The following is a 68956-nucleotide window of genomic DNA, read 5'->3' as shown; positions in this document are numbered from 1 at the left end:
TTAATAGGTATATATATTATGTTATTATGTTTAGAAATATAAGACAATATTTTTAAATTTAAATATATTATACAGTTTAATTTTTATTTTTATAATGTTAAAACTCAATATTTATATGAAAAAATATTATATATGAATTTTAATAAATTTCTTATTAATAAATTAAAAATATATATATTATATATAAATTATTTTTAAAAAGAAACCATGTAATTCTAAGTAATCTATATAATTTTAAATAAACTACATAATTTTAAATAAAACTATATAATTTTTAATATATCAAATTAAAAAAAAACATATTACATACTAAACTCTACTTCTATCCTCTTCTCATCTCAAACTGACATCAACCTTCTCAACTCAAGCCTCCCCTGGTGCACCACCCTCGCAAACCCTCATAACCGTCGCCAACCTTGCTGTCTCCCGTCACTGTTGCTGACGTCGCCGTTGATGCTATTGCGTCGCCCTTGCTGCAGCCGTCGTAGTCCTACCTGCAGTCGCCTCCACCCTTGTTGTCGTCGTTGCTGCTGCCCTCTTCTCAGCCGCTGCTCCAGTCTTCTCATCCGTCTTCTCAATCCTTGCTCCCGTCGCTGCTGCCCTCTTCTCAGTCGTCTGCTCTACCCTTTGAAGTTTGTTTGAACAGGGGTTTGAAGTTGGAATCTATACTAGGTAAAAGTTTACATGATAAATACTCTATTATCAGATTGCTAGTGTGGTTCCTCTCAGTTATGCTCAAGTAGTGGAACAAGAATTCAACTTGCTTGTGAAATTAAATATGACAATCGACATGTTCTCCTATCGGTCCCATTATCATTTTTTTTCTTCTTTTCTTGTGAAGTCAGATCTGTGCTTAAATGAATGGGTCAATTTATTAAATAAGATAATAATGTGTGTACATTAAGGACTTTTTCAAGATCTGTATTTATGACCTTTTATTGCTGTTGGTTTCATGTCTTATTCTTGGTTACGAACAAGAAAAAAGTGTTTAGTAGTTTTATTATTTCTTGGCAGACATGAAAACATGTTCCTTAGAAATCATTTTTCATAGCAGAATCAGTAAATGGATTTTTAATTTTTAGATCATATTATGAGAGTTTTTCTTTTCTTTCAACTAAATCAAAAAATTATATTTAAACTGATTTTAGTATCATATGCAAATGATAAAAATATTATTATAATTAAAAAAAGTAAGATTTTTTTCATTTGAAGAAATATATTGGTTGATCTTTTGAACTCTAGTTTTGATTAAGAAAGAGTACAGAAATTATATACTAAAAGAAAAGAATATTAAGAAGAAAAAGGGGTTGTTAGAATATGCTCATCTTTCTAATTTCCAAGCTGATTTGTCTACTTCATCTAATGATACGACACAATCGAAATAAATGTCATAATACTGGTGCTCGATTTCAATTGAAGGCAAAATGAATTAAATTTGACGTGGAGATTATTCATTCAGGAGTAAAATAGAAATTCAGCTCCTAATATTGTTATTAATTTTTGTAATTTATTTTGTAAATTGCTATTTTATGAGATAATGTAACTAATAAGTTTTTAAATAATGACAAACTGATGATTTTTTAAAATTTTAAATTTTAAAGAAATTGTGGGATTGGTTTATATGCTCTTTTTTAATTAACATAAACTTATAATTTATTTAGTATTATTGTTTTTTGCATTGTTAGTCTTTTTGCTACAAATTTAGATTTTTTTAATTTTATTTTACTATATTTAATATTGTCATCATTGTTGTTGCTCAAATTGTGCTTAACGAGCTCGAGCTTGAATTGTGCTTAACGAGCTTGTTCTCAATATAGGCTTAACGAGCTCGAACTCGAACTTTTGTAACGAATCAAATTCGAACCGAGCTTGAACTATTCATCAAATTGAGCTTTTTGCGAACTGAACTTAAGCTATTCGCCAGCCTAATTATTTTCACACAAGCCGAGCTCGAATCGAGCACGAGCCTCTGTTAAAATTAAACAAATCGATTCTGGCCATGTTGATATTCGGTTTGGCTCGATTCAATTACAGCCCTACACTAAATCGATAAATAAGTGCTACATATTCATTACTTAGACACATCATATCCAATACCAAAATAAAATATATATATTTATACATGTTACTCTCTTATTTGTTGTAATATATATATATGTAAGAATTTATAATGTGTCTAAGTAATCGTATATGTGCAAACTGAAATATAGTAAAGCGGTAAAAACATTCCAAAATCGATTTTTGAAGGAATTTATAATTAATTTGTTATAAAAAAAATAGATCTAAATACTCTAAAATCAATTTTGTGAGAATAAAATTTATAAAATAATAACCAACAATGATAATAAATACGGAATACAAATGATTTTGAAATTATATAATAAGAGTAGTATTTAATCTCATAATTACTTAGTATTACCCTTGTTAAAAAATAAGTATGATATAATGAGTGAGAGTTGATTTTTTTTTTTTTTTTTACTTACTCAAACTAATGAAATAATTAAAAAAATTTGGATCAACATAGAATAAAGCAAAAATGATGTTTCTAATGTAACAACCTAAAGATTTTCATTACAATAACAAATACTGATTTGATATAATGGTCAAACAATACTTATGATTGAAATTAATAAGATCTGTTGATAAAGAAATCATTCATTAAATATAAAACTAACAAAGTTTGTACAAAAGTAGAAAAGCTTAATTAAATACTAAAAAAAACTAACCTAACATCTTTAATCCCACGATCATTGTGATTAAATAATTAAGCAAGCAAATTAATGGAAAAATTAAACTCCCTCAAGATCCATAATATCTTCAAAGAATAGAGATGATTGATCATCACTCTTTAATCCCAAAAAGCTTTCTTGATTTTTAAAGGACTAAGAACAATTATAAAATGATTTTCCTAAAAATAAAAACTAATCTTGTATAAAGATCTAAGAAAAATGTTTAAAAAATGTGTAGAGAGTGTGTATCTGTTGTGCATGAGTATATATGTTCTCTTAAGCCTCCTTAACCATTCCTCAAATAATATCTCGAAAGGAAGCTAATAATATGTCCTAAAATTACCAAAATATTCTTAAAAATTAATATAAATTGAACTCTCAAAAAGTTGTCTCTCCGCACCATATTGCGTCGCCTCCTCCAACTTTGCACGGGCCTATGATCGTGGCAGCGGCTTGTGGCCCTCTCTTCCGCGCTAGGTCTCATGGGGTATATGTGTAGGTTTATGTGAGCTTGCATGAACCCATGCAAGTGCGCTACTGATTTCCTTGCTCTCTATCCCCACAGGGTCACACGCAGCGTGCTCCGTAGCACGACTTGGCTTGAAAAATTACATTTTAGCCCATAAAATCTTCTTTCTTTGTGATTTCATTCTTAAAACTCAATTCTTATTTTAAATTGCCTAAAACTTGATAAACACATCCAAATGAGTTATTCATTTCAATATTCATCAAATTAAACATAAAACTAAATAATTTAAGCTCCAAATAAGTAAAATACATATAATTTGGACTCATTAATATCCCAGTAAGTTGATAAGGTAAGAATATGCTTAGAGTATTTAATATTCAATATATCTTTTGAATATTCTTCTTACAATATGTGACATAGGAATAGAATCTTCTTACAATACCAATATGTCAAAGATCAATTTTACTTCGTGGACATGTTAAGAGGGGCCGAGTTAGCTTGTAGAAAAGTATTTTTGTGCAGTAGTATGGGTCTGTTTGGTTCAACTGATCAATACAGCTGATAGCTGGTGGCTGATAGTTGGTAGTTGATGGTTGATAAATTAAACTATTTAGTAGAATTTTATTAGCAGTTATTGTTAGTATGTTAAATAACCATTGAAGATATAATTTATCGTTAAATATATTTTTTATTTTATTATATTATATTTATTGATATAAATTAATACAAATAATTTATAATAATTAGAAATATTATAGTTAATTTTTGTAGCTCAATTGTATTTATTATTAGTAAAAATTTAAATTTAAATTCTACTAATAAAAATTTCTAATTTCAAATACCATAATTTTAAATATTATAATTATATAACTATTAAGAATTATTTTAAAATAATAATTATTTATTTTAAAATATAAAAATTTAAGTATATGGTATCAATTTAAAGTAAGTTATTATTAATAAGTTTTAATAAGAATAATAGTGTCCAAATAAATAAAAAAATAAATTAGCTATCACATGATAAGAAAAAACTTTAAAATAGAACTGATACAATCAACAGTTGATTTTGGGACTAAATCAGTTATCAACAGTTGTTTCTTAAGTCTTTACCAGACGTTTTAATATAGTTGTTCAGTAAGAAATAACCATCAGCTTCATCAAACCTCTGAACCAAACACCCTCTACATGTTAATCTTACGTAATTGTTCAATTTTTCTTGCAAAACCCATTTGCTTTATAATGTTTTAGTATCTAATATATATATATATGTAAGGCAAGTTTTTCTATGAGATTTCATGTGCCAAGATTCTATGAAGCCATGGCATATTATTTTTTAATAAAAAAATAACACATAGCATATTCATAAAAATATTAACTACAAAATTTTATAAAAAATTAAATATGATCTTAAATCCAATAATGAATATGGTATTTATAACTTTTTTAAATGTCATATTATTATATGTATAATAATTATTATAATTACTATAAATTAATAATAAATTTTATTATCTTTCTGTTAAATATATATTTTTATATATGAATATAAATTAATAAAATAGTGAAAGAATAGGAATATTAAATTTGGGTTATAAATATAGTTAAAAGAAATTTATGATATATTAAAGAATTTATTGATCTAATATAATAAATAGAAAAAAGCTTTATATATATAATATCAAAAAATAATAATAATAAATAAATAAATAGTAGAAATTCTAACAATCTTATTTACTAAAAATTATTATTATTTAGATATATGAAAACTTATTAGTATAATAAAGTAGATAAAAAAATTAAAATTGATATATATATATTATGTCATTTACTTTAGTATATAAAATATAAATTTTTTTAAGGATGCGGTACATGATTTTAAAAAAAGGCTAATATAAATATAAATAAAAATATCTTAGAATAAAAACAAAACTTATATTTTTGCCGATATAGTTATAAATTGAATTGTAAATAATATATAAAATAAAAATCTTACATATAAAATAAATAAAATAATTATCCACAAGCATGAGCAAATGCTGGTGTGTATATATAGATAATACAAATCCTTGTGAGACAAACGAATTAGAAAGAAGCACATTCACTTAAAAGCTTAGAGCTGCTAGAAATTCTTGCAAAACAAAATATTATTATTGAGGAGTTAATTACTACAAGTTATATAGTACCGATAGGCTGCTGTCTCGGGAAGGAATTTGCGCCTACGGCCTCCGGTGGAGCTACCAAAAGTAAGCCCCATAGAAGATATGCCGGAGAGAACGGTGCTGTTGCCGCTGGAGGAGGTGCAGGCTGTGGCGGTGGGGGCGGAGGTGGGGGCTGTGGCGGAGGTGGAGGTGGGGGCTGTGGCGGCGGTGGGGTGGGGGTGGGGGTGGGGGCTGTTGAGTCTCGATTGGCAAGAAGTGAAATTCCTCTTGGATCAGTATTGGAATCCGTCCGTTCATATATGTATATATACTATTAACAGTTTTTCTAGTTTGGATTGTGGATTCGTGCTTTACTGTGTTATCAATTCTGTTGCTGGTCTTTAGTCTCTCATTATAATGGGCTACTTGCTATCTTGTTTCACATCTGAGCTGAGAGGAGCAGTATAAATTGAGTAACATTTGCAGCAGCTCAGATTACAATCTGAGTCATGTATTTTGCTGGTTTACTCTCTCTCTCTCTCTCTCTCTCTATATATATATATATATATATATATATATATATGTATGTATGTAATGATGTAGATGAGAAACGAATTTAGAATTTGATAGTTGCTTGTCAAGGAAAAACTTGTGAAATGGCCATTCATATTCATTTGACCACAATAAGAACTACATCCTTAGTCTTATACATGAAGATAAAATTTATTATATATATATATATATTAAGACCAGCCATAAAAGTTTATGAGCGATGGTACAATTTATACATTGTACAGTGGTGGGATGCTGTTTTGTCAAGAAATCTGCCTTTGAAGCTTATGGTGGTGCAGCTACCAAAAGCAACAATACCAACGGTAAATATGCTGGAGTTACCACTGCCATCCTCAGCTGCTGCTAACGCAGGAGGAGGAGGAGGTGGGGAGCTGTCTTCTGTTGATTTATTTACATTTTAGTTTTGCTTGCTAGAAGCTTGAGGCTTGTTTATGCTCTACTTTTCTCATTCTTAGTTCTAGCAAGTCGGTTTTTTTTCTTCCCTCATCTGTGCATTTTGCAAGTTGGTTTTCCCTGTTTTCTTCTTTTTTTTTTTAAAAAAAAAAAAAAATCATTGCTAATAAGAAAAAAGAAAAGAAAAGAAAGAAAACCTTTTGGTAATGGAGAAAATTCGTTACTGTTGTTATAAATTCCATTGCTAAAATCTGAAATATAAGGATTGCGGAAAATTAAGGAAAATGAATCAACCAAATGGTTCACAACTGTCATTTTAATAAACAAAGAACATTCCTTCCTCTCTACGGCAAACGGCAGACGTCAAAGAACGGAGACCGACACCGGCATTGAACAAGCATCGAAAACGCAGAGAACCACCGGCGGGCGGGCGGTGTCAGCAGACGACGATAATTTGAGCTTTCAAACAGATATCATTTGAATAAATCACTTGCAGTTTATAGCTCTTAAAACTGGAATGTTGATCCAAACACATGAACAAATTTGATCCCATTAAATAAAGACTTAAAAGATTGAGCTCCCCCCGGCCTATCAGAATAGACTGACTCGGTCTCAAGCTTAAATGCCGTTGAATTATGACTCTTCCAACCAACGTGGGAATAACTCCAACACATATAATATAATGGAAAAAGATGCTTTTCTAACTTTTCATGCAAACATACTTAATGGGTAAGTATCATATAGAAAGGAAGGTATTTCGTGGAATATTTGGCCTTAAATAAAGAACAAGTATATCCTATCCAGACTGCTTTGCCTTGTCCTAATAAAGACGTAGACATGGCTGATGAATTTTCTTGTAATTTTGCAATTCCCAATGTCAATGTCAATGTCTTGCGAACTTCCCATTCATCTTCATTTCTTTAGAAACTGTCAAAAACCATCATCAATAATAGAACTCAACATTAGTAAGATAGATATATTATCCTCAAGTCTACGGCTGGTCGATATATATATATATATATATATAAAAGGAACTTAATATAAAGGGTCTGTGTATATGTACGAGAATTGTCTCAAAACTTCCAATCTATAAAACATCATCGATCATGGGCTGTTTTGGCAAGCGAAGCCATAAGAAGAAAGAAAACAAAAATCAAGAAGCTACTCCTCCCGGACGACGTGGTTATTATCCTACCAATAAAACTTATTACGGCACCGCAGCTGGTAAAAGAGGCAACGTTGACAGCAGAGATGGCGGAATGGTATTTATGACTGGCGCTGCTGCTGCTGCAGTAGCTACGAGTACTGTGTCAGGAGGAGGCTGTGGTGGTGGCGGCGATGGCGGTGGCAGTGCTTGTTGTGGAGGGGGTGGCGGAGGCTGTGGCGGTGGAGGCTGTTAAGTCTTGATGAGATGCAAGAAAATCACCAGTTCTTCCCCGAAGTATCTGTTGGTTCGATTTGTACATATGTTCCTCTTTGCTGACGCTGACAGTTATTTTTGCTTGTTATTAGAGCAGTCAGGGTATAACTATGTTCTCTCATGGGAATTTGGGGATATAAAAATGTAATATTTGTTAGGAAAAGAAAATAATAATAGGAAAGAGTGTGTGGTTGTAAAACAAATATATGTAATTCTATTTAAAGTTGATATTTTATTCAATATCTACTGCTTTTACATATTATGAATAGTTTCTTGAAAGGGTGATTTAATTTCTTAAGCTTTGAACAACCGGGATAAATCTATTTTGATATTTTTACGAGGCTTTTTATCTTTTATTTGCAAAGATAATTAAATTATAACATAATTTAAAATACAATTAAAGGTAAGTAAAAAATAAATTAAAATTTTATATTTAAAATAAAATTAAATAAAAATCTAATGTCACTGTTTTTATAATTATAATGATGAAATAAGTTTGTGGCTATTTAGAAAGAGAAAGAAAATAAAATGGCTATTCCTAAAATTTTAAAATTCAACAATGAATAGATCTTATCGCTGTAACTAGCACTAACTTTTTAAATGGAATAAAGTTTAATTTAGCCCTTAAATTTATTGTCTAAGGCTAAATAAGCCATTTTGATTTTTTAGGCCAAATTAACACATAATTTTCTATTATTGGCTTAAATGACCCTTGTATTTCAAGTTATTAAGTGCATGGATGTCACTCTTTTTTAATAATTAAAAAATAATTTTAAAAAAAAATATTAAAATGCTTGTTTTTTTTATTGAAATTTCATATGATATTTTGGAAAATCAGCCATCGTAGGTACCTAGCCACAACCACCTCTACCGGCGCCGCTCTTACTACTAGTGCCCCAGTAAATCACCACTATTAACAACACCACCATTAATCACATTGTCCATCACAGTAGTAAGCGCCCTCTCAACTGTCAAAACTTAATCAAAAATCTCAAAATATAAAACTTCTCTCTTAGTTTATTGCTGAAATTAAAACCGACCAATAAATCCTTAAGACCCAAAAAGATAAGTAGTACTACATCAACATTAACAACCTTTGCCACTTAAAAGCAACAAATGACAACCAATTTCAAAGAACGTTTCGTAAACACATAAGCTATAGTACTTAATTCAATCAAGATAATCAAATTTTTATTTAGTTTTCTTTACTGTTCAAAAGATAAAAATTAGAATTGAAATTATAAAGAAAATATCATTAGAAGCTCCACTTAATGAGCTTTGTAAGAACATATCTATTTTTACAAAATAATTATTTTAATAATCTCATACCGAATGGAACTATAATATTTTATAAAAAAGTCAAACTCGATTACTCCATTTAATTTGATAAAAAAAAATCAAATTTACGTTATTGAGGAGAGTGAGCTTTAGGAGCAGTATGATGAAAAAAGGTATAAAATATGTTTGGATTAAATAAATGATTGAAAGAAATTTTTAAGAAATTCAAAGAAAAAGAGGCGATTCTTGATTGGTGCCTTAGGTGGATAGAACCAACAAAAAAACTCAAAATGTTGATGTTGTTATGAGCTTTTTAAGATTGCCTTTGTTGTTTCCATTTTACACCTTGATTTGATTTAGGGTGATAATAGTTATTTTGTTTAGAAGGATAAGGATATGGCTTGGGATGGAAAGAGAGAGATTAATAAAAAGAAAGAAAATAAATTATTTTTTTAAGAAAAGATAGAATCACTTACTTTACGCACGCATGTTGTGCAAATTTGAGAAATGAGTTTATATGACCTCAAATGAGAAGTTATGAATTAAATTGCTTGAGAAAGGTCAAAGGGCTAATATGGCCTTAGGCCATAAGTTTAGGGCCAAAATGATCTTATTCTCTTTATATTGACTCCATCAAGGAAATAACGACAAAATAGTAACGAGGGTCATTCTTTAATGCACCCGGTGCATTGATGCATCTGAACACCTTTCACCATTGAATTAATTCATTTTTATCTTAGCCCTTAATTAAAGTAACTGATTACCTTCTAAATAGATAACTAAGTAAAAAACAATTAACTGGTTATTTGTTTTCATCTTCTTCTTCTAATTTTTTCCAATCTCTCCAATTTTCATACCTATCAATTGCAGTTGCCTTCTTCCATTAAAAATTAAGAATCAATCTCAAAGGAGAGGTGATTGGAGTCAAATGGATGCAATGATAAGTAAACTAAGAAGTTTTCTAACCATGCTATCATCAATTCTGCAAGGTCAACGAGGCGATGGAAATGAGTTCTAGACATGATAAAAAAACATTAATACATCGGAAACGCATTAGTTATAGAAAGACTATAATAATGAAAGTTAAGAACAATAATATACTCGTCACTAAAATATGATACAAAATAAACTATATTTTCTAATCACGTTCAGCAACAGAAAGAATTCATTATTAATTTTAAAAATAATTTCTTACATTTTGTCTTTGATTCTTTAGTGGCTAAATTTGTGACAGATTGAATCTGTCACTAAATGTTAAGATTTTTTTCTCATTTTTTCATTTGTTTGTTATTAATTCTAAAATTTTCTTTCAGTCTTTTATTTTATAGATATCCATTGCTAATTCTACTCTTTAAATCCATCTTCTTCTTTTTTTCTTTTTATTTATCCGTCATTCTTTTTTTCATTTCCTCTCTTCTCTCCTTCACTTTCTTCTCTTCCCATTTTCTTCTTTTCCATAATTGCTTATTCTCTCTCCCTCATTTTCTTAGTTTCTATTATCTCTACTTCGTTTCTTTACTTTTTTAATTCTCTTCTTCTTTTACATATTACAATAATAATTATCATTAAATAACTGAATGTGAAAAAAAAAATTAAAAGAAATTACTTTTTCTGGAGATATTATCAAATCACATTTACAAAATTAATCAATTTTAATAATTGATTTGAATGAAGAATAAATTATTTTTTTAGAAAAAGAATTTACCAGTTAGCAAGGAACGAAAACGTTGCATGTCAAGAATCAGAATAATTAGAAAATTTTTGTTTGCGAGTCCATTGCCATTAGGGTTTAGAAATGGATACAACTCCGTCGCTAAATTTAGATTTTCTTTGAGCACCGGTATCCAAAAGATAACTAGAAATATTTGTTATTTTTTAGGCACTAAAGAGGGGAATTAATAAGTTTCAAGCTAGATTCCTTCTTATAACATAATATCATTTACATTGATTTCATCTTACTATTAGGTTAAATAAAATTCTTGTATCAAAGTTCTACTCTATCAAATTGAAATCTCAAATCTTTTTCATTAACAAGAGCAATATGTTATTTTGAGTTTGCATAATAATCCCTAGAAATTCTTACAAAATTGGGTTATAAATAGTAAGGTGTTAAAGATTGTACTATGCGTATAATATAATGGATGTGAAACAACATCCCGATTTAGGTTGTAGAGAACATTTCTACTTTTTTTATTTATAGACTTATAGGAAAAGTTGGTATAAAGTGACACGTGTATATATATATATGAATATTTAATTTATATTTTAGTATTGCATGATTAACACATAATAACAAATAGGCAAAATTTTTTGGTTGGTTTTAAAATATCAAACATTTTTGTCTAGACTTAGTGTACATCCCCATCTATATTCCAAATCGGTAGATGATTGACACATATTCATTGATTTTAAATGATGAAGTTTGTGTCAACCATTCAATATAAAAATACTCATATATACGTATCACTCTCCTATTAATTATGCTGTATACATAAGTCTAGATAAAAATCCCTAGAATATCACCATTGTTTATCAACCTCACTTGAAGGATGCACACTGATTTTTATATTCCATTCATTTCTCAAACCTAATCATTCAATATGTGATATTTTTAAAACTTTTCGATATGTGTCTTTATTTAATATGTCTATTGTACGAAAATGTTTAGATATTACTAAAAAAATAAAGTTTAAATACATGTTAGATTAAATAAAAAATTTAAAGTATTTAAATACTAAGAAAATAAAATTCTAATATCTATTAAATTAAATGAGAAATTAAAATATTAAATTAATTAATTGATACAAATTTAGAAACATAGATTTAGTAAAAAAAAATACCAATAAAGATTGGGTACATAAATATAGAGAAAGTTATAAGAATCTAAAGTTTTTTCTTTTCTGACCATTAAAGGCCAATAACACATTACAAAAAACTAGGGGCTTGAATTGAAACCACCATTCAAGTAATAGCATGTTTTAAATAATTTGGCGGGTATTATGTTTCATTCTCTGAAAATCTGAGGAACTTTGAAATGGATATGAGATTATTGATACAGACATCTCTCTAATTTGCAAGTGAAATCCATAATTTTTGAAAGAGATCAACTTCATAAGTAGAATCCCAACCAACAATATCATGTTCCAACCTTGTCAATTGCCTCAGCTCTGTTCATAAGCATATCCTTCAGCCAAAAATACGCTAAAACCACCCTTCATATAGCGGAGAATGCCGCGCTAGGAGCTTCCGTTGCAATCCCATTTGTATTGATTTTTAAGCAGCCTGGAATTGGGAGCTGCCAAACTCTGAAATAATGACTTTACTAATAATACCATCAAATCAATACCTCCCAAATGTGAGACAAACTACAAACTTTAATGTTTCTATATATAAACCAAAGACATTAACAAACAAAGGCATGCATATCCTCAAAAACCATTCTTTTTTAGCATATGGCAAATTTAACTTAATCTGAGATTTTATTTAAATTCAAATCCAAATACAGATGTGTATTTGGTCCAAATTCGAACCGATGGGTCCGGTTCTCATGAATCCGAACATAGTTCAGATTTTTGAGCCTAGGATTTACTTTATCAAATTTTTTGTAATGCAAGTAAACAGTTGTTGGGTGCGAAACCCCGAACTCTGGAAGTTCTAATTAATTTCTATTTATTGTAAATTACTATATAATTTTTTTTAATCCCAATCTTTTTTATTTAAATCTCAAAAATTATAGATAGGTTAATAAACCTATTAATATTTAAATTTTGTTCATTATATTAAAAAGTTTATCAAGAGTATTTTAGTAAGAAAATAATTAAAAAAAAAAACCGAACTTTTTAATTCTTATGCAAATTGAAAATGATTTATCAAAATTAGATAAAGGAAGTAGTTTATTTTGATTTTCATTAGGAAGAACTCAGTATAAACTTGGCATATACGTAATAACTTCTCTTGTGTGTTAATAAAAATTCATATGTTGTTAAAATCTCCAAGTGTTTTGCTAAGGAATGATTCCAATATTACACTATTATTGTCTTTTTTTGTTTGAAACAAAGCCTCAAGAACAAATAGGAACTAATCTAGGAAAACAAACACCTAAATGTCCTGTCGAAGAAGATCACTAACTCTCAGAGGAGCTGTCTGCATTTCATGAATACCAAGAGGATACCCCACCGCCATGGAAGCAAAGATAATCAATCAGCTACAACACTGAGAGTAGAGTCGTGATGGTGCCATGTCTGCATCCATCCTCGAGCGCCAATGGTACCTTCACTAGCTATAAATCCCTAGGCGTTATCCGAGTCTTGCCGACTTTATCCGGGCTATCCTTTGAGAAGGAAGGGTACATACAAAATTATGTCTTCCTTTTGAGTAACTGTTAAGTGCTTTTCTCCAAGTTGCGGAGAATAATTTAAAAAAATTAAAAATTATGCTTTAACTAGTTGAGAGTTAAAAATCCCTAAGCATATAATAATTTGTTTTCTCGAGGATTTTCTTTTATTTATTAAATGTATTTTTTGTTTACAAAAATATGGATCAATATGCCGTCATAGGCTATCAACATAAAAAATCTGGTCATCGTTAACAAATCCGCAAACCTTACAAATTGATGACAAGCTCAATACACCAAAATTGCGAACCATGACTTTGTGTGTACACAAGAAGCAAATATGGAGTGCCAATTCTTGATTCCTCCCTCCCGCTTCCTAAGACATCATGTACCAAAGCTCCGATCTCCGGCATCTCCAAGTCCAGGAACTATAAATCTGAAAGGAACAGATCATGCAAAATGATTAAACATGCACTGCAGATCCTTTTAATTTTCAGACTGTTATATGCGCATTTCTGCCCGGTAACACTGACAAGTACTCACCCTTTTTCGTTGACTGTGGGATCAATGATGCCAGTGTAAACATGAAGCCTGTAAAATAATAAAATTGAAAAGAAAACAAAGTAAAACCTTAGAGTTGCTAATTTCCATGTTTTAATTGTAAAAATTTGTTTATTTCACATTACCCTGGAAACTTCTCGCTGAGCTTTTGAAGGGCAGGAGGAGCAGCCACCGCAGATATCTATTGCATAGCAGCTATATTCAGCAGTGTACTAATCTAAGTTGAAAGAGAGAGGAAATAGCTTTTCATGCACACTCGCTAAACACTTTTACCAATAATTCGAACAACATTACCAAATAGGGCGCAACTAACAAGAATAACCTGCTCAAGGTACTTGGACAACAGACTCCCATTTAATCAACAAACAGATTCTCTTGTTAATTTCCAAGAGACCCTACAAACGACTACAAAAAGAACAAACAGATAAATGGAGAGTATCAGAACTTTACCCTCCTCACATAGAGATCCAACTGACATCAATATACCATTACTGCACCAAGCAAACTCCTAAGATAATTCTCCCATACAACCATGAATATATCTGTATGTGAATACTAGACGTGCAGAAAAAACCGGACAGATAACAAAAACACATTGATGTAGTACCATCTTTCTCTTCTAAGAAAATCAGTCATAAATCTGCTCAAGAAGATTCTAAAATTGTGAATACCTCATCAATCATGTCTTTGTCCCACTCCAGAAATACCATAAAATTTCCATATGGTAAGTTTTGTTTTGGCACCTCCCCATTAAGGCACACTTGAAATGCTCTAATGCAGACACTCATATTTGTATTGCAGACCTTCATTTCATTAATGAATTAAGTACAATCATAGTTTGATCCTTTAGCAAATGCATTAATATTTATGTGATGGATTAACCCAAACACAACTAGCTATAGGAGAACTGTTCATCATTTTAGCATATTTTCATTACACACTTTTCCAAAGCCAACTTTTCTACAGCTTCAAAAATATATCTTACACTGATAATCATGCAAGGCATACCATCAAGCAGAGATATGATCTTATGCTGAATGGTGAATGAGAAAGATGATCTTATGAAGAGTGAGAAACTGCATGCTAAAAATGGGAATTATAACATTTTTAAAAGGAACTTTCAAATAACTCCACAGGAAGTGATAATAAAACAATGGGGCACAATAGTAAACCACAGCATATACCAAGCAAGCCTTTATTACACCAAATAGATCATGGAGATATTAACTGGATATCAGTTTTTACAAATACAAGAGATATATAAGTGTATTTACCACTTTTATTTGTCTGTTCTCAACCCCGCGTTCCTTAATAAGGTCAAGAGCTGCCACTATTGTGCCACCTGAAATCAAAAACAAAATCCTCAAAATCAGAAGACGCGGTAAACAAACCGAAGCAGGTATTTTAAAGAAGCAACGGAATTGGGCTAAGAGAGCATAAATATTTAAGCTCGAGCAATTATAAATGATATGGAGTATGATGAAGTTATGAGGACAGGAAGCTTCAAGACATTTTCAAAAGAAAACTAGAAATTCACAGCGTCATCAGTCATCATATTTTTTCCTACAGCGTGGCTAAAATGTTCACGGCAAGTTACATATGAGAAGCTGTGCTTACGAGCTCAGAATTCCCAGAATAGATAATTATTGCATTGAACTAGGGGATAGCTTTTTTCTTCTTTTTTTCCATCATTGTTCCTTTAAATGGAGACAACATATAAGATCATTCAGCTGATGGACTACAGTACCAAGTAATGATGAATATAACTTCTGAATTTAAGACTTAGCAAGGAAATAAGATTCCTTTCATATACAATAAAACATGATAACAGGTACTTAGTGATGTTTTATATTGAACCCAATCATAAGCTGAACCACTAAGCTCAACCAAGCCTTAGTTCAAAACTATTTCAATTTGTTGACTCTCAAAGTTCAATGTCCGCATAATGCAAGAATAATAGGATAAACTTCTTACAACTGTAAAATGAAGAAAAGAAATGCGAAAATAGATTGTCAAGATATGATAGACATGGCCAGGATTTCACCCAATAAGTAGCTGTTCTTACCTGTTGCAAGCATAGGATCTACCACAAATACTCTAGAATCTTGGGGAAACTTTTCAGGTAACCTATAAATGAATTGCAAAATGCAAAAAAGTGATGCCAAAAAATAAGAGAAGTCCTGCATCAAAGATTAAACTTAACAAATTCTAAAAGTCGCTTCATAGAATAATATGTCCTTAATTATCTGAAAAAAATTGCTTACTTGTTCAAATACATTGATGGCTGAAGTGTCTCCTCATCTCTGCTTAACCCTTAAATTTCCACACACAGAGAGAGAGAGAGAGGGTTAAAATTCATAAACCAAAACCAAAGAGGGAAAGAAACAGAATTCAAACCCACCTGGGTTTTAAGACATGAAAACATATTGTCAGAACAATTATAACATCGCATAACCATTTTTACCCCATTTGAAGGATGGACTACATTATGGGTGATAATCCTATTGCTCCCTCAAGTCCTTAACACTTGATGAGAGATGGAATTGAACCCAAGCCTTAACAATGGTTGAATGATAAATGTTATAGTAAATGTAATGCAGTTACAAGGGAGCAAACCTTCACAATACAGCACTATATAATTTTATTTCAATATGGATTCCATTTTTTCTTTAGGAAACGTTGTTTGAATGAATTAGCCAAGTGCTTCTAAAGCAGAGTTACTAAACAGAAATAATTAACAACCCCAACTTTTCCACTCTACTTAGTAGTATTAATAACCTTGCTTACCTATATGGTAGGTTTTTGTTGCTGGCAAGATTGATGAGGCATGTTCTGCAAGAGCAAGACCAGCTCTCAGGATTGGAATAACCTAGTAAAGTAACAGAAGAAATTTCAGATAATGACACGAGAAGAAGCATCACAGCATAATAATTAAAACCATTCTCTCATCCACCTTTGGCTACCCACCAGGAAAAGCAGGTTAACATTAAAAATAAAAAAAGAATAGCAAACATATCATGGATTCACAATAGTCACAATAAAAAGGGGCAACATTGTTCAAGTTTCATAACCAGAAACTAACCGCCACAGGCTCCCTTGGATCAATAAATTCAACTGATGCAACACCCATTGGTGACTGAATCTCCCCAGTGATGGTAGGCTGGCAGAAAGACCACACAGAGGTTAGTAGAAAACATTAGCAGAAGCCACTTCTAGACAACAAATAAGTTTTTCTTACATTGAAGATAGAATTTTTACTTTTTCTTTTACTTTTTCTAGACAGCTCTAACTGCACTTGCATAAAGAAGTGATTTCTTTAGTTTTATTGGAAGGCCCAACCTTACACATTAACAAATTTAACCTGATTGTTTTCAAGGGCTATTGAAAAACTCTTTGTACAAACTTCCATGGCTTATAATGAATATCTCAAAACAAAGGCAATTTACAAAATAAAGAAAAGCTATAACAACTCATAAAATTTTGCTCCAACACCAAGCATGTATAACTATTAGTAACTGCTAGTGCAATTGATATGACAGTCCAATCAGGGGAAAAACTGACCAGCCAATCCCTTGAAGCTTCATACATAAGCAGCCTCCCTAGCTCGGCCAACGCATTTTCTGCAAAACAGGATGGCAAGAAAATTAGAGATCTCAAAAGAAACTTTAAAGAATGGGATACAGAAAGAGGAACAATGAGAATAAAAATAATAATACAACTACAGCTCCTAACAGTTATTATTGATATAATAAGATCAAAGTTGGAATACATATAACAGAAGCCTAAAAACATATCATACAAACTGATAAAATAAGAAAATTTAAAAATCTAAATATCTACTGATATAGTCCAAAACATGTGCAGTTGGTTGTTTCCCTACGTGAGAAGGTAAGAGCAACTAGAGTTAAATTGCATGCACACTTAACTGAAAATAGGACAAGGAGTTTGCTCATTTCTAAGAACCGATATCCAGTGCTTTATCAACGGATGTGGAGGCACAAATACCTAATAAAAAAAGGAAAAAAAATTCCAACAAAAAAAAAAAAACAGAAAAAAATAAACTGAATCAAACTAATCTCAGCAATTGAGAGTGGAAGAAATTGAAACAGAAAAGAAAAAAGGGAAGGACCAACAAGCATTCTGTCTCCTGAAATGGGCTTTTGTTCAGTAGCCATGTGAGAGTGAGACTTCACAGCTAGATAAGTACAACGGGAAGGACTAGAAAACGACATCTACGGAAAACGGAGAATTTGGTTATTAGTTTAATCAAAAATTTCGAAAACAAAAAAGAGTATAAAGAGCGCAATTTGGAAGTATGATATGCTTAAAAAGGAAAACAGAGCAGAGAGAGATAGCGTGTGTGTGATGATATGTTAGAACAACCTTTTGAGAATTAAGGAGAGCAGCAGAAGATGGAAAGAAATTATTGAATTTAAGAGACAGAGAATTAGGGGTTTTTGAGCGACAATTATACGCTAAACGCGGCGTAGAAGGCGCGCATCGGAGACATGAATTAATGTGGGACGCCATGCATCCGGGAAGTTCGATCTGGTCAGAATAGGAGTGAGTGAAGTCGTCTCTGTGTTAGATAAACAACTGGGTTTGATTTTGTTTGGTATCTTAACATATGCATAGGATATGTCTAGGTTTCAGCTTTTATGGAAGCCCATGGGCTTTAACTAACAAGAGCTTTACTTCGCAGTAATAACTTTTAGATCAAATTACTCATTTTGGTTTGAGTGTGACCTGAACCCTTTGTTTGGATTGGAAGAAAATAAGGGAGGAAAGAAAATAAAGGAAGAAAATTAAAGTTAATCCAGCATGTCAAAGCTACTTGACGCCATATATTCATAAGAGTTTTTAGGCTCATTTTTACTATTAATTTCAATATTGGAAATATTAATATTGTTTGGAAAACTGTTATTTATTCCTATTGACATAACAAAAATATGTAAGAAAATTAAAGATTTTTGATGTTTTGTGTGACCCATTAGCATGCTAGTTTCTTTTTTCAATTGTTTTCCACCACTTTGAAATAACAAGACTGTCGAGTAGGTATTATAAATTAAATATATTTATTAGGTAAATTAAGAGTATTAATGTACAATGCTAAGCTTGAATAAAAATTTAGTTCGTTTTTAGTAACTAAATATGAAGAAATCAAGTTTAAGAATTATGATACTTACCTTTTCTTAGCTCATGAATAAATGGTTTAGTCCATAATTCTTTTATTCTAAATAAACTTCTAATCCTTAAAGGGCCAATAATACTAAACTACAATCTTATTTGATTATAATAGAATGGATTTGAAAAATATATAATCCGATTTAATTTTAATACCCCAACAAATTCAAATAGGATTTAGATTATACATTCATAGATGGCATGCATCCTTTTATATTAATATTTTATTTATGCTTTTAATTTTCATTTAATTGATTTGTTTTTTAATGGTGGGTTCCATAGTGGCAATAGCTCCTTCCCTACTTAATTCCACAAAGTTTTGGCATCAAAATGGAACCTTCACACCTGGTTCGCTCACTAGCCAATGTAAACATAATTACAGATTGACTCTTTCTTGTAGCACAAGAGTTCACAATTCTAATATATCTGTCTCCTTTTTTGGCATATAATCATCAGCAACAATCCATAATATTCAGCCATAGTCAATTAACTAGTAGGCCACCGTGAGATAGCTACTCGATCACTGAACTAAAAGTAATCCAACAACTTAATATTTACTTATAATAATGTCTGTTTTCTTACAGATAAAATATTGAATCTAAAATATATTTCATAACATAAAATAAACAGGTGAATTGCTTGGTTGAAAGTAAAATAAACCAGAAGAAAAATTTATATGATTTTTTTTAAATGTCTTCCTGGAAATATTGTCAAAACAATACATAGAAATTTTGTAGATTTTCATTATTCCTTTTTCTTCTTAAAAATGAGATAAACACACCTCGTGAAAGATGGAACATGCAGATTGTTAATCTTTTCATATTTCACCATCCCACAGTTCTTCGAGGCTTTTGTAAGGGCTGTGAGTTTTGTGGATTGCAAAATCCCCACGGAGGAGCCTTTGCTGCATATAAATTACAGCAACATGATATAGGATAAGGCACGATGTCATATACTTTTCAGATATTGGAAACTATTAAAGGGCCCTAATTCTCAGATCGATGGACTATTGGGCTAATGGTACTCAAGTATGTGTCCATGTTCAAATCTCGAGCAGATGTTTACCTGGTGGATTTCTGATAATTTCGAGAAAAGCTCTGGGGGGATGCACCAATCAAACAAGCTTAAATTCTGTTTGATCCTGGATTCATTTACACTCTTTGGAAGAACACTGTGACCACTTTGAATGCCCCAGCGAAGAGCTACTTGTGCTGGCGATTTGTTAAGCTTGTCAGCAATTTCAACAAGTAATGGTTCCTTTAAGATTTCTCCTTTAACCCAAGATCCTGGAGAGCCAAGTGGAGAATATGCCTGCAAGGAGATATTTCCTCCATTACTCAAACAATGAAACCCTACCAAGGTTTATGATTCCAAAAGCCAAAAACAAAAAGGAATTACCGACAGATGAACTCCAGTTGATTTACAGAAATTATGAAGTGCAGGTTGCTGCCAGACAGGGTGGCATTCCACCTGATTAACTGCAGGGGTTACTTTTGCATGTTTGAGCAGATCTTGCAGCTTCTTGGTTGAGAAGTTGCTGACCCCAATTGCGCGTGCCTGGCCTGACGCATATAAACCTTCCATTGCACTCCATGTCTCTGGAAGGCACAAGGAAACCATGTTTTCTGGGTCCCAACCCGTACTCCCTGCCTTAGTACGAAACGGCCAATGTATCTGCATCCAACGCAAGTGTTCATCACATCTTTACTAAGCCATATTAAAAAGACAAAAATTTAACTGCTTAATTAGTTAATTTATCCTAACGTGACTATCTAAAATGGCTTCTCTAGAGCATGGGACTTCCTGTTTTGTGTTGATTGAGAAGGCTGTTAAGACAGGCTAGCTTCAAATCTAGGATCTCGTACCTTAACTACTTGCATCTAGCAACAAGAGATACTACCAAAACGCCAAGAGATAGACTTCCAGTCTGTGCCTTCTAAGCAACATCCAGTGTGGCAAGCACAATTATCCAAGACTAGGTTTATGCTAAATTAAATTGGTGTTTATTGGAAGCTATATGCAGACTATAGTTTAACAGAGCGGAAACATACAAGATACAGATCAATATAGTCAAGCTGCAGGTCTTTTAAACTCTTAGCCAATGCCTTTGAGACGTCTTCAGGAGCATGGTCACTACACCTGCAAATTTTATAATTGTTATTGCCAGAAGCCCACAAGTGATATGATTCTTTAACAAGATGTCTCTTTTAAGAAAAAGATGGAATCGTTTTATAATCAACCCTGAAAAGGAAAATTATTTTAAAAAAGCAGTAAATTTCTAAAAAGCATACCACAGCTTAGACGTGATGAATAGCTCACTGCGTTTCACAACTCCAGAAGAAAATAGTTCCTTAAATGCTTCTCCTATCTGCATATACATCACCAATTTCTTATGAAGTCTCAGCGTCAAAAGTTTTAGCAGAAACAATAGGCAATAGTACTGAGTTACCTCTCTTTCATTGTTGTAGACTTTGGCACAATCAATATGCCTGTAGCCAGCCTGAAAATCAGAACAAAATGATATTACACTAACGCAAATGGTTTCTGTTACTGATCACTAAAAATTATTAACACAATTGGATTTCATCTGCATAATCATTTTTGATAGATTTCTAACATGATAACTAAATTGAACTTCTTTACATTTTATTCGGTATAAATGAATTTTATTAATTTTTATAAAATTTAATAAAAAAAACTAGTTTGTTACAAATGATTCATTTAAAACTTGAATAGAAACAAATGGGATATGAAATTTTTACAAGTCAATGCCTCAATACTGGTTAAACTTTTGTCAAATTTTAGCAATAAATAAATTTCTAGAATAGTAATAATAATAATAATAATAATAATGAAATATTAAAAACAGAGAAAAAAGGAAAAGGAAAAGGAAAAAGGGTTTTGAGTCTGATATATAATGAACAGACGAACCTTGATAGCAGCTTTGACGGCGTCACCAACAACACCAGGTTCAGCTTTCCATGTCCCCAAACCAACGGATGGAATTTTAGCACCCGTATTCAGATCAAAATATAATGGTCCTCCTTTCTCCATGCCCTCCCCCTACACTGCTCAAATTAACTCACTGCTCTGCGCACTCTTGATCAAATCGGATTTAATATTGTCTCCTACAATATAAGTGGTTGATTGGAAGGAAGAGAGAATGCAGAGAGATTTACACGTTTTCTCAGGTGAGAGACTTGGCAACTTTGGTTAATTGATCCTTGACATGGCTGTGAGTTTCTGGGCGATAAATATGGATCCTTTGCAATTGCATTGCTTTCCCAATACTTTTTGAGAGAAGAGGTTTGTACAGAGATCTTGACATTTGTAAACAAATGGGATTGCACATTTTAAGGCGAAGTAAATATTTTAGTTTCTTTAGTGTGTGTAACAAGATTTAAAATACAGAGTGAAAAAAGGAACTAATCTATTGCTCAACCACATATTGTGTTGAAAATCAATCTTGATATGGTTTACTCAAATTAGGTTAAGTTTGGACTAACGGAAAAGTTTATTCAAGGATTAAATGTTCAATAATAATCATAATACTCAATGTCAGAATAAATTTGAAGTGTAGAGGCAGTAAAGGAACTGTTCTTCATGAACTTCCATAATAGAAAAAAGAAAGAACCAAGAAATAAGACAAAATATGAAAACTATTGATCCCTCAACACATTTAATGGAGAAGTTACAGACCATACAAAATCAGCAGTTGAACGTTGCATCTGTTTGTTGAAATCTCATTGATCAGGCTATTCTTATCACCCATGGAAGAGTCTATAATGTATAACATTGATAAATAGCTACTACTTTCTTATTCCCTCTCTGCCATTCTAAACCTATCACAAAACAAAACAGGCAGATACCCCTACCCACAACATACATTGTTGAAAAGGGTTTTTGAGTTACTTTTCCACAAAACTTTTGAGATTCTTCAACCATAGCAGGTACTCTTTGTTGTCCTTGTTTTCCATGTAATCAAACAAAAAGTTTGTTGTGCTGGGTTTGATCCCTCTAATCTCAAGGTATTTGTGGAAAGCCTTCTGCAAATTTTCATCCAAATCACTGACAAAGAGAAGCAGAAGTTAGTAAAATATTATCACAAAGAGTCCAGGAATAATATACTGACCCATGTTAGACAATAAGAACTCACCCAAAATCTGGCCCTTCATATGCAAGTTGATCTTCAGAAGAGTCAGGATTTCTAATCGACAACGTATCAATTGTGATCTCATCAGGGAAAGCAGTGATGCCAAACTCAAGACACTGGCCATTCCCTTTAGAAATACTTACAACCAATGGAATGCTTGGTGTAACGGCTGACTCCTCTGTGTTTCTATCATCGTCATCGTCATCCTCCTCGACATCCTCATCTGGATTACTAGGTGCATCAACTTCGACTTTGATTATCTCATCTTGGTATTTCCTTTCTAGTAAAATCGTTCTCTCTCCAGGATTATCTTGGATTTCAAAAGGAAATCCATCTGGTATTATCTCCTCTGCCTGTTTACAGATCATTGTGAATACAGTAATTAAAAAATTTGTAATATATGAATGATTGCCATCTCAAAAAACAATTCTAAATGCTACTTGAAAGACAATAATTACTTCTGTCAGTAAGATTTCACAACAAAAGCTCCTAGTAAATAGCTCAGTAGAGCTGAAAGTAGAGATACGTATTAATAAGGGGGTAGAGATGGACTTCCTTTACTTATCTTGGGCACAAATTTCCAGTCATAGAAGAACTGTATAAACATATAAACCTCATATGTTTAGCTTAAAAAAATTTATCAGCTTACACGTTAACCAAATCTATTACCCTATCATTTGCTCCAATGATCAACTTCCAATTCACAAAACAGAATAATAATTAACACAAACACAGACCAGCCCATCTATCCCCAATTATACGAATGCCAAATGCTGCCACCAAGGCATATGATAATTGCATACGATAATTGAGTATTGCATGCAAAATGCTGAAATTATGATATACAAAGTAATGCAAAAAACAATTAACTGAAGTAGGAAAATTCCAAGTACAAAAGCATTTTGAAAGTCAATTGCTGAAAAAATATACTAGAGATCGCAGTCTCCTCTAAGAACTGATTGTAGTCTAGAACTCATTAAATTCACAAAAAAAAAAAAAAAGACTCAACTAAGCAAAACAAAACATATATAAATTAACTAAGAACGCATAAAATTTATGATAAAAGCAGTTAGCCGACAGATCAAAGGACAACCAAATTAGACCATCATCCCCAAAAAGGAAACGCAATTAGCCCACGGATAATAGGGAGCAACAAGATATAACAAAAAAAAAAACAACGCAAACAAAAATAGGGAGCAAAAACTCAGAGGGAAAAAATTGGCCTATTATATTGTTTGAAATAGTTTTTTTTGAGTTAAGAAATAGTTATTTTTGAAAGAAACTAAATCCAATATATAGAAAAATATATCACAAAAGCATTTTAATTATTATTATTTTTAAATAGAACTGAATTGAATTCTAAAGCACAAACTTTCCAAACAGGGGTTAACTGACGTCAAAGAAAATTAGCCAAAAAATTAGAAAATCAAAAGCAACAACAAAAAATGAAAAGGAAATCATAAAACAGAAACAAAAACTAACAAGCAATTTAAGACATGGAAGAACTGACATCTGTAGGTTCCAACGCGCAATCAATCTCAGACTCGAGGACTCGAATCAGACTCTCTTCGGCGCTCTTTTTCGAAATGCTGGCCGTTGAGAATCGTGAAAATGGAAGAAAGAGTTGGCGATGGTCGACCTTGTGGCCAAGACTCTGCTTTTCTACACCGATAGCGGCGGATATTGCACTGTGGAATGTTCTCCGAGCACTAATGGAGCGTGCAAAAGGTAGTACGGATGCAGAAGCTCTGCGAACAATAGTGGTGAAAGCCATTGCTAGGGTTTTTGCAAGGTTTAGGGTTTATGAAAAAGGTTTTTGGCTTCGTTTTTATAGGCAGGGTTCTTTGGGATTTATAATATTTGTCCTTTTTATATTATAAAAAAGGGGTAATTACCGATGTGTTTTTTCATCTAAAATACCTCTTAACATTTAAAAATATTTTTTTTATTCTTTATCTTATAATTTTATACTAAAATTTGTTTCCATCCAAATTTCAATAAATATCGGTTAATTAAGTTTGGTTTTATACTATTTATCTATTAATATTTGATGTAATATATAAATTACTCTTTATTGTTTATTTATTATACTTAAATTTTTTATCTAATTTTTATATAATTTTACTGTTTATATAAAAATAATTAACTAATATTCTTTAATTACTCTATATTTAACATAATTAAATTTTAATAAAAAATTAAATATTTTAAAAATATTTATATTAATTAAAATATTAAAAATTCATATAATTTTAACTTTAAATTATTAAAATAAAATAAATAATATTTTTACTATTAATTTTGTTATAATAGAATTGATAAAAAGTTTGAAGATCAAATTATATTTTTTATCGATTTAAATTTTTTAACTGTATTGACTTTCAAAATACAAGAGAATTTTAGTATAATAAATAAAATATTAGAGGCAATTTATATTGTAGAAAAAATTCAAGGGACAAATAGTATAAAATCAAACTTAATTAATAATTTTTTAATAGGAATTTAGTATAAAATTATAAAATAGTAAAATAAAAATTTATATTTTTTAAATGTTAAGAAATAACTAATATAATATGAAAAATACAAAGAGCAAATAATAATTATCCCTTATAAAATGGTGCTTTCTTAAAGTTTAATTGTGAAATTTTAGAATTTTAAAAGTAATAGTTTAAAAATGTTAATTTAGTAAATATTTATGATTGCGTGTAAGCAATTTATATTAATTTTGTTATAATAATTATTAGAATAGTGAATTTAGAAAAGATCGGACACAACTTACAAATTAAGCTAAATCAACTTGTATGGTTTCGTTTGATTATTTATAAAGTTCAATTTGGCTTAGTTTAATAAAGGAAAAATTAAATAACATTTCAATTTGATTCGAATTTTTATTTAAAAAAAAAAATCAGTTACAATCCAACCAATAAAAGATATCTATAAATATCTAGTATACTTTTATTAATTATACAAACGATATCTAGAATACTTTTATTAATTATACAAAGAAAAATTAATTTATTCAACTTTGAAACTATATTTATTTATATACTTAAATATTTTTTATCATTATTGATGTTGAGTAAAGATTTTTTTATATATATTCTTTTATATTTAAATATTTATAGTTCAAATTATTAAGAACAGAAAAATCTAAAAAACCCAAACCGGTAAATCAAATCGAACCAAAATTTTCGGTTCCGTTTGATTTATACATAATATCTCAGTTGGGTTTGATTAACACAATAAAAAATTTTAGTTATTTGGTTTCTTGAAATAGACTCTTTTTGTTTGATTTATTTATCATCTTAAAATATATATATATATATATTAGTTGTTTACTTTTTTAATTCCAAACCTTCAAAGCTGCATTATCAGCTCGCTATGACAAGCGCCACCCCATGAGAAGCTTCAAGAGTTCAAGCTATGGGAAGCTACTAATTTAATCAAGCCAACCAACAAAGTGTAAGCGGCCAATAATTTCTTGAGTATAACAACAAAACATGAAGCATACATTGTTGCTGATGCATATCAAATGAATTAACATCGCAGGTCTCGCAACCCCTTTCATGAAAACAGTAGTGATGGGCTTAGATCTCGCCATCCCACAGTTCCTCAATGTTCTTATATGGGCCAAATTTCTCATGGACGAAGGAAGTCCCTTTTATCAGTCTTGCCTGCAAAATTGAATACCAAAGCAACTGTCAGCAACAGTTTCTTATGATAACAAGATCCTATTTCAGATTATATACTGTCCCCAAATAAAATAACCAAAAGGATTGTAAAATGAAAAAAAAAAAAAATTGTTAATGGTTTCAAACCATTGCAGCACTAATCAATTTGGCCATTCTAAAGTACTTGAGACCATCTCTAACAATCTCAGCACCATGTAAAATGAGATTACTTGCCTGCTCAATTTCAGAAAATTTCACAAACAAATCCTCAGGAATAGACCATTGGAATACATCAAAGTTCTCCTTAATCCTTGCTTCATTTGTACTCTTAGGAAGCACACTGTGGCCCATTTGCAAACCCCAGCGAAGAGCAACTTGAGCAGGAGTTTTCCCCAATTTCTGGGCAACCGTATTCAGGACTGGATTCTTAAGGACATCGCTCTTCAGCCATGTGGTGCCAGGGGATCCTAAAGGTGAATATCCCTAAAAGAAAAATATCAAGTGAATTCAAGTACAAGCAATTAAGAGTCTTTATTTCTTTAATGTGCCCAATGCATTCTATGAAATAAGAATCACCCGGAAAGAACTAACCAACGATTTGCCTACTCACAGATAGATGAACTCCCTTGGACTGGCAAAATGCACGTAGCTTGGCCTGCTGCCAGGAAGGATGACATTCCACCTGATTCACAGCAGGAGCAATACGCGCCACCTCTAGCAAATCTGCCAGTTTCTTTGTGGAGAAGTTACTCACGCCAATAGCACGAGCCTTGCCAGAATCGAAGAATGACTCCATTGCCCTCCATGTTCTAGGAATATCTGGATGGTCAAAATTCTCAGGCTTAAAACCAGCTGAACCCTTCTTCATTTTTACTGGCCAATGAATCTACAAGATTGAGCAGCCTTATTCAGTTGGGAACTTACAAGTCTAACTTTAATTGAATAGGTAATCTAGGTTAGGCAAGCAGAGCTAGCTGTATTTAAGGGCTACAAATGCATGCATGCATCAATGTTTCCTACTTTTCTCAACAGAGTCAAGATGACCCCAAAAGAGGAGAATTTTGCAGACATTACACTGTGACTCACACCAAAAAAGAAGCATCTTTCAGACATTTTACTCCAGAATTAGAAATTTCAACTTGTTCTTTCACATTATTTGCAGGTAGAGCCCTAGACACAATTTTTTATCAAGTGACCTTGAACGTGACTGTTACTAATACTGAAGCATCAATTCATGCACCAGGCATAAGAGATAAATCTGGGGAATAGCTTTGATCAGGAAATACATACAAGATACAGATCAACATAATCAAGCTGCAGGTCCTGCAAAGTTCCTTCCAGTGCCTTCACCACATCTTCTGGATCGTGATTAGAACACCTGTACAAATTTTCTTAGTTTTTCAAAGTAAATAATGGAGGACAGTCAAAGTCTCAGCAAAAGCGGCACATAGTATGCATTGTAGAACCATCCATAACTTAGACAAGTAGCACCTGGAAATCCCAACTAAATGAATGAACAAAACAAACCCAAGTTTGGAGGTAATAAACAAATCCCCGCGCTTAACCACACCGTCTTCAAGGAGCTTCTTTAATACTGAACCAATCTACAAGAAGCAATAATAGAATCATATGTTGCTGTTGAAGACATGTATCATTTAATATATGCCATAATTATACACTCAACTCAATGCAACTAAGGCTTAATCCTAAGTTAATTTGGGTTGCCTATACAGTTTCCCTTTGTCCACCTGAAATGATTTTGAGCTACACCTACAGAAAGATGTAGAGCCACTAGATCATTTACACCACTTTTATCCATATTAGTTTAGGTCTATCCCTTCCTTTCTTTACTCTATCTACCTTAATATGGTCGACCTTTTTAACCGAGACAACAATAGAATTATGGCTCACATGAACATACCATCTCATTCTATTTTTCATCAACTTATCCTTAATAGAGATCCCTACCGTTTCCCTAATAAACTCATTATGAACCCTATCCATTCTCGTAAACCTGCACATCCATTTTATCATTCTAGTTTCAGCAAGATTCATCTTAGAGATGTCTTGCCCCTTCATTGCCCAACACTCGCTAAGATTCATCTTAGCATGCCATATTGCAGATTGCCTAACAATAGGTCTGCTGCACATATTTGTATATGCACGTTATATGCTAAGTAATGTTTGATAAAAAGTATCATATGCCCAAATATAATATTTCCAGAAAACAGCATGGCTCAAAAAAAGGAATTTGCAAAAGCTCTTGCAGATTTGATATTTAAGCGCTATACAAGTTTTGTCTAAATGTTTCCATTTTGGATTAATTAATAATCTTCTGAAAGCAATCAAATGAAATGGGCGGCTACAAAAATGATGAAAGTGTTTATTGCATAGGTGTGCTGAGATGAGAATTCATCTCTTTTCGACATGCGCTTTTGTGAAGGAAATCTGGAGCGCGTGGCTTTAAAAGAAAAGTTGGAGATAGGAGCAAAATAATTCAGATGGACAGGAGCTAATTTCAAAAAGAACTCTCTAGCTTCTGTGTTTTGAGATTAACATGGTGTAACATTTGGAGTGAGGAGAATCAAAGGTTCCCATAAATAGATTTTAAGCTAGCTACAGTTTAGTGAAATGATCGCTTGTGGTGTTATTGGAATATACTGATGACAGCATAATTTGACTAGCAAATTAAATTTCAATCAAAGCAATAGCTCATATAAATCTGCAGGAATTGGGTAAAATTGTTGTAACAGTTACCTCCTTTTCGTTGTTATAGGCTTGAGCACAATCAATATGGCGGTAACCAATCTGCATTTTTCAAGTAATCTATCAAAAACTCTAATCTATTAGTAAATTAAGACATTTCGTCGGAGCGAAAAACAAAAGAAAAACCTTGATAGCAGCCTCAACGGCAGCACCGACAAGACCAGGTTCAGCCTGCCAGGTTCCGAGACCCACCGACGGCATCTTAGCTCCGGTATTCAATTCGAAACATCGAATCTCATTTGCCATTTTCGCTCTGATTCTGCGCGCGTGGACTAAACGCTGTTTCGAGCAGGGAAAGAGTATCTAGTATACAATTATATTTTAGGCCGGCAGAGATGCCACAAAGCCGCTCTTTTTTGTTTCGTTATTTTGTTTGGTACTGCAGAGCCGTTATCTTAATAAAGAAAAGCTTAGCGGGAGAATCGTGATGCCACGTGTACTTTTATAGTGGCAGATTATTTGTACTATATCTCGTGACGTGAATCAGTGCCGTGCCCAAGTCAACCTGTGTCTTTTTCTTTAAGTCGCACGTGCAAATTTAGGTTAAAACAAGTGGTTTAGCCGCTTGTTAGACCGGCATTGTAATTATTTTAATAATAATAATATAAACCTTTTAATATTCTATAATTATTTATAGTATTCTAAAATATTATAAAAGTTAAATTGATGAATTTAAAAAAAATTAAAATATTTTCTACGAACCACTAAAGAAAATTTCTTTACTAAAATGTCTCTTCTATAAAAAATTATACTAATAAATAAATACACTTATTATTTGTTAATAACTATTTTACCGGTAAATATATTATCTGCTATTTACAGTTATAGATATTAGTAAATATAGATATCAATTATATAATAGTATTAAATTTTATATATAATTAATAAGTTAATTAATTAATTGATACTTTTAAATTAATTTTATATTTTATCATATAAATAAAACTTTAAATATTAGAAACACTTTAACAAATATTTAAACTATTATTATTTTCTGATTTATTTTCTTGAAAGCTAATAATATCAATTTAAGCTTATTATTATTATTATTATTATTATTATTATAACTAAATTATTAGCCAATGATGATACAAGTTAAACTTGTAACTGTTTGGCAACTAGGAAAATCACAGAGAAAAAGGAGAGAAAGAGAAAAGTAACGGAACAGAAAGCAGAAGAGAATCAAGGAGTAACTGAATTCATTAACTAACCAATGGACAGAGATGTACAAAGACTCCAATGACACACGTGACAGCTTCACAGAATGACTAACAGAAGCACATGGCTACTATTAAAGAGATTCAATCTGTTAATCATCAATCAATTACGATTAGAAACTGCCCCATCTAAATTTCCGCTTATCAAATTATTATTCTGCAATCTCTAATAATAAAAGCAAATCATAAAGTATGCATTGCTGCTGATGCATATTGAATCAATTACTCATCGTAGGTTTCCCAACAGCAGTGATGGCTTAGATTTCGCCATCCCACAGCTCCTCAATGCTCTTGTAAGGGCCAAATTTCTCACTGACAAAGAAAGTGCCTGTTATCAGTCTTGCCTGCAAAATTGAATACCAAAGCATCTGTCAACAACAGTTTCTTATGATAACAAGATCCTATTTCAGATTGCCTACTGACCCCAAATATAAGTAAGCAAATTCATTATGAAAATTAACGGTTTCTGACCAATACGGCATTTAATCAATTTGACCATTCTAGAGTACTTGAGACAGTTTCTAACAATATTAGAACCATGTGAAATGAAAGTACTTGCCTGCTCAATTTCAGAAAATTTGGCAAACAAGTCATCTGGAATAGACCATTGGAATACATCAAAGTTCTCCTTAATCCTTTCTTCATTTGTACTCTTAGGAAGCACACTATGGCCCATTTGCAAGCCCCAGCAAAGAGCAACTTGAGCAGGAGTTTTCCCCAATTTCTCAGCAACCATATTCAGGACTGGATTCTTGAGGACATCGCTCTTCAGCCATGTGGTGCCAGGGGATCCTAAAGGTGAATATCCCTAAGAGAAAAATATCACAAAGTGAATACGAGTACAAGCAATTAAGATCACTCATTTCTTTACAGTGCCTAATGCATTCTATAAAATAAGAAGCACCCGGAAAGAAGTAACCAATAATTTGCCTACTCACAGATAGATGAACTCCCTTGGACTGGCAAAATTCGCGTAGCTTGGCCTGCTGCCACGAAGGATGACATTCCACCTGATTCACAGCAGGAGGAATACGTGCCACCTCTAGCAAATCCGCCAGTTTCTTTGTGGAGAAGTTACTCAAGCCAATAGCACGAGCCTTGCCAGAATTATAGAGCGCTTCCATTGCCCTCCATGTTCTAGGAATATCTGGTTGATCAAAGTTCTCAGGCTCAAGAGTGACCGACTCCTTCTTCATCTTTACCGGCCAATGAATCTACAAGACCAAGTAGCCTCATTCAGTTGCAAAACTTAACATTCTGCAACTTCAATTGAAGTGAAGTGAATATTCTAGGTTAGGCACGAGGAGATAACTGTATTCAAGGGCTACAAATACATAACATCCCAATCTCTGACTTTTCTCATCAAAGACAAAGATGGCATCAAAAAAAGAAAAAGCATTTTGCAGACGTCTTATTCCAGAATCAGAATTCAACTGGTCCTTCCATATATTTGAAGCTAGGCCAAATTTTTAATTAACTGACATTGAAGGTGACTACGTTACCAATACTGATTCCATCAAATATGCAAAGTTATAAGAAAATTAAGTTGGGGAATAAGCTCTGATCAAAATATACATACAAGATATAAATCAATATAATCAAGCTGCAGGTCCTGCAAAGTTCCTTCCAGTGCCTTTACCACGTCTTCTGGATCATGATTAGAACACCTGCACAAGTTTTTCTCAGTTTTACAAGGTATTCAATTGAAGACAGCCAAAATCTCAGCAACAGATGCACTTTGCATGGATTGAAGAAACATAATTAGCTCAACATACAAATAGCCCATGGAAATCCCAACTAAAAATGGACAAAACAAACCAGAGTTTGGAGGTAATAAACAAATCCTCGCGCTTGACCACTCCGTCTTCAAAGAGCTTCTTTAATACTGAACCAATCTACAAGAAGCAATAATAAAATCAGATGCTGCTAAAGACATGGTTTATTTAATATTTGCACATATTTGTAGACTTAACTGAACAAGCCTTAACCCAATGTAATTAAGGCTATATGGATTTTCTTTCTCCACTCCAAGTGATATTGGGCTACACCTTCGGAGAAATATAGAGTCATTAGATCATCTTGTAGCACTTTTCTCTATGTTAGTTTAGGTCCATTATTATTCCTTTTCCCTCTCCAACTACCTTAATACGGTCGACATTTCTAACCGAGGCATAAATAGGTCTATGGCTCACAAGATCCACGCCACCTTTCCCTGATATACTCGTTATATACTCTATCCATTCTCGATATACTCACACATCCATCTTAGAATTCTCATATGAGCAACATTCATCTCAGAGAAGTGCTGCCCTTGCATTGCCCAACACTCACTGCCATACATGATAGCAGGTTGTATAGCAGATTGCACAAGAATAGGTCTTCTGCATGTATTTGTATGTACATTGCTGATGTATCCAGGGACTAGTCTAGCTCCTTTGTATCAAAAAAAAAAAAGGGACAAACAGCTGAAATATAAACGTAAAAGGTGACATTCAGAAACATGGAATTAATCGTAAATTACCTCCTTTTCGTTGTTATAAGCTTGAGCACAATCGATATGACGGTAACCAATCTGCATCCCAATGAGTCAACAAAAAGCTCTAATTTGTTTGATACATTTCATTGAAAAATTAAAGAAAAATAAAAGCAATAAAAACCTTGATAGCGGCATCTACGGCAGCACCGACGAGACCAGGTTCAGCCTGCCAGGTGCCGAGACCCACCGACGGCATCTTAGCTCCGGTATTCAATTCGAAGAACCGAATCTCATTTGCCATTTTCACTTCGATTCGACGCGCGTTGTAATTATCTGATGCCGGCAGAGACAAAACAGAGCCGTTTTAAATAATATTTGAGACTTAGCGGGAGAAATAAAAAAATGAGAAATAAATAATATTTAAAGTATAGATTTTTAAGCAAATTACTACTTTACCATGAGGTTTGCCCCTAATTTCATTTAACATTCCATTGTTGAAAATCCAGCAGTTATATCCCTGAAATATTATTTTTTTTAACAGTTCAGTCCTTCTACTAGAAAGAGGTCAGTTTCATGCTGAATTGATAAAAAGAAAAATTAAATTGTCACAATGCACAATTGGCGTAGTCTAACATCATCCTTTATAACTTATGATAAATTAGAAAGGACGAAATAAATAAAAAATAGAAACAATTGTGTTAAAATTAAAAAAAATAAAAATAAATTGCATTATCTATTATCATCAACTATTCTTTTTCTCTCTTTCTCCATTTCTATTTCTATTTTTATAAGATTAAATATTTTTAATTCTATATTTTGATTTATAATAAATGAATATTTTTTAGTTTTTATTGAAACCACATCATCCTTAACTTATAATTAGTATTCTATTAATTACATTGTGTTATCCATAAAGTTAATAATTTATTTATATTCTTATATGTGTCACGACCCCACCCGTGGGCCCGTGACCGGCACTAGGGAATGGGTAGGCTTAAGGCCACCGAAACCCGTAGTAAGCCTGACACTCACTGATTTAAACAAATCTCAACTCAAATTTATATTATTAAAACCATAAATTATCTTAATAGTTACACTTTACAAAATTACTTGATGGCCTACCGGAAAATACTAGGCGAGACCCAAGCTCGGAAAATTTACAACCGATACATATACTAATTACTACCGCGAGAATCTAAGATTTACCATTTTACATACCAAATCAAATACTTCACCCGATGATGAAGGAGTTCTTGAATAAGAGTCGCGAGAGAACTAAATACGAATCAAAACAATAAATGGAGACTCTAGAGTGAGTTAAAATCATACATCTAAAACAGTTTCAAATATCTCAATGTCACATTCATTTAATTTTAAAATAATTAATAAATCACGCGAACCATACGTGTCATGTTAAAACATATGTGTCATGCCATGCTTAAACAAAATTTATTCCACATGCAACGGGACAGTACTTCAAGAGAACTCTAATCCCAACTCTAAAATCTCGATTATTTCAACACTTATGTCTCAACTAACCTCAACTCTATCATCTCAAACCTCTCATTCCAATAGGATCGTCGCCAGAGAGCAAAGCTCGACCAGGGACCTTACCTCCCAGTCACTTAACTCTCGGCCCTTAGCCTTTTGGCTCTCTTATCCAATAAGACTGGCGCCCCCGAGAGCAAAGCTCGACCAGTGGACCTTACCTCCACCGGTCACTTAAGTATCCAAATAAGAAATCTAATAGCCATTCGACTCTCTTAATCTAATAAGATCGCCCCGAGAGCAAAGCTCGACCAGGGACCTTACCTCCGGTCACTTAAATATCCAAATAAGAAATCTAATAGCCATTCGACTCTCTTAATCTAATAAGACTGGCTCGAGAGCAAAGCTCGACCAGGGACCTTACCTCCACCGGTCACTTAAATATCCAAATAAGCCGGCTCGAGAGCAATGCTCGACCAGGGACCTTTACTCCCAAGTAACCACACTCTACTAAGCCCAGAGAGCGATGCTCGACCAGGGCAGGTCCTAATCTTTCTTTCTCAAAATTTTTACCTCTTTACCTTTTTCTTATCTCTCTCATATTATATTGGACACTCATCCAACTCCTATGTTCTCTAGTCCCATCCCGAGTCATCATGCAATATTAAAATTGGTAATAAAGGAAAAACATATTTAAATAGTAACTAAAAGCATCATGCAAATGATAATAATAATAATTGAATGAAAAATTGAAATTGCAAATAAATATTCTCAGTAGCAAATCAAATTTTATGCATGACACGTGCGTAAACGATATATGACTTTAACTCACAGAATTAGGCGACCTCCTAGCTCAGCTTAGGTGTCTCGGTAGGAGCGAGCCGAACAGACAGATCATCTAATCACGGAAAACAATTTATCAAAACGATGAAACAATTACAATAGATCCTAGGTCTAGATTCCTAGGACTGACTGTCTAAGAATCTCGACTCGGGAGAATTCTACCGAAAATCCGGCAGAACCTCCCCTACAACACGAACATTACCCCCCGTAAAGACGGGTCCAGGACCTGCCAGAAAAACACTCCAAATACTTACAATTAAAACAACGGGAGTCGGGTCCCCAAACTTCACTATTTCCCGACTCCGCCACACAGCACAAAACACAAGGCAGGCAACTGACAGACAATTATTTTTGACCCACAAATACCATCAAATACACAATATAAACCAAAAGACACAATTAAACTAAGAATTTCTAAAAATGACGGGCTAAAGAAAATTACCAAGACGCTCGGTCGACTCGCCTCCAGCCGCCGGAGTCCGATCGACGATCCGAACACACCATCGGACTCACAACGACGCGCTGATGACGATCCCCGCTTTCGATTTTCCGATCTGACACCCGACCATCCGGAGAAATTTGCGGACGATCTCGACCGTCGATTCACAAACGAAGCCCGATCGCCACGAAACCGGTGCCATCGCGAAGCTTGAGCTGAGGAGAGTCGGGATACATCCTCCGATCGTCCCTCCTCCGCCGGATCTCGCCGGAAAAGCTGAAAAACGCCGGCTGCCACCATTTTCTCTCTCCACCGGATCTTCCGTTTCCGGCCACCACTGGCGTCGCCGCTGCTACCAAAAGAAAGCTCTCGCCGAGAGGAGCCGATCGCCACCCAACTCGGCCGCCAACAACGCCGGAAACGGCCGGAAACACGCCTGGAAGCCGCTGCCACACGCGCGATTCCCGCCGCCGCTGGAGCTGCTGCTGCCGTCGCCGCTGCGCTCGCCAGCGCACGCCGCTCCGTCGGCCAACGCTCCACGCCTTCGACGGTCGCCGCCGACGCCTGCAACTTCCCCTTCTCTCTCTTCCCGACGCCGCACTCTCTCTCTCTCTCCTCCTTTCTTCTTCCCCGACTTCTTTTTCTTTCAATATCGACATTAGACCCCCGAACTTTTCCTTATTACAATTTGGTCCCTCAACTTCTTTAATTACTTACAATTTCATCCTGCAGAATTTAAATTTGACCCCCAAACTTCTTTTTAGCCTATCAATTAAGCCCTTAACTATTTAATTGGGCCAAATTAGAATTACTGAAAATACACAATTACAAAAATACCCCTGACCGACATATTTATTTACGAAAATACCAAACTCACAAATTTCCATTAAAACCCCATAAAAATAAAATTATACTTTCAATCCTTATTCCAAAATAAATTTCCAATTTAGTCCTAACACACAATTAAATTAAATAATCAATTTTTTTCCAAAATTCTTTTATAAACACATCCTTTACAATTCTACCATAATTTTCCAATATATAATTTTACTTATATAAATATGCATTTGGAAAAATTTGAATAACCAAAATATAATCATTTTAAATTAAACCCAATAATAATGAGGCTAAAATTAACTTAAATAAAAACTCATTATTAAATATATAAAAATTCCGGGTGTTACAATATGTATATATATCCAGAGTTAATTTAGAGTAATATCGGATAATATCCTTACAAGCGTTAAAATATAATTTATCTATATTTAATATCTACGACTATAAAAATATATATTTTTTAAATATCTAGTACCTATTTTAAAAAAAAATAATTTTATATTTCCATATTATACTGGGCCGAATCTCATATTTTCTTTCTATTTTCCTACAATCTAGAGTAAATGTGATAAAAATAACATTTAAACCAACAACGGAACCAAAACCGACCAAAAGGTACTAAAGAAATAGTTGAGGTTTGTAATTTTAAAAGACTAATGGGTAATCAAATAAAAAGAAATTGACATTATATACACATGAAAATTATGAGGAATGAACTAATATTCTATTAAATTTTTAGTTTCTTAGCTTTATGAGTTCATAACTAAAATATTTAATATGCTATACAATTAATATAAAAATAACAATAACAAATATAATTTGAACATTGAAAAAAAAAATGAATTTTAAAATGCCAAATTCATCAACAGAAGAATCTAACTTAACAATTAATCATCGATAAGTCAATTGATATAAATAGTTAAATTATAAAATTACTCAATAATCGATTAATCACACCTTGAGCATCCCTACCTGCTTTTGAAAATCAAACAATTACTAATGGTCCTCTAAGTATGGATGATTTAAATGGTTTTTGTTTCTTTTTTATTTTTTTTATAATTATTTTCAGGCATCACTATAAAGAATATAAGTAAGTTGTCTACCTCCATATGTGCAAACTCACATCTCTTTATTTATTAAATTATTTACAAACCAAAGATTATATGTTGTATGATACATAATTAATTATGAATTTCATGCCGGACTAAGAAATGTCTTAAATTAAATGCAATCAATTAATTTTTCTAAGATTTAAATTATCTTTATACTTATAAAACAATTAATTAGTGAAATTTAATGTGCAATATTAACAAAAAGAAAATCAAATGGACATTCTAATTTCTTTCAAACATTTTAGCTGATTAAAATTTTGCAGGGAACATATACCCAATTGTTTGATTCGAAACTATATTTTGTTATTTACTGTAATTTAATAATATATTCATAGATATATAGTGGATGACCGTCCACCTAGATAGAACAATTTTGAAAGTATAATTAGTTCTAAATGGAATATATGGTTGGTAGTAGACATTGAAATGATTGAAAAACTGTTGGCAGAATACTTAGTTTATAATTTAGTTTATGACCAGAAAAATAAATAAATAAATAAAGGTTTATAGTGAGTTGTCTTTTGGCACCTTTTAATTTCTAAGGTGTCCAACACTGCGGGCACACACATGATTGAGCACTGCTTTGACTTATGTTATGTCACTTGATCATTGTTTTATACTCTATTTTAAAATTGTCTACTGAAGTTAATTGCCTAAATTGTGGAGGAGATGGAGTATTCCAAAATAGAGTGTTTGGTGTAGGGACTTTTTAGAAATTTTTAAGTTATCATATGATTTAAAAGAATATATTTACTAATTTAGAATAAATTATATTATGTCAATTGAATTATAAAAAGATCAGTATGTAAAAATTTAATTTTAGATTTTTTTATTAATTTGATTTCTTTATTACAGTTTCTATTTTTTATTTTTATTTATTCTCAAATTTAATTTAAACTATTTTTCAACTATTTAGTATGAAATTATAATATATTTTGGTGCTAAATACTACAAATTTTATGATACAATAATTTGAATTCATTCTTATATTACTATTGTGGCAACTGTACATTTACAGGAAATCTCACAACAACTTGCAATAAATAATTCAACTTTCTAATTCTAGTACTTTTCAGTTCTTATCACTTCATCTTTACGGTGACTGTCTAATAAGATTTTAACTTAGATTTTTTTAGATCTAACATATGTTATTTATCATATTAATAGAGTAACTGTTGATTGATTTTTTTTTTTACTTTTTATTGTATATTTACTAATATATTATTCTATGTGTTAGAGAATTTTTATTATATTATTGTGTTAGAGAATTTTTATTATGTTATTTTGATCTCTACTAATTTTTTGGGATATTTCATTTTAAGCTGTTTATGTTAAAAATTTCAAGTACATAACTCAAAATTTGTATTTTTTTTATAGCATTACTAAGATTGATTTATGATTCGATAATATGATTTTATTTTAATATTTATAAAATTTATATGATTCTTTAAAATTTCTTAATTTATATATTTATTATTTTTATTAAACCGACCAACTGACTATCCAAACCAAGTTCAAATAGTTTTGATTTGGATATATTTTAGTGTTACTTGGTTTATTTAAGGGTTAAAGTTAAAAACTGACCTTATTGATTTGGTTAAAGAATATCTACTCTAAACCGACCAAACTAAACCATAAACACCCCTCATATAGAGTGTGTATGCCGAATATACAAAGGTTAGCGCAACTTTGAGGTGTGTATGTGTCTCTTTTTTCTCTATGTGCATATTTTGTGTGTGTTCTATATTATAAAAAGGTACAACATAAATATATATTCATGTTTTTTCATTTGTATCAATTAGTCAATTTAACATTTTATTTTCAATTTAACTTAAATAGATATCTGAATTATACTCTTTTAATATCTAAACACCTTTAACTTTCAATTTAACCATATAAATATTTATTTGTTTATAATATTTGAACTCCTCTGTACATTATTTCTAGATGTTACAAATAAAGATATATATAAGAAAGTTTAAAATTATATATAAAAAAATTATGTGTTTTAAGTTACTTTGAAAATTAGAATATTAAATTGACTCATTATAATTCAGAAGCATAAATATATATGTGTGCGTGCGATATAAAAGAAATTACTATGGATTTTTATACGAATGCCTAAAATATTTGGCCTACTAACTTTTATATTCTTACTTCCAAATTTTTATAATATCACTTTAAAACCAAAATTACTTTTATATCTAAAACTGAAAAATCACATATCTTCTTCTAGAGTCTTTCCCTTCTCCTCTCTCTTTCACTTTCTCATACACAATTTTATTTTGTAAAGTAGATTGTGAAAAGAAAAAGAAAATTATAATTATTATAATGAAAAAAGGAGATTAAAAAAAGATGCAACAATAAAAAGAAAAAAAATAACTATATAATAAAAAAAGTAGCATTGAAAAGAGGATGAATAGACATGTCAATAGAATAATAGAGTTTACGAAATGTCATCGCCATTGTCATTTCTTATTGTCCTCACTCTAAGATTTTTCTTATTTGCTGTATTATTTTGTTATATTTGAATATTGGATTTTGATTTATGGTGATGCAAGATAGATTTTAATGGGTAAAGATATTTTTTATTTTAAAGAACAAAAGAAGAGAACAATAAAGTAGCTAAAGTAACTTGAGTTTGAATTGATTTGAAAGAATCTAAATTGAACTATTTTGTTTTGTTGTTGTTAAGAATTGCTTGAGGCATTGATAGAGATTTTCTTGTAAATAAAGAAACATAATTATATATATTTTTTCGCTTTAGTTTTTATATTTTGATTTCTTTTTTTAGATAAAAAATCATATTGAAGTGTAATTAGTTTTTTTAATCAGATATTGTAGTTTAGATGTTTGATAAAATATTTGTATAGAGAGAACTAAATATTTTTTTTTTGGTATTATCATTATTGACCCGAATAAATACATTAAATAGTATATATTAAGTATATAATAAATTTATTTCATGTATATAATATTTTAATTCTTACTGAAACTTCTCCATTTAGATTGTAGAATTATATTTTTATTTAAACATGGACACAATATTTATTTTTCTTCATCAGAATAGATATTGGTAAGAAAATATGAAATATATAAACTTTGATATAACATGCATTCTCATATTGAAGAATAACAACTTTTCAAATCTCATGGTTAATAGTAGATAATATATTCTGAATTTGTTATGAATATATATTTTACACCAATTTTATTTCGAGTATACTGAGAAAACAATATAATTAAAAGCCTCTTTTGATGTTCATCAGCTTGTTTAAAAACCATAATTACACATTATGTTTTCCTATAAAAAAAAAATCATGTGTTTATAAAACTAATAAAATGCAAAAGAAATTAAAAAAAAATTATAAGTTTCATTTTCTGAAGATCCAATTAAAAAAAATCTAACAAGATTTGCATCTTGCATCTTTAGAATCTAAAATTGTAGTTGTTTTATGCATGAATTAACATATAAACAAATAAAAAAATAAGACCGAAAATCACAAAATAAATGCAATTAACAGTATATAATATACTCCGAATATATTATGAGTGTATAATGAGTATTTATTATCGTTATTATTATAATAACTAAAATCAAAACAACAACAATAAAGTAAAAAATAAAAAAGAAAGCATATGACACGAAGAAGTTCATGTCTTAATGCCCATAAGTAACAATCAAAATATTATCTAAGTCTCCATTTAAGTTCTAAATAAATTATAAAATAAAAACATAAAAATTAAAAATTGAATTAAAAATAGAAAAATTATAACTATTCCTTAAATATAATAAAATGTAAATAAAAAGTGATTAAGTTATTAAAATATTTAATTATTATAAAAATATAATTTATGCTCAAATTAAAAATTATATAAAAAGGAAACATTAAAAATATGAGAAAAAAAATGTAATAGTTTTCAGTGTATTGTGAGTATAATATAAATATATAACAAATATTTATAACAATTTCATAATTAATTAAAATTTATAAATTTATTGCATTAATGTTATCAGATTGTACTAAATGAATTTAAATGCTTGAAGAAATTTTTAAATTAATTTTAAAAAAATAAAAAAATTTAAAATATTAAAAAAATGGATAAATATATATATGAAGTATAAAGTATATCATGAGTATATTACAGGTATATAATAAATATATATAGATATTTCATAAATATATATTCTAAATTTAGTAAATTTGTGCTTATATAGTGCGTTTGATATTTTTTTTGTAAATTTTTTGTATATTTACTATTATATGATATAGATATATAAAAGAAATATATCATTTATATATTATATAGAAAAGTTATCTTCTAAAATATATAAAATAAGTTTTAAAATATACAATTGAAAATATATACTAAGTATATAACAAGTTTATTTTAAATATATAATATTATGAATCTTATTGAGTTTTCTCCCTTCAGATTTTTAAAATGATCTTTTATATTTTTTGATATTTGAATATGGATATACTATTTATATTTCTTCACCATAATGAATAATAATGACAAAAATCAAGTTAAAATAGTTTCTAACAAATTCAAGTAAATAAAATAATTAAACCATAAAATATATCAAAAATAAATGATACCTACTTAGTATTAAATTCAACAATCATATTACTAAACCTATTAATATTACCACAAAACTATTTATCCATCATGTACAATACATTGACAGAAACACCACATGATAATTACATCAAGTTTTTTTTTAATTTTTTTTTTTTTGACTTATCGACCTCCTCAACTCTGGTAAGCCTTTTTCGATATTTATAAGTTTGTTCTTTAAAAACCATACATACATCATGTCTTTCTTCATAAAAAGATAGTACATTTGTAAAATTAATAAAACACAAAAAGAACTTAGAAAAGCTACAAGTTTTATTTTTTGAAAATCTCGATAAAAAGAATTTAACAAGATTTTATATTTAAATTATTTAAAATTTAAAATTTTAATTAATATGATCTAACAAGATCATATCACATAAATAGAAAAAAATTAAACTTTTTTTCCTAAGTCTCTAACTAATTTTTAGAGTTGACTAAACAATAATTTTTAAATATAAAAAATACAGTTAATAGTATATAGTATACTACGAGTATATTACAAGTAGATAATGACTATCTACTACTTTTATCATTATAATAATTAAAACTAAAACAATACCAATAAAGTAAAAAAATAATAATAATAAACAGCATGAATGGATTTCAGATTTCAATATCCGCAGGTAACAACCAAGATTTTTTTTAATTTCCTTCTTCCATTCGTTTATTTAATATTCTCACCTTACTTTTTTAATTTCTCAACATTAAAACTACACATATACTTTTTTTTTCTCTCTTTTTATTTTTTTCTCTCTCTACTGTAATATTAGAAGCAATAATAAAATAAAAAAAGTACAATAAATTTTGAAAAAACTGTTATAAATAATAAAGAAATCAAATATTAAACCAGCTGGGTACTTAAAGGCATGATATTGATATTTTCTTTAAATCATCAGCAACAACAATAGTTGTCTTTTTCATTTTCATTGTTGAAGAGCTTAGATATACAAGAAATTAAAAGTAAATTGAAGAAAATGAAAGAAATAACAAAATATCGGGATAAGGAATCTGAAAAATAAAGTAAAAAAAGGTAAAAAGTAAAAATAAAAAATACAAGACCAGATTAGTGTAAAAAAGAGAAAAGAGATTAGCAAAAACGTAACTTCCCAAAACACACCGTATAAAAGTAAAACAAGCAAAAATCAAGTCTATCCGTATAATTTCCTCAATTGCTTTTTTGTATATTGAACTTATTAGTTTTTTTAATCTTCTCATAGGTATTGAAAGAAAAATAATCCATAATTCTCAAAGGACTAATGATAATAAAATTCAAATTTAGAGAATTTTGATCAATCCTTTTAATTTAAATAAAACTTGCGTGAATGCAGAATCATTAGTGAATAAATCAGATTCATTGATTCTTAGCCTTAAGACACATACAATACAACCTTTCTCAAAACTCAGCGCCAACAATTAGCTTATGGTTTGTACAACCAGTCTGAGTACCATAAACCAATTGCAGCTTATTTAGATATATAGATCATCCCATTTTTAAAAGGGGTTTTTTCTCATTTCTCATTGTTCACTGTAACTCGCAGCAATTGCAGACAAAAACTTGTCATACATCAGTGTGCACATTTCAAAATAAGCATTTGGTAAATCTCAACTAATGGTTTATATCCTAAATTCCTGTGCTTATATCTATCAGTCTTATTTACTGCAGTAGCACATTGGAAGCAGGACTAATAATTGAAATTCGATAGTATATGCCCTCACAGCTCACCATCCCAAAGTTCTTCCACTGTCTTGTAGAAGCCATAAGTCTCATGAACAAAAGCAGTGCCCCTGATTAGCCTCACCTGTATGATTAAACCATAATGTCAATCACCCAAACAGAATCCAAACACGCACACACTTTGCATTTAAGGACCATTTCAGTTAGTCAAATCAGGCAACAGTTGGGTCTAAGCGCATTTTTACTACAAGACTAAGTTCTTCATTTACCATACTGTCCTAGAGAATGTAACAATTTGTGAAGCAATCAAACATGCTGTCAAAGTCATTTTTAAAGGTGTTTTTTTTTTCTTTTTCTATCTTTTTTCGTTCATATATCAAAATAGAAATAGGTTTCTGAGAGAAGCTCCACTGCTACTTGCCTGCTCAATTTCAGATAACTTGGCAAACGAGTCTTCGGGTATAGACCAGTCAAAAACATCAAAGTTCTCCTTGATCCTTGTTTCATTTGTGCTCTTAGGAAGTACACTGTGACCCATTTGCAGTCCCCATCGGAGAGCCACTTGTGCAGGAGACTTGCCTAATTTCTCAGCAGCCATATTAAGAATTGGATTCTTGAGAACCTGAGTCTTTATACTTCCTGTTCCTGGGGAACCTAGTGGCGAATAACCCTGGAAAAAGTAGACCACCACAAATGTTCTTTAAATAATTATTAAATTAGTCCTTCAAAGAGCCATTAGATAATGAAATTAATTATCTTTCTGAAAAGGGTCTTGCAGAATTTTCAATTAATGCAGCATCACTCATCTTAAGGGAGCTAGTTTTTAACGGAAGCCACTCAAAATATTCAAAAAACCCAAGAAACCATCCCTGTTTTGGATACTCACAGATAAGTGAATTCCCTTGGATTTACAAAATTCATGAAGCTTTTGCTGCTGCCATACAGGGTGACACTCCACTTGGTCAACAGCAGGAGGAACACGAGCAACTGCTAGCAGATCTTCTAGCTTCTTTGCACTGAAATTACTAACTCCAATAGCTCTAGCCTTGCCAGAATCATACAGTGCTTCCATTGCCCTCCATGTGCTGGGAATGTCAGGGCGTGTCAGATTCTCAGCCTTAAATCCAACTGAAGCCTTCTTCATGCTGACCGGCCAGTGGATCTTCCCCGAAAAAAGAATGCAGATTTAGCTCTCAAAATCCCATTTCTTATAGTCATAGTTAAAGCATGTTAAAAAAGACCTTATATTCCAGCTAAAAGTAATACAAAGAAATTTCATTCAAATTCAGAAGTCTGAAAAACAATGACTATAACTTACAAGGGCTTATGAAGCAAACCATAAGGCTTAGATGTTAATTTTGATTAACCTACCAGATATAAGTCTACATAATCAAGTTGCAATTCCCGCAAAGTTCTGTCCAATGCCTGGGGGACATCTTCCGGAGCATGATCAGTGCACCTGCAGTTCATTATACATTCTGTTACACATACCCACTACAAAATTCAACACCGAAATTAACATTTTATCATGTCTTTGATTAATCTGAATTAAAGAATTAGAACAGAACATATTAGAACTTACCAAAGTTTGGAGGTGACCCACAAATCCTCACGTTTCACTACCCCATCAGCAAACAGTTTCTTCAACGAGCTGCCAATCTACAGAACCCAAAACTGTATTAAAATACGGTAAAATGGAAATATAAATTTGAAAAGAAGAAAGAATGATAAAAAGAATGACCTCCTTCTCGTTGCCATAAACTGAAGCACAATCAATGTGTCTATATCCAGCCTGCTTATTAAAATCCAAAAACCCAAAATCAGAAACATAAATATTCGTTCATGTTAATGGGCTTACGATTCCAAAAACTCTTAACGACGACTACCTTAATGGCAGTACTAACAGCCTGACCAACAACACCAGGTTCAGCCTGCCAAGTGCCAAGCCCAACAAAAGGTATCTTGGCTCCTGTGTTCAACTCAAAGAATCTAATTGCTTTCGCCATTTTCTTTGTGGTCTTAAAAATGAGAAACAGTCGCACAGACTTCAAAATTTATAGCAAGAACGCCAGAAGTAAAACTTGTAACGGATCTTAAACAATAACACGATAAAAATATAAAAGAGAAATGTGCGCACCGTCTGGAATCTTATAGGGCGGGATCTGTTTCTGTTTGAAGAGTCTTGAAAATGTGACGATTGCCTGATCTATTCAGTTACGTAGCGCCAGCTTTAACTCGAAAACTCTTTCTCGACGTCCTTTTTGACCGGCGCTGCTCTACGCTTTTGGCAATTGGCAACAAGTGATTGGCTTACCTGATTTGGGCCGCATAATCATATATCTTTTCTTTCTTCATTACTATATAAAAGAGAAGAGGAGGAATACAACTTAAACTTTTGCACCTGCTAAGTATAGGGCACAATTTTTTGTACACATGGAAAACTTTGTGTGCACCGAGTTGATAATTTTTCTATTTTTCCTTTGATAACTAATGTTTAGTGTATATACCGGTTCGAAATTACCACCCGGACCGGATTCAGATTTTTTAGTTTTCCTCTTAGCTCGGCCTGGCTCATCTATGCGGTCTACCATTTCATTCTTAAAAAGAAGAATATATTCTTTTATTCATATTTTCTTTGTACATGTCTATTACTGTCCGTTTGGTACATTTCATTACTCCCATGGTATTACTAACTAATACTATTTTTGATACATAACATAAAAGTTGGGATTAATAATTCCATTAATTTAATTAATTTATGAGATAAGTCTTATCTAGAACCAAATTCGCCATGTTTTAAGTAAGCTATATCTAGTGGGATAAGATTCTGGTCTCTAAGACCGCCTTCAGTTTTTATTTTATTTATCTAAAATGATCTTAATTTTTAATTTATTTTATTTATCTAAAATGATCTTAATTTTTAATTTATTTTATAATTACCTATGCTTATATCAGTTTATACCCTAAAGTAAAAAATAGTAGTTCATATCAAAAATTGATGTAGACTATACGAATAAACTTAGAAGACGTTTTAAAAGAAAAAGAGAAAAATTAATAAATACAAATTATATAAATAAAGCAAATAGTATTTCAATAATTTGATTACTATATAAGTTTACTTATCTAGTTAAATAATCCTACAAAACATAGGATTACAAAAATAGGATTAATTAATCATATATATATAATTAAGATATTTTAGTGATTTATTAGTATATTTTATATACATAATATGTAGAAATATGAGCTTATTACCTACCTTTAGTCTTATTGTCTAATTTCAAGTGATAATAGCCAAAGAGGATAAATATGAGCCAAAAATATATAAATGAGCTTTAATTGGATTACGGCTGTAAAATGCTCGAAATAAAGACACGTGGACTACTAATATTGCAGGCCTAGCCGAATTTATCAAGGCCCATAAAAGAAAAATCAATTAGTTATGATGTAATTAAGGATAATTATTTTTAAGTTGTTTATTTTCTTAGGATAATTAAGAGGATAACTATAGCGGTGTTGTGCTTAGAAAAAGACTCTGCAAAAAGAAATTTCTACAAGTGGTGGAGATGAGTTAAAACAAAGGACATCGATCTATCATTCTTCTCTCGGCGAATACTCTAGAGTTCATATTCTATAACACTTAGTTAGTTTTGCATTATTCTTCCAAAGATCATAGAAATTTTCAGGACGTGGAGAGTGAGGATCAATCTTCTTCATCCCGTGAAAGAACTTCTAGATCTTGAGGGAGGTTTAATTTTCTATTTTATACTTCTTATGTCTTTCTATTTAATTATAATGACCGTTGGATTAAATATGTCAGGCTAAATTTCATAAGTGTTTAGGTTGATTTTTTTTACTTATGGATGAACCTTATATATTATAAGTTTAATGGATGATTTTTTTTACCTTCATACTTGTATTAGTTTTATATATTATTATTGATTGACCATCATATCAATTTAATAGTAATAATTTTTTTATGAAAATCTTTAGGCCAAAAGTATTAAAAACACCATCTTTACTTTAGTCTATGTTGGTATAAGAAACTTAGGTTGTATCATTAGCTTAAGTGATTTAGAAAAAAAGACGTCACCATCTCATTCATTAAATTTGGACTTAAAGGAGAATAAAGGGATTACTAAACATAAGCTAGACTAAATGTTATTTTATCATATAGTTTACATTAAAAATTTCATTTGCATATTTATTTTCTAAATTTATTTAATTTCTTTTATAGATCTTAAAATTATTCTCAAAACATTAGTTTAGAGTGTTTAGATTTATTTTTAGGTATTTTTGTGTGATAGTTGATCTTTATAGTATATACTCTACTGGTCCTTGTGAGATCGACATCGTGGTGAATTTGCTCGTAGTATCATTCGGTTCGTATACTTACGAGTACTAAGTTTAAGACATCATATAATTAAGTCTAATTCTAAGAATTATGAATCAGTGAACCAAATGGACCATTAGTATCTAACAATGACTGAATAGTATTATTTATTCATAAATTTATTATTACTTCAATTAATTTTTTTTTACTACGTTATTGTCTAATTATTAATTTTTTTTCACATTAGTTACATTCGAACTCTTTATATTCTTAATATTGATAAATCAATAAATCAATAAATCTATTAATCAATTAATTATTAAGAAACCAACTTTATTTTTCATTGGATAATTAAATAATTTTGTTATTCAATAATTAAAAGGTTTGAACAATATTTATTAATTATTAGAATATCTAGAAAAAAAATACTAAATATTATATACCATTTTTTTACATTGTGTTTTCTATTTCAAATTTCAAATTTATGTGTTTGATTGAAATGAAAGTTCTAACTCATTAAATTCTATAAACCTTACCATTAAACATGAATATTAACTCTTTTTAATATCTCAATTAATGGTAGGGTCTAATTAATTTGCACCAATAATGTAATGGCACACGTATTCTCTTTTACTATTTTCTCAAAAAATGGAAAATACTAAAATTTCTAACTAAAAAAATCAATTAAGAACTTACAAAAGAAAATAATAAGATCGGTGAATATTTCGTCTTCTCTATCGTTGCTCAGCGCCGTTGTTGACAGACGAAACATGTTTATTATATGATATCTTGCCACCATTGATTATCATCATTGAGCTCTGTCTTCGTCAACCTCCCAAGCAGCTCCACTTTCGCCAGTAGCTTCGCCTTATCTAGCCTTGCCAACATCGGCTTCACCATAGATGAACAAGAACTCCACATTTGCCACCCCTCACCTTTGCCTTCGACAATGATCAACATATTGAGAAGAGATGAGCAACAAATTCAGAAGGGATAGTGGCACCAGCTTTCAAACTTTGGTACGGTGGCAGAAGAGTAATATGGGCACGGTGCGATGGAAAGCAAACAACCAGTAATGAATAATTATTTTTTTAGGGATTTGATTATTTTAAATTTTTTATTATTAGCATATTAGGATTGGATAATATTATTTTTAATTATTAATTTTATTTTAAGAAAATATAGAATTATAATACAACTATGTGTCATTACTTAATTGTCATTACTTGATTGTCATGAGATGATCATCTTAGGGTGATCCTTTTATCGACGGATGCTCCTATTACACTCGTAGTCTCTGAAGGATGAGAACTAACTATGTAGCATCATCGAGAAGTAACACTTTATGTGGGTTCTAGTATTAAGAGCAAGTTCTTAAATTACGTTCATTCTCTATTATAAAGAGTATATGCAAAAATTAAATTTTTAAAAGACTACCTACTTCATCATCATTTTCTAAAATAATTTAAGAGCCACGTTCTCTCTTCTTAAATTTAAGAAGAAAGAAAGTAGCTCTTAAGTAACTGTTGAATATATTTTATTATTTACCTCTTTTACTCTTTTTTTTCTTTAAGAGTCACATTTTTTTTTCTCCTTTTACTTTATTAATAAAAAATTAACTAGGGAGTAAAATAAAAGTATGGTTGGAATACATACATGTAACATCCCAGCAATACTCCTTATATGTCTCAATATTAAATTATAAATAATTAACTCTCTATTTTAATTTGTTTTAAAATATGTGCATATTTCAACAATATTATTTATTTTATTCTCCAGTTGATTTTTTTATTAATAAAATAAAATGAAAGAGAAATGAGGAAGAAAAAAAAAGTGACTATTATTGTTATTTTGGAAAAATAAGGTAATGAGAGAAAAAGGGAGGGAGAGAAAATGAGATTGGAGAAATTTATAGAAGAGAACATTTATTTTCTTTTGAATTGTTTGGAAATAAAAGAAAAGTAAGGGAGTGAATATGTAGTTTTACTTGCTTAAAAAATGTGAAAGCAAAAGAGAGGAAGTTATATATATCTCTTAAAAAGACTTTTTCACCATTTGTCATGTAATCTTACTTTAAAAGAGGAGTTAGAAAGGTGAAATTTATATGTAAATAAGGTTAATTTTGGAAGTTAGTATAAATCATATGAGTTTCTCCTCATTTTCTCTCCAAAAGTGGTGAGTCCAAGAGACTTATTTTTATCTCAATATTTTTTCTCTCTATCTTTCAAATGGGTGAAAAATACCTTTCATTGATATTTTCTTCCCCCTCTCGTCATTTTTTTTTCTTTTTAAAAAATATGATTAAAGAAAAAGTTAAAAAAACTTAAAAAAAATAAATAATATAATATACTAAGAGCCACTTTCTTTTTCTTTGAATTTTTTTAAAAAATGCGATTGTTAAATTATTTCAGGAAATAATAATGAATTAAAGAGTTTTTTAAAAGCTTATTTTTTGCAATATAGTATGACTTAGAAGTTTGTTAAGGATGCTTTGACAATGGTAATAATTGGGTTTAATTAACTTTTATAATAATAATAATAATAATAATAATAATAGGTCAAGTTTTCTTATGATGTTCCACTTGGTAATACTTTATAAAATCACATCATGTAGAATTTCAATAAAAAATATGACTTTGATGTAGTTATATGATAATTATGACATTAAATACTAATAAGATAACATAATAATATCAAATGTATTCTAATATTAAATATTAATAAAATAAGATGATATAATTAAATATTTATTAAAATAAAATAATAGCTAAATATAATTAAAGAATTAATAGTTATATAATGCCACTAATTTACTATATATCTATTATTTTTTGTTATTTTTTATGACCATTAAATTTTAAAATTATTAAAATAAAATGGTACATTAAATACTTATTAAAGTAATATATAGCTAAATACAATTATTTTCTTATAATATAATATATTTATAAGTGAAATAAAATACTTTAAACTAAAAGTTCAAATCACAAGATTATCAATAATTATACATGAGCACAAGTAAATTGTTAGTATAAAAATATAATTTAAAATATGTAAAACTAGAATACACATATGTATTAAAGGAAGAAATATATATAACAAAAGAAGGATAAATATTAATTACATATTTCTTCGTATTTAATTCACAAGAATTTTATTATTCTTTAAAAGGAATTTAATAAATTGAATAGAAAAACAGAATAGGACTGAATCCTCTGAAACTAGGAAAAAAAGAACTGAAAAATAAAATTATTAACAAAATAAATATAAAATGAGAGTGTATATGAATTAAATAAAAATGTAAAAGATGAAAGAAAAAAATGACAAAATTATCTTAAATTTCTGACTTTAATTAAGTTTAAAAATCAACATATTTCTTTTCAAACATCATCTGTTAAAATTTCAAATTTATTCACGAGGTTTTAATGTGAACATAATCTGCTTCTTAATTATTTGAAACGAAATCTTTTTTAAGTGTGAAGAAATATATATCCACTAATACTATTCAAATATTAATAACCGGTTTTCAAATCTAATTTTTTAGAACGGGTCTGAATGGATATCTGGATCCATAAATATATCTAGGCCCGATGGGCTTTCAAGTAGTAAGCACTGAACAATCGAAATTGTTCTAATAAAACCCTATGGGAATTGGAACTTGTACTTAATAATAAAATATGAAACTGAAAAGTGAAAAGAAAAAGAAAAAGGTCACGAAAATCCACGCAGGACTGTCAGAATTAAAGAGCTCCCATATCCAGAGTCCAAAGCAACTTAACAAAACAAAAAATCAATTTAATCGACAATACAATAAAATCTGGTTCCCAATTCCATTTTGGAACGAAAATAAATATGCGCAAATTTCACCTTCAAGATCAAAACCCTAACTAACCTGAACTCTGAAAGACCTTGTACTAATATCAGTACTCCACTTTTCTTAGATAAAGTATATTCTGCAAATGGAACAAATGTAATTTAACAAAGACTTGCAGCTAATGGAGACAAATTGAAACGAGGGTTTTATTTTCTTCTTCACAATAAAATTATTATTTGATGAAGAGGAGGAACCTTTGATCATTATAGAGAAGAGTAAATGAAGGAGTTGATAGGGAGTCCAGGGACGGTGAGTGGACTAGTACTGAGAATAGGCCAATGTGCACTTGCTGCTGCTTCTATTTCAATTATGGCCTCTGCTCGTGGCTTCTCTAGCTACACTGCTTTCTGGTATTTTCCTTTTTTTTTTTTTTCTTTTTGGGTCTGCTCTTTTGTGCTTACCATCAAAATTTGTGATTTGTCAGTTCTGATTTGATGTGATATGCAATACAGACATGGATTCATATAGAGATTATAAAGTCTTGCAAAATGCCAATCGATAAGACAATTTAGGTCATTTTTACCATGTGTATTCAAATGCATTAAGAACCGGTTTATATTTTGAATTATTAGGCAGAGGATTGATATTTCTCTCACCATTTTAATCTTGGCCTATTTTATGAACGCAAGTATATCAAATGCTGATTTTCCATACTTATGCTGAACTTGAACTGTTGAGGACTGTTAATAACTGATGAATAAACCCTTTTATAATTCTCAACATTTTATTAGAAATGTGGCATTACAACATCAAGATATTAAAACAGTGAGGTCATATTAAATCTGTTTATCAAAGTGCTTCTCCGATTGCTCAAGACATCTCTTTTCAACTGAGGAACAAAACAAGATCATTTCGTTCCATTTTTAGTACACAACATAAGAGGCATGTTATTATGTAACATTTGTTTGTGATATATATATATGGTGAAACTCATGTGATGATACCATTGTCTGACCTTTTTTTTTTTGTTTGTTTGCGAAAAACAGCACCTAGTCTCTATGACCTTTTTGTAATTGTAATTGCAAGTCTTGGGACTGGGAGTGGGCTACAATTTCTTGAATAAAAGTTTAACCAATTACTTTCCTCACTCCACTGAAATAATAGGTCCTTGCTTATGGTGTAACATTATTGGAGTTCATTGTCCAAATTTTTGCATTCTTACAACATACTGAATGTCTTAAACTTGATGTTTTACTCATGACAAGGTGTAATTTTCATTTTTTGCAGCTTCTATTCGTTTTGGATGGAATGTAGCGTCTTTTAAAACCAAATGGTAAATGAGTTTAGGGGTGTAACCGAGCTAAATCGAGTCAAAACACTGCTAGGCTCGAACTCGACTCAAAGCTCAAAACTCGACTCAAACTTGATTGAGTCTCATGTTTTGAGTTCGAAATCCACTCAATGGTACACTTGATATATTCGAGCTCGACTCAGATTACTCTATAGACAGAGTAAAATAATAAAAGTTCAAACTTGCTTAGCCTATTTTTTAGCTCAAACTTGATTCAACGATATGCTCAAGCTCAACTTGGTTCCGTTAAATTAGTATACAAAGAGTAAATTAGTGAAATAATAAAAACTTGATTAAGCTGGTGAGCCTGTTGAGTCCAGTATTGTGGAGCTTGAGCTAAGCTCGTCAAGCTACTCTAGTAGCTTGAGCTCATTTGATTGGGAATAAATTTTCTTTTACTAGATTGCAGCATGATCCTTTCTTCTCTCATCATAAAACTGTTTGAATTCTTTTTCCTTCACAGCAGTTGTATTGAGTATGTAACATATATCATATTATTCAGGGATGCTGAAGCTCCTTTTCTTTTTGTTGTCTTTAAATCAAGATAGGATCCATCTCTGTTGTTCCGGATTGACTGCCTAAAACCAGAATAGAGAAGGGCTCTTACTTTGCTTCTCTACTCATTAGTGTGAAACATTTTGTCAATCATTGCTAAATGCATTATTTTTTGATTATTATCTGTTATTTTTAGAATCACATAAATCATGTTTTATTATATCATTATTGATTGGTTTATTAACAAGTGCAGCTCTTAACCATCACTTTCTAGTCAAATGAAACTGATAATGACTATTATGTTCATCTCTTTTTTGGCATATGTTTTCCGCCGTCCCCCCTCCCTGTTTACCTTAAAGAATAAATAATTGATAATTTTTCTTTTTATCGTGAACTATGGCCCTTGGGTTCAGCTATTTAATTGCATCAATGGGCCTTCAAGTTCTGTGGAGCTTTGGACTTGCTTGTCTTGATGTTTACGCTTTGAGGAGAAAGAGAGACCTTCAAAACCCTGTCCTTGTGAGCCTGTTTGTTGTAGGCGATTGGGTATTATTCTGTTATCCTCATATTATCTGATACTTGTACATAAATATATGCATATGATAAGTTACAGTGGTCATCATACTTGTATGGCAGCTATCATTATACTGTTTTCTCTGTTAATGATGTCCACAAATGTGGCAAATTCTTGCCCCATAGACTGGTTTTAACACAATAAGGCATAAAATCGTGCCCACAAAGGATGATATGTAGCATGCAGTTTCAAATTTTCTGTCTTTTATGCAACTTTTATCTGAAGAAGCTTATTGTAGTCATAGACATATGAAGCTGGAGCAAGATTGGTTCATTTTTCTTAGTTCTTGGCTGTAGGGGTTTCCATTGGATATTATTATCTCCTTTAACTTTCTATGTAGATTCATTATTTCCTAGTGCTTTTGTATTTTGTGATCTTCATTATTTCCTAGTGCATTTTTGAATTGGTGTTTTACGCAACCTTGATCTTAAGAAGCTCATTGTAATCATAGACAAATATGAAGTTGATGCTTGGTTCCTTTTTTTAGTTCTCTTCATGGCTGTAGGGGTTTCCATTGGATATTATTATCTCCTTTATGCTTCTGTGTAGATTCATTATTTCCTAGTGCTTTAGTATTTTGTGATCTTATTGGTTATGCTGTTGAATTTCTCTGTAGAAGGAGTTTTTAGCTAATGAAAACTAAAATTTAGAAATCTTAGAGCTGCCATGATGATTCACTGGAATATTCTTCAACTTGAAATGTGTGAGGCCAGGGTGGGATATGGGCTACCTTGGCCATGCACATGAAAGCTGAATTATTGGCTACAACTGGTGCATCTCTGCATCTTAGTTTTCTTTTAAGCAAGGAAGTTGAACTCGGATTTTCTGTTGAGCACTAAATTATTCAGTTGTCTATCTAGTCTCTCCTTTGAAATGTTTGGTTCTATTGCTTACTTGCTAAAAGGAACTGGCAATTCAGTTAGACACCGAGTATAATTTGGAATCATAATTGTGAATTTCCTGCGTTGTAATAATGACTATAAATGGTGCTTGGCATGAAAACTAATTGTTTGAAAAATGTGCAGGTGACATCCATGTTATCACTAGCAGCTGCATGCTCGTCAGCAGGTGTCGTTGTTCTGTATGCGAGAGACTTGAACTTTTGCAAGTTGGAATCAGATCTTCCATGTAATAAGTATGAGATTTCCATACTTCTTGCTTTTCTTACTTGGCTTCTTATTGGCATATCCTCCCATGTGATGTTCTGGATCCTAGCTTCTATTTAGGAGACTCATGTATCCTTGCTCCAAAGTTAGTGAATACACAAATGAAAGTGTCTTCCGGTTCACATGTAAATCTTATTTCCTTCTTCTTGAAGTTTTAATTAAGCAATTTCGAGGTTTGTTTTCTATTTCGATTAGTATTGCATGTGCACATAATTATCTTTGGCTGTGGGATAATTACAAAGTTTCAGTGTCGACCTGGATTGTCTTGCATTTGCCAATTACCCATAAATGAGGAAAAATCAGCTGGCTTCTTGGGCAATTACCACCTTAGTGCCTTGTCATAATAGTGACATAATTATTAGGTATGTGGATTAGCTTCTCTCTCTTCAGATTCATCATTCCTTTCTTTTCTCTTGAAAAATCATATTTCATATTCAAGCCTTGTAGATGCATGATGGGGCCATATGGTTTAAGGTGTTGGGACATTCCTTTTTAATTCCATTCCACTTTTACTTAGCCAGTAAAGGAGTCTTCTTTATATAAGTTCAACTTTAAACTTCTTTATATAAATTAAAGTGAGTTATTTAATAAAATAAGATTTTACACGCAGGTGCTTCTTGAATCAAAATACCTCGTCTAAATTTAGTGCCCCTTTTGCTACCTCGTGAGCCACCACCATATTGCAATTTATGAAAGAACAGTAAATTATATCCTCAACTGCAGGTTCATGATGTTTTATGCGCCTAAGTTCAAAGCGCATTAGTTTCATGGGATTAACACTTAGGTCCTAACTCTTAGTGAGAAATATGACTTTGAGAAAAAAAAAAAGATATACGTTATCTGCAATTAAACTAAAGTAATTTTCTTTTACTTATTTTTTAATTTATTTGTAATCTTTATTTGATTTGATTTTTCAATATGCAAGAGATAATTATTTATTTGATTTATTAAAAATATATTTATATTAATTTTCTAAGAGAAAAAAATTTACTCTAATGGTTGAGTTTTTTATTTGTTTAATTTTTCTAATTAATTTCTCTAAGAAAAGAATTAGATTCGTAGTTGAATTTTTGTATTTGTTTAATCTTTCTAATGATTATTTTAGTATCATGAATATTAATAAGGAAATGATTACTTTGATAATAGAAAAATAAATAAATAACTTTTTTTTGCATAAAAGTTTTTAGTATAACTTTTACTTATACATTTTGACATTTTATGGATAATTTTTTTAAATGGCTTTTAGGGATAATTTATTATATTTATTTCTTATACAACATTGAATTGTATTTTTATGCATGTTCATATGTGATAAGTTGTATATTCATTAAATATAAATTGTAGGTTCATTGGCAGTACGATGTAGATTTATTGAAATTTTACTGTTAAATATAGTTATAAATAACAAAATTATTCAATATTGCTTATAGATTCATCAAATATTAGGTGTAGATTCATTATTTGTGAATTGTAAATTTATCAGTTAATATATAAATTTATTTTTTAAATTATAAATTTCTAAACTTTATAATTTATGAATTTCAGGTCTATTTGTGATGAACCAATAGTCTATAAATTTTGAGCTTTTTATTTTTAATCTATAAACCTAATTTTTTTTTTTATGAACTTCTGAACTATTATATATGAACCTCAATTATACATGTAGTTTTATGATTGATTTTTACAGTTTTTATCGATGAATTTGTGTTCATAACCTATGATTGAGTTTTATAATTTAGAATTATAAATATAATATTATCAATTCTAATATTTTATTATTATTATTATTAAATTTTAAAAATTGAAAATATTATTATATAATTATAAAAATAAATAAAATTAAAATTTCATGAAGTAAAACATAATATAATTTAAAATATAAATATATACTAAAATATGATTAGATTTGATTTTTTATTAACTTGTTAATAAAGTTTTATACATGTATAAAATTTAATTTTAATATATGATATTTTATAATAAAAATATTAATTACTAAAAAATAAATTTAGTGTTGTAACAAAAGAAATATAAAATACACTGAAATTATAAAATTAAAATAGAAAATATAATAAAAAATTATTAACAATAAAAATGGTAAAAAATAAAGAGATAGGACATATTAAAAGAAAAGTATTATTTATAGCCTCTAAAATATAAAATATAAACACAAAAAGAGCATGAACTAAAAAAATCTAGCTTCCTAACGTAAATCTTCATGCACTAAACCATGTTATGCGCAAAGAGGAGAAAATTAAAATATTAATAGTTGTTGAATAAAATAAAAATATAAATAAATTATTGAATTCAAACAAATACTACTCTATATATTTACATATAAATAAATAAAAAATACTCTTTAAAAATAAAAGGGATCGTTGGTAGTAGTCAGCAGTGTGGCTAATAAGCAAGAAAAGTGGAATATGTCTTGCTTCAATTAAAAAGGCTAGATCCTATTTCTTCCCTATGTGGCTCTCCGTCGTGCACGGCTGCACATGGTGGTTGACGGATGGAAGCATGGTTTTCGAGCTGAACTCTCTGCGTTATGGTGTTGTGGTTCTGTGGCCTGAGCAATTAGATATCCATCACAATTTACAATACTCTAGTGATGGGTTCATACAAAAAGCAAATAGGGGAGATTGTCTATTTTCTTAACAGAATTCGATGGGCATCACCGTCTTCATTATCATGACCATTTGCGTTCTATGCGTTTCATTTCTTCTGTTATATTTTTATTTCATTTTCCATTTTTAAAATTTGGCTATATATATATATATATATATATATATATGTTTACTTTTAACATATCTACTAATTTTTAATATATAAATATTATATAATTTATATGTAATTCTTATATTTAATGTCTTACTTTTCTAACTAAATAATAATCTTAATTGTAAAAATAATATTTTAATAATATATTATATCAACTAATAAATTAGTCTCTAATTATACAATAATTCCTAACTGTAATAATATGCATATTAGTTATTTTCTAATATTAATTTACATGATTAGTAAATCAATACATAATTTTTAGTGACATTTTGTATTTAATTTTTTAACACATAATTTATTTATAACTAATTAATAGATCAAATAATATATTAATTATTCTATTAAATATTATACATTATTTTTTATCATATATTTTCTAATGTAAATAACATGATAGTAAAATTCTATCATCCTCTTGAAAAGTATACTCTCATGATACGAAATTTTCATTCTCGCTCGCAGACGTGGAAGCTAATCTCTAGTTTCTACAGAAAATTCAACATGCCTGAGATCCATCACTATTTATAGTATTATTTTTAATATGTTTTAAACATAAAAATTTTAATATAAATATTTATTTTTGATGATAATTTACTTTATTTATAGTTAATAAATCAATAAATAAAAATTTTAAAATAAATTTTATATTTATTGCATTGATAAAATTTTTAAATATAAAAAATTTAATTAAGAATGTTAAATCTTAAAATATGACATGATTATGATATTAATAATTTATTAAATTATTCTTTTACAATATTAATAATAATTACAACATATAAATAAACGCTTGATTATTTAATATTTTTACATTACTTGATCGTAAAGAATAAATTCTTCCACGTGGACCACAGTACTATATTACAGGGAGAGAATACAAGTCACTTCCCGGTCAAATTTCATACAGGTTTTCTTTCTTTTGTCCTGCTTATACTAAACCCCTTGAAAGAAAAACCCAAAACCCCAACCCATTTCAAGAACCAATAAAACGAACTGCAAGAATGCCGTTACTTGACGGAACGGATCAGCTCCGGTGGTCGGACGTGGTGGAAGAACAAGAGAATGAAAAAGACCTGAAACTTCTGCTACCTCCACGCCAAGTAATCGGACCAGACAAGAACGGTCTGAAAAAGGTGATAGAGTACAAGTTCAATGATAAAGGACAGAAAGTTAGAATTACCACAACAACACGTCTTCGTAAGACTTGGCTTACTAAAGGTGCTTTAGAGAGGCGTTCATGGCCTCGGTTTGGTGATGCTGTTAACGATAACGTGGGGGGTACGAGTAGTAGTCGTCTTCTTACTACGGTTTCTAGTGAGGAGATTTTTCTTCAAAGACCCAAGTCTAAAGGTTCCTTTTTTTCTAAAAAAAGAAAATTAAAGACCTCATTTCAAGTTCTTGTTTTGTTCAAGATTTGGAGTTCAGGATATAATGTCGTTAATAAATGACTAGTTAGGACTCATTATTTGTTTCTTTTGTCAGGATCGTTGTATGGTAATTGAACTTTTCTTGTGGGTTCAGTTTCATATATGATTTTTCTTTTAATGTTACCGAAAAACGTATTGGTATTTAGGGCACTTCATCTTTGTGAGGGATTTTTGGCCTGTAATTGTGAAGCATAAATCTAATTACTAATGTGGCTGTTGATGTCGAAAATATAGATACACTACAACTGTGAATTAATCATTGCTTTTACATGTACTTACAAGTGTTTGATCGTGAAATCTTTAGAATTTTGGGGTTGGGTTTCTTTTAGGTTGCCTTTGGCACATTCAACTTATTGTCAAAGTCACATTTTTCTATAACTTCAAAAATGCAAGAAGAAAGGTCCAAGATTTTATTGGGATTAGGAATAGGGATGAAGTAAGAACCATTCCTCACTTTTCATTATTTGTTTTTTCAGGCTTGAGAAATTGTAAAATTTAGAAATTATACTTAATTTAATTTGTTGAGTGATTTTTCAAGGACTTCTGTAGTTCTGTTTCTTTATTGATTTGGTTATTCTGCATTTAACAAGTTCTGTGGGAATTGCAAACAGGAACTAAAGCAGAGGAAACTGAGACATCAGGAGAATCTCTGTCTCTGCTTGCAAACAAAAATGGTGTTCTTATGGTATGTAGGACTTGTTGCAAGAAAGGTGATCACTGGACATCGAAGTGCCCTTACAAGGATGTTAAACCACAGCTAGAAGGCCCTACTAGCAGACCTCCTTCAGCAGACAACAGTGCTGCTTCTTCAATCACCGCAATGAACAGCAAATATATTCCACCAAGCATGAGAGCAGGCGCACAACGAAGCAGCAATGATAAATTTAATATGAAGCGTAGGAATGATGAGAATACTGTGAGGGTTAGCTGTATTTCAGAGAACACTTCTGAAGCTGACTTGGTTGATCTCTTTAGCCCATTTGGACAAGTATCTCGCGTGTTTCTGTTAACTGACCGCCATACTGGTTTGAATAGAGGTTCAGGATTTGTCAGTTTTGTCAACAAGGAAGATGCTGAGAGAGCAATCAACAAGCTTGATGGGTATGGCTATGACAATCTCATTCTTCATGTGGAAAAGTATAATCGAGATGGATCTAAAAGCAGCCCCAATAAATCGAAGTTCTAGAAAATCATAGTTAAAAAGTGTTGACATCGAAATGATATTTACTTTTAAGTAGTATGTAATTCCATGCTTTTGCTAACACATTGGTTTTCTTTTCATGAGCTGGTTATCATGTGATTGGTTTTGCCAATACAGCTAGGCTTCTGGTTTGTTAAATTAACCTGTTGTCGATTTTGGCAAAATCCAGCTATATCTTTGTTGTTCTTAACAGACATCTAATAGTAAATGAGTTGCAGGTTGATGCGTGCTTTGCCAGTTTGCTACTGGACTGGACTTGTTGCCTTATTGAGATGACTTCCAGGTTTTTGAACTGAAACTTATATATAACATTCGATTACAATGCACCAAAGATGCTCCAGAATCTACTTTAGGAATGTCAAAATTCTGCAGGTTTTTGGTACATCGGGATTTCGCTTGGCAGTGGGTGAAATCAGAGGCATTTCTCTATAAAAAACTAAAATGAAAACAAGATACTACTGTTATCAAAATTCAGTGCAGCACTTATTCATAGCTATGCCAAGACAAGAAACTAGGACTTAGAAACTCTTTCTGAAGTAATACCAATGATATACTGAATCTCATCTGCAACTTCTTTCATTGAAGGTCGATTTTGCCTCTTCTCATCCAAACAAGTTGCTGCCAGCGATCCCAGTGCTTTCATCGTCTCCAATTCCAATTTGCTCGCACTCTCCTTTAGAACTGGATCAATAGCATCTAATATTCGGTCTTCTTCAATCATTTTCTTCATATAAACCACCAAGTTCACATCTTCTTCTTCCCTGTTAAAATCAATTGCCTTCTTAGAAGTCAAGATCTCCATCAAAACAACTCCAAAGCTATAAACATCACTCTTATCTGTCAGCTGAAAGTTCCTGTAATATTCTGGGTCAAGATAACCAAGGGTACCCTGAGCACAAGTAAAGATATGGCTATCATTGTTTTCACTCGTCTCCACTAACCTAGATAGTCCGAAATCAGAAACCTTGGCGTTAAGTCTTTCGTCAAGCAAAATGTTGCTAGATTTGACATCGCGGTGATAAATGGGAGGCAAAGCTGCCGAGTGAAGATATGCCAAGCCTTCAGCAGTTTGGTGTGCAATGCGTAGCCTCCGTTGCCAGGGCAATGGAGTCCACTTGCTGGATTGATTACAATGAAGGTGCTCAAAGAGGGTTCCGTTTGGGATATACTCATAAATCATGATAGGCAGCTCAAGTTCAACACAGCAACCAAGGAGTCTTACAAGGCTCCTATGATTTACCTGGCAAAGAATTCGCACCTCATTAAGCACTTGATCGGTGCCTTTAGTGTTTCCAAGCTTCGCACGCTTGATAGCCGTTATGGTTCCGTCATCAAGAATGCCTTTAAAGACCTCACCAAACCCACCAGAACCAATAAGGTTGTCTTTGGAAAAGTTGTTTGTTGCTTTAATTATCTCCTTGCCGGTGAAAATCCTGGCTGATTTCCCACTATGCTTAGCATTCAACATCTCTTTCCGCTCTTTGATCAAATTCTTTTGTGCCTGCCTCGAGCGGTGATGCTGGTTGTAGAACAGAATCCCAGTTACTGCTACTAGAAGGATTGCACCTCCTGCAAGGGCCACACCTGATGAATAAAACAAACTCAACTGATTAGAGATTCATATATGAAGCGCAAGGGTAGAGTAATGGAATAAAAATCCTTACAGTGTACACCACAAAATAAACTTGCTTCAGGGAAAATTACGTACCAGCAAACAGTGCAGTCTTTTTCTTTCTTTTTCTGCAAGCTTTACCTGTGCGACACTTTACATCTGCAAATGGAGGGGGAAAAAAATTTTCTGAACTGAAAATTGAAAAGAGCAGCAAACTCTTTTATTTGGAATTGCTATAATAATAGTTCTTGAAATATTCACAATAGATTTTACATGTTTTGGTCATAAAAGTTCCAAAGGAAATACCACATTTAGGAGTTGCTTTTTCGAAAAGTAGTTTCTACTCTAATTAGAATATTAAGCAAAAACCAACAGAACAAATGTTAACTAGAAATGGAAAAATGAGAGTAATCTAGAAAAAGATTAACTAATACTCACTTTGGCACAATCCATTTATGGGATCCCACTTAAAGCCAGCATTACAAAAGCACCGTTTCTGTCCAAAAATAATCGGGTCAGCCAAACATTTTGAGTACAATAACTCTCTGCAGTCCACTGGAGTCCTGCAAACTGGCTCCTGAGGCAACATCCATTCTATCTCCACTTCAGGCTCAGGCCATTTATTCAGAGCTAGTACTGTCTTCAAATCCAAGTTCACAAAACTCTGATATGCACTGCACTCTCCAACATAGACCTTAAGAGCATCAACATTTTGCAACCCACCAGTCCTGAATGTGCAACATAATGGTGCAATTATACAGGCGGCTGCATGCTCCTTAATGTAGTTATGACAAATGCTAGCAGGTGAACAATCCATGGGTGGGTTCAATTTCAAATGAGACACTGAATCTGTACAATTGAGTAACAAAATGGTGTTACTACTACTGATATTAAAGGGAAGATTGTGATCGAGTTGGATTCCTTGACTATGAAAATCACTGGAGATGCAACTATTGTTGGCTAAATTTGGTGGTTGAATTATTAGTCTTCGGATTAGTGGGTTAATGGTTTTGATCGTGTAGGATGATCCATTTACACCATCGAACCATAGCGTGCCTGCAGTGCACCGAAGCTTGTAATGTTGGTCGCCACAGTCTGGTCGAGTACTGAGTGGATATGGCACCAAAAGGCGGCCGCAGTTGCCACAAGGCCGAACAGCAATAGCACACGGTGAGTAAGACATCAGTGCAACCATAAGGATCGACATCATAAGCACATTGTTCTCCATGGTAAGGCCTAGCTAGGTCTAGAAATGCAAAAAATAGAGTTGGTCACTAGCTATATGCTATATTCTCAGTATGTTGTGCTATGTGCAAGTAAATATACTCATAATGCAAAAGACATAATTGGCCAAGCCAGTTAATTTCATGATTTGAGTAAGAGATGGACAAACTTGTCTTTTTAATCAAGCAAGAGCAAAAGTGTCGTTATTTGAAGTGCTAAAAATAAGAAATATCTTACAAATCCTTGCGTTGCACAATGCTATCTTAGGTTTTCTCAAAAATGTGTCAGCAAAATTCATGAAGATATGCAAGTTCAATGCTTAGAAATAATAATGCGATTTCATGGACACTTACAGGGCACATGGGTTGAATTCTATATTATGGAGGGAATGTGTATTGGACGGGTTTTCAAGTAAGTTTTAGTTCTGTTTCAATATCGATCGAATAAATTAAGATTTGATGTGTTGATATGCAGTCTTAGTACCTTGCATGAGTTCGTTTTCCTTGTCTGCTTATAATTTCCAAGATTCATATTTGTTTTATAACTTCAAGATCCATTTTGGTTTAGCATCCCATTGTCTTGTTCCCTAATAAACAATCTGAAAGCGTGCAGTCCCAGACAATTTTCATTTCTTTTCACTTCACACTCGTCCTATTCTCACTGGGATGCGTCGACAGAACGAAAAAGCAGTTCCTATCATATTGGAAGCCACAAATTTGTTCCAACAAGTTCATGCCCTTCCCAAAAGTGTTTCATGATTAATTAGATTAGCATTGTCCAATTTCATAACTCATGCTTTGTTCTAATGTCATGTTTTTGACAGTGACAAAGATGTTAGAATCTTCTTTGAAATTGAATTTAATGAAGAATCCTGGTGCCTTTGCAAGTATAGTTAGGTCCAGAAGGAGTAGTAAATGGAACCTGAGTTAATTCAGACTTTATTAACACAACCAAGGCAAAGATATATTATTCTAAGTACATTAATGCATTCTGAAGGATCAGGAAATCAACTCATTACAAAATGGATCTTTTGAAAGATGCAAAATATTTCTATAACGTGTATATATATCTTTCTTGGGATACTAAAATTAAGTTACATAGAGAACACCGTATTCGTCCACTGTAAGTTCAGAATTACAGAAGGCCAATTAAGGCCCTTGCAGTTTATTTCTCACTTACTGTAATGACTACTAGGCATTAAGAGTTTGGCAATTATTTCTTGATTCTATGAAACTCCAGAAGTGACAAGACTAATAATATACTCGATCTCATCAGCAGCTTCTTTCATTGTAGGCCGATTCTGCCTTTTCTCATCCAAACAGGCTGCTGCTAAAGAACCTAATGCTTTCATGGTTTCCAATTCTAATTTACTAGCTCCTTCCTTAACAAAAGGGTCAACAGCATCCAATAACTTCTCTCCTTTCAAAAACTTTCTACCATAAATCACCAAGTTCACTTCTTCATCTACTCTATTGAAATCAATGGCCTTTTTGGAAGTTAAAAGCTCTAATAACACTACCCCAAAGCTATAAACATCACTCTTATCAGTCAATTGAAAATTGAGGTAGTACTCCGGATCAAGATAGCCTAAAGTACCTTGAGCACAAGTTGTAATATGGCTTGTATCGGTAACAGCCAGCCTAGAAAGCCCAAAATCAGAAACTTTAGCGTTAAGCTCATTGTCGAGTAAGATGTTGCTCGATTTAATGTCGCGATGGTAAATTGGCGGTGTAGCTGAAGAGTGAAGATATGCAAGACCTTCTGCGGTTTGATGGGCAATGACAAGGCGGCGAAGCCAAGTTAATGGTTCCCTTTTGCTTGAGCAAATTTTATGGAGATGATCGAAAAGGGTTCCATTCGGAATGTACTCGTAGACTAAGAGAGGATGCTCGAGCTCAACACAACAACCATGGAGTTTTACAAGGCATCTGTGGTTTACTTGGCATAAGATTCGAACTTCGTTTAGGATTTGATCAATCCCTTTAGTATTTCCAGTCTTGGCACGCTTGATGGCTATGGTAGTTCCATCATCAATAATACCCTTGAAGACCTCACCGAAGCCTCCAGATCCGAGGAGATTTTCACTTGAGAAGTTGTTTGTTGCTCTTGTGATTTCTTTGCTGGTGAAGATCCTACCCACTATGCCACTTGTGCTCACACTTAATATTCTTTCTCTTACCTTACTTAAACTTACGTGGGCTAGTTCTCGTCTGCTCTGACTATATTTTCTATAGACTACGACCATAGTTGTGATTCCGAGAAACATTGCACCAACAGCAAGAGCTATTGATAAAAAAATAAGGACATCATTTTACTTCAACGGTATAACAACAATCTAAAGTTTGATGTTTGCCAAGTGCATTATCAGTATTTAAATTGATGATAACCAAAGATTTGCTGTAATTAACAAATGTAACTAGTATATAACACATACCGCCAATGAGTGAAGTTTTTCTCGTCTGTTTATTGCAATATCCCCCATGTTTGCAGTTCCTGCCTGCATAGAAAAGAATGGTATGTGGTTTCATTAACTACAATTGTTCAAGTATTTTTGCTGCAATATCTGAGAACTATCTACTTTCTTGTGCAGTACAAATTACATTGGTATGTTTATGATTCTGAACTATTACTGCACTTGATCTTAGCCTCTCCAGGGAAAACCCACTGAGGGCAATTCTGATTGAAGAACTCTGGCTAGTACCAATATATGCATGCTATTATAAAAGCAAATCTAAAGTCTTAGTGAAACGCAATAAATTGAAATTTAAAAGCAATTGAGTAGCATATGAATACTTTTATGCTGAAATTTGAAATCTAAGAGCACTTCTTTTTTCCCTGTTGAGATATATGAAAGTTGCTAGGTAGAACAGAAATATAACGGACAAGTAGATGTACTTACCCATTTGACATACTCCATTAATAGGATCCCACTGGAACCCATCACGGCAGAAGCACCTTTTCTGTCCAACACTGACAGGATCCTGCAAACAAAAAGAATTTGGCAAATCCTGACAATCCACTGCAGTTTTGCATACAGGCTCGAACGGCAACATCCACTCTAACTCCACTCCAGGTTCCGGCCACTTGCTCACCGGCAAATCCATATCCAAATTCACAAAGCTTTGATATGCTGAACACCTCTCGCTGCGAACTCTAATTCTAAATTCATTGAGAGATCCACCAGTCTTAAACCAACAGCATCTTTGTTTGTCAGCTGTAGCTTCACAGGCAGATTTTGCAATTGCATTTTCTCTGAGGTACTCATGGCATCTGCTTGCTGACGAACAGTTCATTGATGGAAAAAATTGAAAGACTAACTCAGAACAGTTCATAAGAACTACAGTGTTGCTGCCTGTAATGTTGAAGGGAAGATTGCTATCTAGTTGAATGCCTTGGCTTGGAAAATCAGCTGACATGCAAGTGTTGTTCGCAAAGCCTGCCGGGCGGATTATTAGCCGTTGGGTCAACGGGTAGATGGATGTTATGATGTAGGAGGATGAATTTACAGCATCCAACCACAATGTGCCTCCTCTGCAGCTAAGCTTGTACAACGGCTCACCGCAGCCTGGGGCAGTGCTAAGTGGATACGGCACTGGAATGCGGCCACAGTTCCGGCATTGCCGCGTGGCTTGTACTTGCCTGATACATGACAGGATTGGCAACATTGTAAGGATCAGCATAACCAACGATCTCTTTTCCATTGGGAGAGAGAATTTATTCGTTGAATGATTTTCTTCTTGGTAAGCAAAATTTTGTTCCAGTTAAGGAAAAGGTAAACTGAGTTAAGGTGGGAGAGGGACCTCGCTGCAGGACTTAAAACAGGCACAGAAGCAATTATATCAATGGAGTTTGAGCTCTGTAAATTCTGAAACCAAGTCTTTTAGATTAATAAGTTCAGACTGAGTGGCAAAAACTTGGAAAATTAAAAGGGGCATGTTGGCTATAAGTACTATTCCAGAAATTATTGCGTGATATTAGTAGGCACACAGGCAGCCCGTTGCAAGGAAGGCAAGAGCAAGAGCTAGGGCTAAGTATTAGTGCCCATCACGAAAGTAGTGATAAAAATTACTGAGTGCATTATGCCTTGGTCTCGTAAAATGGTAATAAAAATTTAATCTCTTTATGTTAAAATTTGAAACTTTTTAGAAATCTTTTAGCGATAGAGACTTCTATGTACCAAGATTACTAGCAGTACACGTGCAATGCCAAGATTGCTCAAATCAATATTCTAGTATCTCTTTCCTCGTACATGTGGTTCTTTTTTTCTTTTCTTTTATTTGTTTGATTTTTCTGATGAAAGTACATATGGTTCTTCGTACGAGGGAAAATAAATGGGAGTTTGTATTTGTTTATGGCTTTCAAGTTCCAAGGTCGTTACCAAGATCAGGAGCCAGAGAGAGCCATGATGGCGTTAATTTAATGGGCTAGAATCTAGCCAGCTAAACATATCTTTCTTGATAATTTTTGGTGACAAGAATAATGTCATTTATTATTTTTCATGTCTTTTATAGACTAGTAATATACTTGTTTAGTTCATTTAAGTTATCCTAAGATGTTCTTAGTTATAGTATAAGTATTTCAGAACAGAAGAAGCAACAGC

General features: G+C 31.6%; 10 protein-coding genes across 16 annotated transcripts; 2 read left to right on the top strand and 8 right to left on the bottom strand.

Moving 5' to 3' along the window:
• Positions 1-13469: 13469 nt before the first annotated feature.
• LOC8283888 (uracil phosphoribosyltransferase) lies at positions 13470-18521 on the bottom strand. 3 transcript variants are annotated; one of them, XM_002529820.4, is made up of 12 exons: positions 18278-18519; positions 18028-18126; positions 17821-17899; positions 17456-17514; positions 16977-17054; positions 16682-16763; positions 16159-16207; positions 15960-16021; positions 15169-15236; positions 14020-14075; positions 13877-13924; positions 13470-13769 (listed from the first exon to the last, which is right to left on the bottom strand). In XM_002529820.4, exons 1-12 carry the CDS (start codon positions 18422-18424, stop codon positions 13718-13720), a joined length of 879 nt encoding a protein of 292 aa, XP_002529866.2. In that variant the 5' UTR covers positions 18425-18519; the 3' UTR covers positions 13470-13717. The 3 variants fall into 3 exon arrangements, 1 of the variants encoding a protein (XP_002529866.2); XR_007214437.1 differs by lacking the exon at positions 13470-13769 and adding an exon at positions 14217-14299 and having other exon boundaries at positions 13891-13924; positions 14020-14111; positions 18278-18521; XR_007214436.1 differs by lacking the exon at positions 13470-13769 and adding an exon at positions 14217-14299 and having other exon boundaries at positions 13891-13924; positions 18278-18521.
• Positions 18522-19733: 1212 nt separating this feature from the next.
• LOC8283889 (NADPH-dependent aldo-keto reductase, chloroplastic) lies at positions 19734-22537 on the bottom strand. 2 transcript variants are annotated; one of them, XM_002529821.4, is made up of 7 exons: positions 22010-22537; positions 21528-21578; positions 21370-21446; positions 21130-21217; positions 20477-20752; positions 20144-20389; positions 19734-19982 (listed from the first exon to the last, which is right to left on the bottom strand). In XM_002529821.4, exons 1-7 carry the CDS (start codon positions 22130-22132, stop codon positions 19896-19898), a joined length of 948 nt encoding a protein of 315 aa, XP_002529867.1. In that variant the 5' UTR covers positions 22133-22537; the 3' UTR covers positions 19734-19895. The 2 variants fall into 2 exon arrangements, with proteins under 2 accessions (XP_002529867.1, XP_025014991.1); XM_025159223.2 differs by having other exon boundaries at positions 21370-21578.
• Positions 22538-22731: 194 nt separating this feature from the next.
• On the bottom strand, positions 22732-25075 carry LOC8283890 (uncharacterized protein At2g39795, mitochondrial). The gene is made up of 3 exons (XM_002529822.4): positions 24742-25075; positions 23235-23584; positions 22732-23146 (listed from the first exon to the last, which is right to left on the bottom strand). Exons 1-3 carry the CDS (start codon positions 25003-25005, stop codon positions 22987-22989), a joined length of 774 nt encoding a protein of 257 aa, XP_002529868.2. The 5' UTR covers positions 25006-25075; the 3' UTR covers positions 22732-22986.
• Positions 25076-26653: 1578 nt separating this feature from the next.
• On the bottom strand, positions 26654-30042 carry LOC8283892 (NADPH-dependent aldo-keto reductase, chloroplastic). Of its 2 annotated transcripts, none has more exons than XM_015725781.2 (7): positions 29795-30042; positions 29660-29710; positions 28379-28506; positions 28193-28280; positions 27513-27788; positions 27137-27385; positions 26654-26905 (listed from the first exon to the last, which is right to left on the bottom strand). In XM_015725781.2, exons 1-7 carry the CDS (start codon positions 29912-29914, stop codon positions 26819-26821), a joined length of 999 nt encoding a protein of 332 aa, XP_015581267.1. In that variant the 5' UTR covers positions 29915-30042; the 3' UTR covers positions 26654-26818. The 2 variants fall into 2 exon arrangements, with proteins under 2 accessions (XP_015581267.1, XP_002529870.1); XM_002529824.3 differs by having other exon boundaries at positions 28430-28506; positions 29795-30041.
• Positions 30043-30842: 800 nt separating this feature from the next.
• Positions 30843-34614, bottom strand: LOC8283893 (NADPH-dependent aldo-keto reductase, chloroplastic). The gene is made up of 9 exons (XM_015725782.3): positions 34580-34614; positions 33818-33878; positions 33543-33694; positions 33407-33457; positions 32704-32780; positions 32465-32552; positions 31824-32099; positions 31445-31693; positions 30843-31229 (listed from the first exon to the last, which is right to left on the bottom strand). The coding sequence occupies exons 2-9, from the start codon at positions 33846-33848 to the stop codon at positions 31143-31145; spliced, it is 1011 nt and encodes a 336-aa protein (XP_015581268.2). The 5' UTR covers positions 33849-33878; positions 34580-34614; the 3' UTR covers positions 30843-31142.
• A 9422-nt stretch (positions 34615-44036) lies between these two features.
• LOC8283894 (NADPH-dependent aldo-keto reductase, chloroplastic) lies at positions 44037-46718 on the bottom strand. 3 transcript variants are annotated; one of them, XM_048370065.1, is made up of 8 exons: positions 46516-46718; positions 46265-46396; positions 46120-46173; positions 45961-46037; positions 45750-45837; positions 45265-45540; positions 44800-45048; positions 44037-44502 (listed from the first exon to the last, which is right to left on the bottom strand). In XM_048370065.1, exons 2-8 carry the CDS (start codon positions 46382-46384, stop codon positions 44416-44418), a joined length of 951 nt encoding a protein of 316 aa, XP_048226022.1. In that variant the 5' UTR covers positions 46385-46396; positions 46516-46718; the 3' UTR covers positions 44037-44415. The 3 variants fall into 3 exon arrangements, with proteins under 3 accessions (XP_048226022.1, XP_002529872.3, XP_048226023.1); XM_002529826.4 differs by having other exon boundaries at positions 46120-46170; positions 46516-46717; XM_048370066.1 differs by lacking the exon at positions 46516-46718 and having other exon boundaries at positions 46120-46170; positions 46265-46490.
• A 5559-nt stretch (positions 46719-52277) lies between these two features.
• Positions 52278-56296, top strand: LOC8283895 (CASP-like protein 5B2). Its single transcript, XM_002529827.4, has 3 exons — positions 52278-52935; positions 54785-54917; positions 55971-56296. The coding sequence occupies exons 1-3, from the start codon at positions 52805-52807 to the stop codon at positions 56169-56171; spliced, it is 465 nt and encodes a 154-aa protein (XP_002529873.1). The 5' UTR covers positions 52278-52804; the 3' UTR covers positions 56172-56296.
• Positions 56297-59825: 3529 nt separating this feature from the next.
• Positions 59826-61553, top strand: LOC8283896 (eukaryotic translation initiation factor 3 subunit G). The gene is made up of 2 exons (XM_002529828.3): positions 59826-60242; positions 60931-61553. The coding sequence occupies exons 1-2, from the start codon at positions 59894-59896 to the stop codon at positions 61503-61505; spliced, it is 924 nt and encodes a 307-aa protein (XP_002529874.2). The 5' UTR covers positions 59826-59893; the 3' UTR covers positions 61506-61553.
• A 342-nt stretch (positions 61554-61895) lies between these two features.
• On the bottom strand, positions 61896-64377 carry LOC8283897 (wall-associated receptor kinase-like 20). The gene is made up of 3 exons (XM_002529829.3): positions 63571-64377; positions 63229-63291; positions 61896-63104 (listed from the first exon to the last, which is right to left on the bottom strand). Exons 1-3 carry the CDS (start codon positions 64358-64360, stop codon positions 62032-62034), a joined length of 1926 nt encoding a protein of 641 aa, XP_002529875.1. The 5' UTR covers positions 64361-64377; the 3' UTR covers positions 61896-62031.
• A 1204-nt stretch (positions 64378-65581) lies between these two features.
• On the bottom strand, positions 65582-68057 carry LOC8283898 (wall-associated receptor kinase-like 20). Its single transcript, XM_048380339.1, has 3 exons — positions 67256-68057; positions 66785-66853; positions 65582-66639 (listed from the first exon to the last, which is right to left on the bottom strand). The coding sequence occupies exons 1-3, from the start codon at positions 68055-68057 to the stop codon at positions 65582-65584; spliced, it is 1929 nt and encodes a 642-aa protein (XP_048236296.1).
• Positions 68058-68956: the final 899 nt, after the last annotated feature.

The sequence above is a fragment of the Ricinus communis genome, chromosome 10 (assembly GCF_019578655.1).
Source record: "Ricinus communis isolate WT05 ecotype wild-type chromosome 10, ASM1957865v1, whole genome shotgun sequence".
Taxonomy (NCBI): Eukaryota; Viridiplantae; Streptophyta; class Magnoliopsida; order Malpighiales; family Euphorbiaceae; genus Ricinus; species Ricinus communis.
Note: the sequence above shows the minus strand (reverse complement) of the source record. Positions and strands in the feature narration are given on the sequence as shown.

Bases quoted from the DNA above. Each gene is read 5' to 3' on its own strand.
- LOC8283888 (XM_002529820.4), bottom strand. From the start codon at position 18,424: ATGGCGTCCCACATTAATTCATGTCTCCGATGCGCGCCTTCTACGCCG. The intron at 17,900-18,027 runs GTTGGTCCTTCC...TTTTTTTATTAG, and splicing joins TTTCAGGAGACAGAATGCTT to GTATTTGTGCCTCCACATCC. The intron at 14,076-15,168 runs GTAAATACACTT...GCTATGCAATAG, and splicing joins AGAACAGACAAATAAAAGTG to ATATCTGCGGTGGCTGCTCC.
- LOC8283889 (XM_025159223.2), bottom strand. From the start codon at position 22,132: ATGGAGAAAGGAGGACCATTATATTTTGATCTGAATACGGGTGCTAAA. The intron at 20,753-21,129 runs GTATGTTTCCGC...CGTTGGATGCAG, and splicing joins ACTATATTGATCTGTATCTT to ATACATTGGCCGTTTCGTAC. The intron at 19,983-20,143 runs GTAAACATCTGC...ATTTATATGCAG, and splicing joins AATTATCAGAAATCCACCAG to CAAAGGCTCCTCCGTGGGGA.
- LOC8283890 (XM_002529822.4), bottom strand. From the start codon at position 25,005: ATGGCTTTCACCACTATTGTTCGCAGAGCTTCTGCATCCGTACTACCT. The intron at 23,585-24,741 runs GTCAGTTCTTCC...ATCTGTAAACAG, and splicing joins GCGCGTTGGAACCTACAGAT to GCAGAGGAGATAATACCAGA. The intron at 23,147-23,234 runs GTGAGTTCTTAT...TCTCTTTGTCAG, and splicing joins TATGAAGGGCCAGATTTTGG to TGATTTGGATGAAAATTTGC.
- LOC8283892 (XM_015725781.2), bottom strand. From the start codon at position 29,914: ATGGCAAATGAGATTCGATGTTTCGAATTGAATACCGGAGCTAAGATG. The intron at 29,711-29,794 runs GTTTTTCTTTTG...TGAAAAATGCAG, and splicing joins CCGTTGAGGCTGCTATCAAG to ATTGGTTACCGCCATATTGA. The intron at 26,906-27,136 runs GCAAGTAATCTC...TCAATTTTGCAG, and splicing joins AATTTTCTGAAATTGAGCAG to GCAAGACTGATAAAAGGGAC.
- LOC8283893 (XM_015725782.3), bottom strand. From the start codon at position 33,848: ATGTTAAATGAAATTAGGGGCAAACCTCATG. The intron at 33,695-33,817 runs GTAAAGTAGTAA...TGCCGGCATCAG, and splicing joins AATTAGGGGCAAACCTCATG to ATAATTACAACGCGCGTCGA. The intron at 32,100-32,464 runs GTATGTATATTT...TTGGTCTTGTAG, and splicing joins ATTATATTGATTTATATCTT to ATTCATTGGCCGGTAAAGAT.
- LOC8283894 (XM_048370065.1), bottom strand. From the start codon at position 46,384: ATGGCGAAAGCAATTAGATTCTTTGAGTTGAACACAGGAGCCAAGATA. The intron at 46,174-46,264 runs GTAGTCGTCGTT...GATTTTAATAAG, and splicing joins CTGTTAGTACTGCCATTAAG to CAGGCTGGATATAGACACAT. The intron at 44,503-44,799 runs GCAAGTAGCAGT...TTAATCATACAG, and splicing joins AGTTATCTGAAATTGAGCAG to GTGAGGCTAATCAGGGGCAC.
- LOC8283895 (XM_002529827.4), top strand. From the start codon at position 52,805: ATGAAGGAGTTGATAGGGAGTCCAGGGACGGTGAGTGGACTAGTACTG. The intron at 52,936-54,784 runs GTATTTTCCTTT...CCTTGGGTTCAG, and splicing joins TCTAGCTACACTGCTTTCTG to CTATTTAATTGCATCAATGG. The intron at 54,918-55,970 runs GTATTATTCTGT...AAAAATGTGCAG, and splicing joins TGTTTGTTGTAGGCGATTGG to GTGACATCCATGTTATCACT.
- LOC8283896 (XM_002529828.3), top strand. From the start codon at position 59,894: ATGCCGTTACTTGACGGAACGGATCAGCTCCGGTGGTCGGACGTGGTG. The intron at 60,243-60,930 runs GTTCCTTTTTTT...AATTGCAAACAG, and splicing joins TCAAAGACCCAAGTCTAAAG to GAACTAAAGCAGAGGAAACT.
- LOC8283897 (XM_002529829.3), bottom strand. From the start codon at position 64,360: ATGGAGAACAATGTGCTTATGATGTCGATCCTTATGGTTGCACTGATG. The intron at 63,292-63,570 runs GTGAGTATTAGT...CTCCATTTGCAG, and splicing joins CATAAATGGATTGTGCCAAA to ATGTAAAGTGTCGCACAGGT. The intron at 63,105-63,228 runs GTACGTAATTTT...TTTATTCATCAG, and splicing joins AAAGACTGCACTGTTTGCTG to GTGTGGCCCTTGCAGGAGGT.
- LOC8283898 (XM_048380339.1), bottom strand. From the start codon at position 68,057: ATGGAAAAGAGATCGTTGGTTATGCTGATCCTTACAATGTTGCCAATC. The intron at 66,854-67,255 runs GTAAGTACATCT...TTTTCTATGCAG, and splicing joins TAATGGAGTATGTCAAATGG to GCAGGAACTGCAAACATGGG. The intron at 66,640-66,784 runs GTTATATACTAG...TTTTATCAATAG, and splicing joins TTCACTCATTGGCGGTATGT to CTCTTGCTGTTGGTGCAATG.